This window comes from Psammomys obesus, unplaced genomic scaffold (genome assembly GCF_907164565.1).
Source record: "Psammomys obesus unplaced genomic scaffold, mPsaObe1.curated_primary_1811, whole genome shotgun sequence".
Lineage (NCBI taxonomy): Eukaryota > Metazoa > Chordata > Mammalia > Rodentia > Muridae > Psammomys > Psammomys obesus.
This window is the reverse complement of record NW_026593286.1, coordinates 42,935,749-43,007,837: the sequence shown is the minus strand read 5'-3', so window position 1 is coordinate 43,007,837 and position 72,089 is coordinate 42,935,749. Positions and strand designations below refer to the sequence as shown.

Below are 72,089 nucleotides of genomic sequence, written 5' to 3'. Positions count from 1 at the left end.
TTGAACCACCCTTGCATACCTGGGATGAAGCATACATTTTCATAGTGGATGATATCTTTGATATGTTCTTGTATTCAGTTTGCAAGTATTTTGTTGAGTATTTTTGCATCAATGTTCATAAGGGAGTTTGGCCTGAAATTCTCTTTCTCTGTTGGGTCTTTTGAGGTTTAGGTACCAAGGTGACTGTGGCTTCATAGAATGAGTTTGGTAGTGTTCCTTTTGTTTCTATTTTGTGGAATGATTTGAAGAGAACTGGAATTAGCTCTTCTTTGAAGGTCTGATAGAATTCTGTCCTGAAAGCATCTGGTCCTGGGCTTTTTTTTTTTTTGGATGAAAGAATTTCGATGACTGCTTCTATTTCCTTAAGGGATATAGGACTCTTTAATTGATTTACCTTGTCTTGATTCAGTTTTGGTAAGTGGAGCTTATCAAGAAAATTGTCCATTTCATTTATATTTTCAAATTTTGTGGCAGATAGACTTTTGAAGTAAATCATAATGATTGTTTGGATATCCTCAGTGTCTGTTGTTATGTCCCCCTTTTCATTTCTGATTTTGTTGATTTGGATAGTGACTTTCTGCCTTTTAGTTCGTTTGCCTAAGGGCTTGTCTAACTTGTTGATTTTCTCAAAGAACCAGCTCTTGGTTTCATTGATTCTTTGAATTGTTTTATTTGTTTCTAATTAACTGATTTCAGCCCTGAGTTTGATTATTTCCAGCTCTCTACTCCTCTTCTTTCCCCCCAACCCCATGGCTTTTAGGTGAGCCACTAAGTTGCTTGAATGAGATGTTTCAATTTTCTTCTTGAAGGCACTTCATGCTATAAACTTTCCTCTTAGCACTGCTTTCATTGTGTCCCATAAGTTTGGGTATGTTGTGCCTTCATTTTCATTGAATTCTAGGAAGACTTAAATTTCTTTCTTTTTTTTCTTCCCTGACCCAGCTGGCATTGAGTAGCAAGTTGTTCAGTTTCCATGTATATGTAAGCTTTTTGCTATTTCTATTGTTGTTGAGATCCAGTTTAAGTCCATGGTGATGAGATAGGATACAAGGGATTATTTCAATCTTCTTGTATCTGTTGAGGCTTGCTTTGTGACCAAGTATATGGTCTATTTTGGAGAAGGTTCCATGAGGTGCTGAGAAGAAAGTAAATTCTTTTGTGTTTGGGTGAAAGGTTCTGTAGATGTCTCTTAGGACCATTCAGTTCATGAGCTCTGTTAGAGACATTGTTTCTTTGCTTAATTTCTGTTTTGTTGACTTTGTTGAGAGTGGAGTGTTGAAGTCTCCGACTAGTAATGTATGGGGATCTATGTGTGATTTAAGTTTTATTAATGTTTCTTTTACAAATGCGAGTGCCCTTGTATTTGGGGCATAGGTGTTCAAAATTGTGATATGTTCGTGGTGGAATTTTCCCTTGATTAGTATGAATTATCCTACCACATCTCTTTGTATTAATTTTGGTTGGACATATATTTTATTAGGTATTAGAATGGCTACTCCTGCTTTCTTCCTGGGTCCATTTGCTTAGAAAATTGTCTTCCAGCCCTTTACTCTCAGGAAATGTCATCTTTGTGACTTATGTGTGTTTCTTGTATACAAGAAATTGTTGGGTCTTATTCATGCATCCATTCTGTTATTCTGTATCTTTTTATTGGAGAACTGAGTCCATTGATGTTGAGAGAGATTAATGACCAGTGCCTGTTAGATCATTTGATTTTGATGTTGGCTGTGGTTGTAGTTCGTGTGCTTGTCTTCCTTTTGTTTTGCTATAGTGAGGTTATTTATTTCCTGTGCTTTCTTGAAAGTAGTTAGTTTTCTTGGTTTGTATTTTTTCCTTCCAGTATCTTCTGTAATGCTGGCTTTGTGTGTAGGTATTGTTGAAATTTGTTTTTGTCATTGAAAATCTTGTTTTCTCCATCTATGAGGACTGAGAGTTTTGCTGGGTATAGTAGCCTGGGTTGACATCTGTATTCTCTTAGGGTCTGCATGATATCCGTCCAGGCCCTTCTGGCTTTCATATTCTCTGTTGAGAAGTCAGGTGTGATTTTGATGTGTTTGCCATTATATGTTACTTGGCCTTTATCCCTTGCAGCTTTTAATATTTTTTCTCTGTTCTGTATACTTTCTCTTTTGATTATTATGTGGCAGGAGGATTTTCTTTTCTGGTCTAACTTATTAGGTGTTCTGTAGGCCTCTTGTATGTTTAAAGGCCTCTCCTTTAAGTTGTAGAAATTTTCTTCTATTGTTTTGTTGAAAGTATTTTCTGATCTGTGGAGACAGGAATCTTCTTTTTCCTCTATTCCTATTATTCTTAGGTTTTATCTTTTTATGTTGTCTTGGATTTCTTGAATAGTTTGTGTCAGGAATTTTTTAGATGTAACATTTTCTTTGACGAATTCATCGATTTCTTCCATTGTATCCTCCACACCTGAGAGTCTTTCTTTCATCTATTGGACTCTGTGGGTTATACTTACCTCTGTAGTTCCTATTTCCTTTTCTAAGTTCTTCCTCTCCATGATTTCCTCCATTTGTGTTTCCTTTAATTTTTCTAATTCTATTTTCAGATCTTGAGTTGTTGGTTTCCTTCACCTGTCTGATGGTATTTTCCTGTTTTTCCTTCAATTCCTTCAGCTGTTTGTTTCAACATTCCTCTATTTCTTTTATTTCTTTCAGTGATTTAATCATTTCCTCTCTGAAAGCCACAAACTGTTTGGCTTCATCTTCCTGTATGTCTTTGCGGATGGCCATAATCTGTTTGATTTTATCTTCCTCTAATTCTTTCTGCATTTTATTTGTTTCCTCCATTAACCTTTTCGTAAATATAGATGTAAGGTCATCCTCTTGAATTTCACTTATGTTAGTGTGTCCAGGGCTACTTGTCCCTGGATAGCTGGGTTCTGGGGATGCCATACTGCTTTGCCTTTTGTTGGTTGTGCTTTTATGCTGGCCTCTACCCATCTGTCTGTCTCAGGTGTTGTCTGTTAATTTCTGGTGCCTGCTGGAGTCCTGGGGTGGGAGAATCATCTTGGCAGGGTTCTGCAGTTCTCCTCAGCTTTTTGGGTATGGTCAAGTCAATGGTGGTGCTTCTTAGGAATTGTCACAGTTTACCTCAGGCATATGAACCTGTGTGATTACTGTGGTGTTCAGGAAGCCTCTCCTCACATCAAGTCCTGAAGACAGCTGTCCTGTTGCTGGGTGTATTGCTCTGAATTTAGTGAGCTGCTGCTGCTGCTGCTAAGCTGTATTTGCTGGGTGCAACCCCTTGTGAAGAACCACAGAGTCCTGTGGTTTCGTCAGTTTAGTAGAGATGACTGGTCTTACCTTGGAGCAGTATCTGAGGGCTGCTCCAATGGCTCTCAGGCTTTTGTAGGTCTGAGGTTGGAGCAGTGTGCCCCAGTGCCCTAGCCATAATCAGTGGCAGGTGAGCACAGCGCTCATGTGTGCAGTGGAAGGCCAGAGCTTATGGCCTGTGGGAACCCAGAAACTTTTCTGGACCTGGGTGTCCTGAGGGTTGGAACCGATGTTTTCCCTGAGACTGTAGTGTTTTGGGGTGTGTAGGTCCATCTAGGATAGTGAGTAAAGCAAGCAGGCACAGGCATGTGGCTATGTCTTGCTAGCGACTGGGCGACTGGGTGCCTGGGCACCTGGGTACTTGCAGAAACCCTAGGGACTTTTCCTGAGAACATTTTTTTGGGGGGGTGTCGGCTGAGTGCTCCAAAGTTAGACCTGCTCTTCCCCTCACTGTGGGCTTGCACCCAACAGAGAAACTCAATATCTGGTCCCCTGGGGCCCTCAGTTCTGTCTGGGATGGTGAGTCAGGTGCGCAGGCAGGACTCTGTGCTGGCGGCTAAGCACCCCACTTTGGGCTGGCACCTGGGCGCCTGCTAGACCCAGGTCTTTGTCCAGGGATTGTCTGGGTTACTAAGGTTGGTCCCGATCACTTCTTGTGCCGTGGGGTTTTCTCCTGACTGGAAATCTCAGTCTTCAGTGTTGTGGGTCCCACAGTTCAGTCTGGGACAGTGATCAGAGTATTCTGGCATGTGGCTCTGGGCTGGTGCCTGAGAGGGCCCTGGGAACTGTTCCACGGTTTAGGTGGGTGATCTGAAGCTGATTGAATCCGACACCGTGGGGTTTCCTCTCACCTGGGAAACACAATCACTGGTGTTTTAGGGCCCAGGGTTTCATCTGCTGGTCACTGTGCAGATCCTTCTGTGTTTCTGGTCAGAAAGAGTGACCTCCCAGTGCCGCCATCTTGGATCCCCGCCTTGCATTTCTTTTAATCTATTGGGTTGTTGTGTCTAATGTCAATAATGAAGTTTTTGCTTCATCTTATTTTATTTTGTAATATTTGGTTGTTATAGCTTAGAAACCTACTATTATCTAATAAGAGATAGAAAGGAAGTGGATCCTGAGGGGAGGAAAGGTGGTAAAGGACTTAGAGGCATAAAGGCAGTGAAACTATATAATTTCTTATACTTTGTATAAGAAAAGAATCTATTTTTAATTTTAAAAATACTATGAAAAGGATATGTCAAGCAGAAATTCAGAGATTAGAAAGAAGTTGGTGAGTTGGAAGAACAATTGGTTCTTCATGGCAATAAGAGTAAAGAGAGAAACGGTGAAAGGTGGAATGTGAAATTGAGTTGAAAAGAGCTGAGGTAATCCTTCATATCAGGAAGCTTTTTCTCCTAAGGATGGTAAAATTCCAGAGAGAGCTTTCATGTTGTCAAGTGAATGTATCAAATTGAATTTCAGAATGATTTCTTAAGATATGGTACAGAGAAAAAATGAAAGATGGAAAAATATTAGTATCAAGGCTGGAGACTCAACAGATGGTCCGCAGATACAGGCCACAGCTGGGATGCAGTGGCTATCTGAGGAATTGAGATGTGGACAGGCTTGGAAGAGCAAATGCCTCTTTGCTAGTATAGTTGCTTGAGAGTCCCACTTGGTCCTTTCTTGTTGTCAGATCTTCATGTATGTGCTCAACAATAACCTTTACTTTATTTGCCAGTGCCACCACAGCACAAGAGTACTGATATTGCCAATCTAAATACGCCAAAGAAAAGTTGAAAGTGTTCCCTTACTGTAATTATAATAAAGAAAATATCCAAAGTTTGACAAAAATATACAGTAAAAGCAACTCTTATATTTATGAACATAAGAAGAAACACTAAATTCATGCTCCTTTTGCAGCTGCATCTCAAACTGCAAACATTATAGCCACAGTTACTGACTGAATATTGCTATGAAAAAAAGCATGAAACATGTAGACAAAAGACATCAAGTAGGAAATACGTTTAAGTTGCTATCAATGTGTTATGGAGGAAAGCCTTGAGCCTACCAGAAAACAAGAGGTTTCCTGAAACAAGTGACACCAAGCCAGGTACCTCAAATAAGCGGTAATTAAACAAATGAAATAATGGGTTTGGACTAAAAGATGCAAGTATTACTGGGAAGCTTCATCTTCCATTAACAATTTGAAAAACTTGATAATACGGAATCTTTCTAAAGCAAACTTTTGATTCTGTAGAAATATGGCTCTTGAAGAAGATGCCCGGTGGGATATAGCCTCACAACAGTCAAATGGAAACATTGACGTATACGGCATGGAGAAACAGTAGGGCTGTGCCTCTGCCTTGACAACCCTACAGTGCTTGTGATAAGGTTGGACACAGTGCAAAAGACAAAGAGAACATTTTCAAAGAAAAAAGCAGAAGTTGTATTTTGAAATCACATTATACAACTTGGTTTTTTATTTTTTATTATTATTATTATTATTATTTTATTATTAGTTACATTATATTAACTCTGTATCCCAGCTGTATCCTGCTTCCTCATTCCCTCCTCCCCTTTCATCTGACCCTGTTTTATTAAGTATCTTCAGGACTGGCTGCAAAGTCCTCCTCTGTGGCCTAGCAGGGCTGTTCCTCACTTGGGGGGGGGGGGTGAGGAGGTCAAAGAGGCTGCCATTGAGTTCATGTGAGAAATATTCCCTGTTTCCCTTACTAGAGTAACCCACTTGGTTACTAAGCTACCATGGACTACATCCGAGCAGAGGTTCTAGGTTATATCCATACATGGTCAATCTGGCACTTTCTCAGACAATTAGGAATAGTGCTACCTCAAGACCCAGCTATACCACTCCTAGGCATATATCCAAAAATTGCTCAAGTACACAACAAGGACATTTGCTCAACATGTTTGTAGCAGCTTTATTTGTAATAGCCAGAACCTGGAAACAACCCAGATGTCCATCAACAGAGGAATGGATGCAGAAATTGTGGTATTTTTATACAATGGAATACTACTCAGCAATCAAAAACAAGGAAATTATGAATTTTGCAGGCAAACGGCGGGATCTAGAAAAGATCATTCTGAGTGAGGTATCCCAGAAGGAGAAAGATATACTCATATAGACCTATCAGATAGGATGAACAAAATGAAATCTGTACACCTAAAGAAGATAAACAAGAAAGAAGACCCAGGGTAAGATGATCAATGCTCACTTAGAAAGACAAATGGGATGTGCATTGGACATAGGAGAAAACAAGTAACAGGACAGGAGCCTACCGCAGAGGTCCCCTGAAAGACTCTACCTAGCAGTGTATCAAAGCAGATACTAAGACTCATAACCAAATTTTCGGCAGAGTGCAGGGAATCATATGAAAGAAGGAGGAGTTAGTATGATGTGGAGAGGATAGGAGCTCCACAAGGACCAAATATATCTGGGCACAGGGGTCTTATATGAGACTGTTTATCCAACATTATACAACCTATAATCCAATATATTTTTCTAATTTATTAAGAATGATTGTTAATCACACATGTTAAATACAGACACATATGTATAGAAAAAGTATAAACATTCTGGGTTCTATTCTGTTCAAGTCCAGACATCCTGTAAGAGTCTTGATTGTCACAAATCACTGCCATATTACATTTAGAGAAAACTCCTTCTTAAATATATTACAAAACTACTTTCTGCTTTGGCAACTTATCACTTAAACATTATTCATGGAACCATAACATGAAACCTGTTGAGAGACAAGAGCTTTTGTAACTTCATTCCAATTATGAAAATGTTAAAGATGTTAGATTATGAACTGATGATAAAAACCAGTGGACATTTTTTGTACTTTTGTTTGTTACCTTCTCTACTTGATTCCATAGAAAAATGCTGGCTGCCTTATCTGAATGTAATTCTGGTGGTTTTCATTTTAAAAAGGAGGAAAATGTATCATCCAGTCTCTGGTTCTCAAAATCTTTCATTGAACAACTACACATCCATAGGGTGCTATGGATGGTAGAAGAACTTAGAAATGATATTATGTTCAACTTTTTCAAATAACAAAGAGAACGAAGAAGGCTAGCGAGACTAATAGAGAGGTGGCAAGGGTTCTTCTGTATACAGAGCCACAGGAATGATGGAATATATGAGGCATTGTCTTAGACAACATTTCCTCCAGAAGAGTCATTTTGACCATTATAAATGGAGATATCTGTTCCTTTACACATGTCCATAACTCCTCAACACTGTAGCATTTGTCATTCTCATTTGAAACTATTTCATAACCCCCAGATCATTCTGTGGATTTTTTATGGATGTGAATGTCAGTTTAGACACTAGTTCCTGGAATGAGGAGTAGCACGCAAGAAGCTCTCAGCAATCATGTTGAAAATATGAACAAAAGCAGAAGCCAATAGTTGCCTGCAGTTCCTTGGTAGGATAAGCTAAAACACCCACTGTATTCTTTCCACATCAATTCATGTGTCACCATATTTTCATTTCCTTTTTCTTGTACAATCAATTTTTCTTACAAATTACATTACACACATTACTATGTTATTGGTTTATTAACATCTACAAATTTGATGTGGATCTCTGTGACGTTTCCTATCCAGTGTGCAACAGGATTGTTATTAACACCTGTTTCTATATCATGTCATCACAACAGAAAGCCTTCCACCTTAAAAAGACAGTACAGCAAACCACCAGAATTCACCATCGTGAACTCTGAAGCTTCAGGAGCTGAGCTGAGAGGTGCTACTTAGCCCCAAATGTGGAATTATCTAACCACATGGTACTAATTATTATTTATGCTCTGGGATTTTAGTGGATTCACTCTCTACACAAGTGAGAGATACATTATTTTCAAGACTTTTCTGATTTACTTAAGTTAAAAAGTAATAGTCCCATTGCTGAGTAGTATTCCATTGTGTACCACAATTTCTGAATCCATTCCTCAACTGAGGGACACTTGGGCTGTTTCCAGATTCTGGCTATTAAGAATAAAGCTGTTACAAACATGGCTGAGCAAATGTCCTTGTATACTTGAGCATGTTTTGGATATATGCCTAGGAGTGGTATAGTTTGATCTTGAGGAAACACTATTTCTAATTGTCTGAGAAAGCACTAGATTAATTTCCAAAGTGGTTGTACAAGTTTACATTCCCACCAGCAATGGAGGAGGGTTTCCCTTTCTCTCCAGCATGTGTTCGCACTTGAGTTTTTGAGCTTAGCCATTCTGATGGGTGTAAGGTGAAATTTCAGGGTCTTTTAAAATTATTATTATTAATTTTTATATTAATTACAGGTTATTTACTTTGTATCCCAGCTATAGCCCCCTCCCTAATTCCTTCCCAATCCCACCCTCCTTCATCTCCTCCCTGCCCCTTTCCAAGTCCACTGGGAGGGGAGCTCCTCCTCTCCTTCCACCTGACCCTAGCTTATCAGGTATCTTCAGGACTGGCTGTCATGTCCTCCTCTGTGGCCTAGCAAGAATGTTCTTCCCTCGGGAGGGGGGGGGGAGTAAAGAAGCCAGACATTGAGTTCAGGGTCTTTTTCATTTGCATTTCCCTGATGAGCATTTCTTTACGTGTTTCTCTACCATTCTATATCCTCTACAGAGAATTCTCTGTTCAGCTCTGTACCCCATTTTTTTAATTGGAGTGCTTGATTTGTTGCTGTTTAACTTCTTGAGTTCTTTATATATTATGGATATGAGCCCTCTGTCAGACATAGGGTTGGTAAAGATCCTTTCCCAATCTTTAGGTTTTTGTTTGTTCTGATGACAGTGTCCTTTGCTTTACAAAAGCTTCTCGGTTTCATGAGGTCCCATTTATTGATTGTTGATCTTAGTTGATCTTAGGTTTATTTCTAGGTCTTCGATTTGATTAGCAAAACTACATGATAGCCACAAATAATATAAAGGAGCTTGATGTAACTGTAACCTAGCAAGTGAAAGATCTGTATAAGAAAATATCAAAAGATGGAAAGATGTCCCATGCCCATGGATCAGTAGGATTAACATAGTAGAAGTGACCATTTTACCAAATCTACAGATTCAATGCAGTCCTCATCAAAATACCAACACAGTTCTTTACTTGAAAGAACAATTCTAAGCTTCCTATGGAAAAACAAACAAACAAAAAAAAAAAAACAGAATAGGTAAAATAGTCATATACAAGAAAAGAACTTCTGAATGTATCTCCACCCGTGACTTCAAGCTACGCTGCAGAACAATAGTAATAAAATCTGTATGGTACTGGCATAAAAATAGACTGGTCGATCAATGGAATCGAATTGAAGACTGAGAAATAAGCTTCTTACAAATTTCTTGTTCCCAACTGTTCTGTTAAAGCAACAAAACTATTTAAGACAGGCTCCTATTGGACCCAGCTGCCATGGCTGACAAACAGGGTGCTTGAAGACTATTTTTATAACCTCCTTGTTTTGGTAAGAATTTCTTGGCATAAGAATGATTATTGTGGAGTGCAAAGAGAAGAGTTATGCTTCTCTCTAAGCTTATTCTACTAAGCCATTCAAATGGTGGAAACATGTAACTCCCTTGAGTAAGAATTTATAAGGTTATTGCTTCATTCTGAAGTAGCTTATTTAAAATTAAACCTATCAAATAACCAAATTTATCAATTTATCTAATAGAAAATAAAAATTATCTCAGAAAAATAAAATGAGTGACAATAAAGAATATATGCTGGATTTATGCAACATATTTTGTAGTTTAAAATACATATATAACACTAGATTTACTCTCTTAAGCTTAATACATGTACAATTTAGCATTTCTAAGTTTAATCACACAGTATATATTGATACTATTACTAAATAACTGATGAAAAACTCTGTGAACCATAGTTAGATAACAATGTTTACCTAAGTTGCACTTCCATAATACATTGAAAATTAATTTTGAGACAATGTAAGAAAATGAATAATGTCCTTGAAAACCCAGAATTATAAAGTCAGAACATGTATATTCCAAATGTGTAATGTAAAAAAAAAAATAATAAGTCAATAAAGAAAATTGGAAATTGTATACCTGCCTTGATTTATTTAACTGTCAGTAATTGATAGTGGTCCTAATCTCACTTCTTTTTCAGTGTTGTAATTGTTTTGGAACACTGTGTAACTATTTCTATGCAAAAAAAAATCTTTTATTACATTTATATCATATATATATATATATATATATATATATATATATATATATATATAATGGTTTTTAGAGACACAGTTTCTCTTTGTAGCCTTTTGTAGCCTTGACTGTCCTGGACTCAATTTGTAGAAGAGGCTGACCTTGAACTCACAATGATGGGTCTGCTTCTGCTTCCCAGAGTGCTGGGATTATAGGTGTGCTCCACCCCACCCAGCTCAGAGTTATATTTTAAAAAGGAGCTGAATTTGACTAACTTTTTTGTGAGGCTATGAAAAAGGTAGAAAGTGAGAAGGAGGATGGCCACATTGAGAAATGTTGAAAAGTTTAGGGAATAATGAAAAGAAAAACCCCATGATCCTTTTGGAAATTCTTGCATAAGTATGTCATTTCAGGACAGCTCTCTGCCACAGATGTAAGTTTTTCTGGAAAATGTGTTCATTCTGCACTTTCAGGATGGGATCATTTTGTACAGTTTACAGCATGGACAAACCCTGAGGGCAGGGAAAACCTAATTTTTCACTTTCTGATTTTACTTGGCTAACACAAGCTGAACACTAACTGTAATAAAACTTGGATTATACTAACATATTTGGAAACAATAATAGAAAATTAAGAAACATAAATTAAGAGAATGAGATTCTACTTAGATCATTGATGTTTGTTGTGTAGTGTATATTTAGACACTTTTTGTCCTAAAAAGAGCAATGAGACTCTTAAAGTCCTGGTTTTTTTTTGTTTTTTTTTTTTTTTTTTTTTTTTTTTTGTTACCTTTATTTTTACAATTGCAACAGAAACAATGAATTTGGGGCTAGATTCACCACCTGAGAACACCTTTGGAACTATTCTACAGGATTCTTTTAAAATTATTTTTAAACAGAAAGGTGTAGTGGTGCACACTTATAATCCTAGCACTCAGACAGGCAGAGGCAGACATATCTCTGTGAGTTCAAGGTCAGCCTGGTCTACAAAGCAAGTCCAGGACAACCACATAGAGAAACCCTTTCTCTAATTAATTAGTTAATTAATTAAGATATGCAAGAAGACTAAAGTCACTTTACCCACTTTTTGTTGGTACTTTCGCAACTTGTTTATCCAATTTATTCACTGAAAATAGCAACAACTTGTTTTGGTATTAAGAAATTAAGCCTATGTACCTGGATCGCAAGAAAAGCACAGACTAATATCTTTAATAAACACATACCTGACAATAAAATTAAGCTAAATGTAAGTGTAAATACACTCAAAAGTGTTTCACTGAAGAGTCATTTCAACATGAAGCTACTACCATGTTTGAAAACATTTATGGTTGCTACATTTAAAATAATATATGTGAATTGAAAGTATATATTCTTGAAGCCCACTTTTGGGAATCGTCTCCTCATTCTGTCATTTAGTGACTATGTGATCTTAGGCATGTATTTATTCATCTGTAAAACAGGTATATAAATCCTATGTGCCCTTGCAACATAGTGAAGACTCAGTGAAAAGCGTGTGCATGAATGCTTTGCCTATGGATGGATTACATACACAGATATGTAAAGCCTATGTAGTACCCTCTGTGTGAACCATACTTTAAATTACATATTCATGTACACATACTTAGATAAGATGATCACAAAATAATTATTACATGATAATTTCTGTTATTACTTTACCACTGAGAGTAGTTTATGGTGGAGGCCAGTCTGGTCTACAAAGCAAGTCTAAGATAGCTAAGGCTACACGCAGAAACCCTGTCTCAAAAAAAAAAATATATTGTTTTATTTTAATTATATGGAGTTGGAGATTTTAATAATATGGAGCAGGAGATAAGAATACTTGCTGTTCCCGCAGATGATCTGAGTTTGGTTCTCAACACTCATGTCAAGTAGCTCACAACCATCTGTAACAGCTCTAAGAAGCCCAACACTTCAGAGAGCACTTGTTCTCATCTTATACAGACACACACACGTAATTAAAATAATAAAAATTAATTTTAAATTATATAAATGTTCTTCAGTTTTATTTTGTAGTTATTGTTTTGTTTTTGTTCTTTGAGAGAGGGTCTATGTCCTACCGTTCTTGGTTTTACTTAGCTTTCTGTAACATTTGTTTCATCCCAACAAAATCAGAACATGTCACCTATTTTGTAGTTTATGATACGGGCATTCTTACACTGCTGACATAGCTCAATGATCAGGTACTTGCTGCACACGTCAGGTACCTGAATTCGATTTCTGAATCCAGCGGTGGAAAGACAAAACTGAATCATGAGGGTTGTCCTCTGACCTCTATTTACGTGCTGTGGCCTGTGTGTACTCACACTTGTATACGGGTATCACATACATGCACATTCAGAAATAAATATATATGAGGACCCTATATGCCAGCAACTGCATCCGGAGTCAACATGTCAGACTGCAAAATGAGGTGGACTTTTAACTACTTAAATTTCAAAATATGAAACATTTTCTGAAACTATTTCAGTTGTGGGAAACTCTCTTCCTCTTACTCACTTAATCCAACTCTTTGCTTTTATCTATTCAAATTAGTATTTACAAGCCAAGTATTTTCTTACAAGTTTTTGAGAAAACAGTTTTTCTTGAACAGTGTTACAAAATAAGAAGTTCAAATAAGATATGCTTTGGGAAAGTGGTAATAAAATTGCCTCTGGCAAATGTTTGAGTTTCCTTGTATTTCCTTCACTTGGCAGTGATCATATTTTGTGTTTATATAATGAAGAAAAAATAGTATAAGAATTTACAAGTGGATACTATTATTATAGTAACAATTTTCTCATCAAACCTCTACATAACATTGAGAGTTCGAGAACATTAATTTAAATTCGTTGTATAAATTAACTAAGAAAAGAGTGAATTAAAAATTTTAAAAATGAACCATAAATATTAACTAGATCTGAACATATCACTGATCCTCAGCTCTATCTTTTTGTCCCTTCACCTATTTATTAGATGACAAAGAAAACAGTTACCACAGAACACGCTTCCCATGATACATACAACCTTGTAAGCAAAATAAAACATTAACTCTGAGACACCAAGTCAACTGTCATAATAAATGAACACAAGTAAGCAAAGAAAGACATGTTGGAATGTGGGTGATACATATCTTGGCAATATTCTGTGTTTGTCCCATATCTTTGCAGTGTTATATGTTTAAAATATTAAGATTCTTTTGCCTCGAAGTCTTCCTCTAAGTTCTAGGCTGTTGTTAAAAAAATAAAGTGAGACTGCTATTTCTAATTTTGTTTTTTGCCAAAGAGAAGAAAAGCTAATTATACCAGTGTAGTGTTACGGATAATGAAGAAATCCAGCACAGTGGTGGGCATACATAGCACCTAGGTGTTGTTCTTCGTCTGTTTCACATGGCACCCTATCTTTTTAATAACAGCTAGGAAGCTCATTACTAACTAGGGTGACTGCAGTCATTAATGATTTGGTGAGAATCCAAAATCAACAACCACTAGGAATTTTCCTGGATCCTCTACGTGGAGAAACATTGCAGGCAACTTACAGCACACTAAATCAGCAAGGTTGGCCTGGAAAACCATTTATGTAATTTCTCTGCTTTTGTTTTGGGGAATCTTCCAAAAGAAGTGTCTAGAGAATCAGATATAATTTGAGCAGGGTATGCTAACGTGGCTTCAACAATGATCCTACTTTTCTTGTAATTGTATACTAGCCAGTCATTTTTTCCAGTGGTGTGTCATGCTGTCCCGGTTGATTGTCTGGCTGTACTTTGTTCTGGTGTTTGCTATAGCAGAAAAGTGAAGATGTACAATATTGTGTTAATTTCAATGAAATCTCTCTGGATGTACCCTTTCCTCTTTTCCCCTCTAAATCTATATACTTTTTTGAAGGGTTCATCAGGTTTTTATCTAATTTTGAGGGGGGAAAATAACACAGCTGATATTCTGAAATCATTTAACTTTAGCTACAGATTTCTTTCTAGTTAGTCACCATAGTAAATAACCAACAAGCAACCTTTTGTTTCTCCTTCCACATCTCACCAGAAGAGCATGTGTTGTGTACCACCAACATTCTAGGCTGAAAAACAAAACTTAGGGAGATCTCACTCAGTTCTTCTCAGCTTGAGCACATACTTAATCCAACTGCTAACTTTCTACGTTTGACCTACCCTTAACACACTCAAACTTGAGTTTTAGTCCAGATTGGGTTGGCTGAAATCTTGGCAGTCATCAGGGTGACATAACCCTAATGCTGAATGTAGGTCAATGTGCAGGTCCCTTACATGCTGACCTTGTCCCTGACAACCAAGACTATGGGCTGGAACCCCTACATACAGAAGCCCTCATTAGAACACTATTACCTGCTTTGAATATATCCTTGACATACTTAGCTAAAGAGATTGGAGTTTCCGCAGTTCTCTAGGAGATTTAAACCAGGAAATCGAGTCAGAAAAAAAAAAAAGGCTTTCTGCATTTGTAATACATGTAACGGCCCCCACATAATGAGGTCTTTTCAGTACTCTGATTTGATAGTTTGCAAGTTATATTGTTGTTGTCTTGTTTTGTCTTCCCTTTTTCTAAATGTTCAGTCTCAAGGAAATTTGTTTAAAAGTAATGACAATAATTTGAAGAAAAGGTGTAAAACTTTTCTTTAGTCATTATATTCTTGTAGTATTAGTTTGTATGCCCCACTTAACTCAAAATAGATTTTAAAAATAGACACATATTGTGTTTAATATATATTTAACTTTGAACTTAACAAGAATTTTGTGATACTTTGGCAAATTACTGTATTATTTTCATTTTTTTAAATCATGTCTATTAAGTGGTTCTTTATTTGTGATAATTGTGAACACAAATTTTACTGCTTTCAATTTGTTTCTGAACAAGCCCTATTGTTGACTTTCTTCTAATTTGGAAATAAACTTATAACATCTGGAAGGTTTTTTTTAATCCATTATAAATCCAAAGACTTTCCTGTGCTGGAAAGAATGATCTTTTTTTTTTTTCAGTGAAAATTCTGAGAATAATTAACTTGTTGAAAATTGTAAGAACTCTAACGGAGGAGCACACAAAGACTCCATTAACTTGCAGTGTGCTCCACTGGGTGAACGTCTGCAGACCTCAGCTCACGCCAGTCAGCATTGGTTTGTCATCCGTGTGCAAGGCTGGGAACAAGTACCTAAGTTTCTCACATGAAGGGTAAGGGCTACCCGTGAAGTGCAGTAGCTTCAGTACTGGAAGAAAGATTATTTTTTAAATCTATAAATTAAAATAATCTAGGAACTATGAGAAAGGTAAGCAAAGGAGGAGGAGAGTTATTTCAACGAGAAAAATTAGGTTTTGTAGACTAGGAGACAGAAAGACATAATAACAAAGGCACTATCTATAGCATATGGTCAGAAGATATCCCTTAGACCTATTGAAGACAGTGCTGTATCCACATAAATGTTATACCAGGAGGTTTGGAAAAGAACATTTAACATCTTATTGTGGGTGTAGTAAGAAGTGGAGAGGCTAGCTGGAAAGGAAATGACAAAATAATATTCATTTATTCTGTATACTCGAGATTAGCACATTGAACTGTCAATATGTCAACTTTTCATCTTCCCCATTAGAGCACATGCACACTGCTTTTATCCTCTCTGTCTCTATCACTCTACCCCAGTGTAAGGTGTCTGTTTTCTTGAGATAATACAGGTTACATAAACAGGTTTGAAGATCTGGAGCTAGAAGTGTCATGTGAGAGTGAAAAAAAAAAAAGACTTTTTTTTCTGATTAGGAAATCACAAACAAGGGAAGGGAGGAGGATAATAAAGAAAAATAACAGTAATAAGGACATTTGCTCAGCCATATTCATAGCGGCTTTATTAGCAATAGCCAGAATCTGGAAACAATCCAGGTGTCCCTTAATGGAGGAATGGATACAGAAATTGTGGTACATTTACACAATGGAATATTACTCAACAATTAAAAACAAGGAAATCATGAAATTTGCAGGCAAATAATGGAAACTAGAAAAGATCATCCTGAGTGAGGTATTCCAGGAGCAAAGAAACACACATGGTATATACTCACTGTTAAGTGGATATTAGATATATAATATAGGATAAATATACTAAAATCTGTACACCTAAAGAAGCTAAGCAAGAAGGAGGACCCTGAGTAAGATGATGAATTCTCACTCAGAAAGACAAATGGAACTTACGTTGGAAAAGGGAGAAAACAGGAAACAGGACAAGAGCCTACCACAGCAGGTTATCAAAGCAGATGCTGAGAAGCATGGCCAAACTCTGGGTAGACTGCAGGGAATCTTATGAAAGAAGGGAGAAATAGAAAGACTTGGAAGGATCAGGAGTTCCACAAGGAGAACAACAGAACCAAAAACTCTGGGCACAGGGGTCTTTCTGAGACTGATACTCCAACCAAGGACCATTCATGGATATAACCTAGAACCGCTGCACAGATGTAGCCCACAGCAGCTCAGTGTCCAAATGGGTTTCCTACTAATGGGAACAAGGACTGTCTTTGACATGAACTCAATGGCTGGCTCTTTGATAACCTCCCTCTGATAGGAGAGCAGCCCTGCCAGGCCACAGAGGAAAACAATGCAGTCAGGAAGACCTGATAAGCTAGGGTTAGAGGGAAGGGGAGGAGGACCTTGCCTATCAGTGGATTTGGGGAGGGGCATGGGAGGAGATGAGGAAGGAAGAGTGAGATTGTAAGGGTACTAGGGAGGGAGCTACAGCTGGAATACAAAGTGAATAAACTGTAATTAATAAAAAATAAATAAATTTAAAAAATAACAGTAAGGATATCTGAAAAAGTAATGAGTAACCATATTACTATTTTCCTAAAATAAATTACAATATAGATAATTCTGTACTTAAATATATTTCTATAGTTAAGATAAAGTTCTCACATAGGCAGACAATCCTCCCTCAATAATTCAAAGACTACCCCAAAAAACAAACAAACAAACAAACAAGAAAACAACCAATCCCAACAACAGATATGAGAATTTCTCTTGTTGGTCAGGATTATTCAAGATACTCCTAAAATACACAGGCTATTGCCCTTGCACTTGTCCCATCAGGAGGTAGAAAGTAAGTCCCTGAGCTTTCCTGTACCAGAAGATACAATGTAAGCTTCCAAGGGAGGGAAGTAGCTCACAGTCCTACCAGCTATGGTACTGATAAACAAAAACAAAGACCAGTATGGCATGATAACCCTAAGGGTACAGTAGTGGCATCCATACTTTGTTGGCAACCAGCAGCTCTCTAATTAGACTTAAGACCCACACAGCAAAAGAGAAAGCATGGCTGGTTCTGAAAACCTCATCAAATGCCCAGGGCTAGAAACATCACAGAGGAGAATTTACAACCATCTCTTTACTCATTAACAGTCTTTCGATGCATCGTAAATATTTGCCATTATACCTATCTGAACAACTGTAGTCCTCACCCCTCACCAAGGATACTTCCTTTTGCAACAATACAGACAGACAACATTACAGAAGCTCACAAACAATAAAAACACAGATTTGTGTGGCCCAGTTTTACTAGACACATCTACAAAACGCTGCTCCACTTAAGGCTCAGGGAACATTGCAGAAGAGGGATGGATATACTGTAAGAGCCAGAAGAGCAGGGAGTTTGTTGTGAAATTGTGTTTTCTAGTAATGTCAGAGGCTACACTCATGAAGTTTCAGCAGCATGACTGCCTAAACATGAGTTGAACAAGGATGACACCAAAAGACATGCCAAAGTGCATGAGAGAAAAACCATGAAACCTCAACCTGTACAAAGAACTACAAACAATTAAAGAATGGTGAGAATGGAAGAAACAGTCTTCTCTAAGAAAGAGAACAACACCTGTTGGTTATCCAATACCAAACGGTCATCCCAAACAAAAAAATTTAAGTAACATTATATAAACTGAGCAGGTTATATTTATGTATTTAGAAAGGGGAAGAAGTGAAACAACAATCAATAAAACAGAGACAGTGAAATCGAAGAAGAGTAGGGGGTATATGATATGGAAGGTTTTGAGAAGAGGAAAGGGAAGGGAAACAATGAAATTACATTATAATCTCAATAGTGAAAGAGAAAATAGTGTAAGTTTTATTTGGAACTTTCTTCATGGATTTATTTCCATTAAATATTTGATTCAGTCTCCTTTAAGAAATATACAATATTTGTATATTGTATATATATATATGTACAATATATATATAATATCTTTTAAAAGGAAAGATGATGGTACGGAGTGATTCATTATCTTTATCCTATAAATGTTTAAGAAATATTTATATATCAACACTACTATTTAAATCCTACTATCTCAACTAATTTCTTACATTTATCATTGCATGCACATGGTCATGACTTTTAAAGCTGATTGGAAGAGAAAATAACAATATATGCATATATATGCAGGAACAAATACGTACATAAAAAGTACAGGTATAAATCTGAAGCAAAATTACCACCGTCGTCATTGCCACATGAAAGTGAGATTCCAGGTCAGTGGTTTTTAATCTGTGGGTCACGGCCCCTTTGGCAAACATCTGTCTCCAAAAATGTTTACATTATGATTTATGAGAGCAGAAAAATTACAGTTATAAAGTACCAACAGAAATAATTTTATGGTTGGGGTCACCACAAGGGGGCGAACTAAGGGCTGCAGCGTTAGGGTGGTTGAGAGCCATTGCAGCAGGTGGTCACTGCGATCCGGGAAGAAAGTTTCCCACTTGACCTGTTTCTAGCACCAAGAGTTGAATGTTGACATCAATTCATATATAAACAGGATATCTAAATGTGTGCTTCTTTAAGCATGATTTAACATCCACACATAAGCGTGCAGATGTGTACACATGCACAGCACTGTATAGATGGTGGATCTCTGCACAACTACACATGTATGTAACTGATGCATGCTAAGCTCAGTTCCTGTTTCAAGCATGTAAATTCAGTTCATGTTTGGCCTTCTTCACACTTCTTTCAGAAGACGGGGATTTGGCCTTCTATTTATCTTCAGACATAATTGGCTGCATTTGAAGAGCAATTGCAGCTGTGCTGGATACAGTTGAAAATTCCTAAGTATGACTCAGATGACAAATTATATTTGATAGAGAGTCTAGTGGGATTCTCAGAGTGAAGCTTCTATCCTGAGAATGACTGAGTTAGCTGACAGCCCAGCGAGGAGATTCTGGCATCTTACAAGATGCTGCTTCCCAGCCTTTGTCAGTCTATAACAGAGATAAAGTAATCGCACTGCTCTAGGACAGGCTGCTGGGCTAGGAAATTTTCAGTGAATTCAAGTATGATTGCTGTTATGATGATTGGCAAATAATGCCACCAAAGGAGCATAAGTGTCAAAGGTAGCACCTCAGGTAACATGCTGATAGTTTCACTGAAATTTCACAGTAGGAGGGTAAAATTTTATGTTTTCCTATCAATGGTTAAAAGTAGGTAAATAATTGGTGATATCCCCAGAAGAGGAAGTTCATATTTTATCCACTTCTGTAAAGTTAAATTAACAAAAAAGATGAAGTACATCTCCTGCATATTAAGGAAGTTTCTAGAAACGTTACTTGTTTTTTTTTCATATTTTAATACTATATGCATACATACTTAGTTACTGAATATAGTATAAATCACGCAGAGCAGTTGGGGGCAGGCAAAAGTGCTACAGGATAGTACTCATGCACAAAGCTCTCAAAATCATACAAACAATTTATGTACATACAAAGAATTTATATCAGAACCTTACTCATTTTTAACCATCATCATAAATACCCATTGTTGGAAGAAAATTTTCTCTTGCAAGTGATTTAAAATGGATTTATTATGAATTGAGCTACAATGAACATGGTTGAACAAATGTCCTTGTTGTATACTTGAGCATCTTTTGGATATATGCCTAGGAGTGGTATAGCTGGATCTTGAGGTAGCACTATTCCGAATTGTCTGAGAAAGGGCCAGATTGACTTCCAAAGTGGTTGCACAAGTTTACATTCCCACCAGCAAAGGAGGAAGCTTCCCCTTTCCTCACATCCTCTCCAACAAGTATTGTCACTTGAGTTTTTGATCTTAGCCATTGTAATGGGTATAAGGTAAAATCTCAGGGTCATTGTGATTTACATTTCCCTGATGACTAAGGACATTGAGGATTTCTTTTAAGTATTTCTCTGCCATTTGATATTCTTCTATTGAGAATTCTCTGTTTAGCTCATTTTTTAATTGGATTACTTGATTTGTTGCTGTTTAACTTCTTGGTTCTTTATATATTCTGGATATTAGCTCTCTGTCAAATATAGGGTTGGTGAAGATCCTTTCCCAGTCTCTAGATGTCTCTCAGTGGAGGAATGGATGCAGAAATTGTGGTACATTTACACAATGGAATACTACTCAGAAATTAAAAATAAGGAAATCATAAAATTTGTATACAAATACAGTCCTGATGAGACCTGATAGGCTAGGGTCAGATGGAAGGGAAGGAGGACCTCCCCTATCAGTGGAATGGGGGAGGGACATAGGAGGAGAAAAGGGAGAAAGGGTAAGATTGAGAAGGAATGAGGGATGGGGCTATAGCTGGGACACAAAATGAATAAACTGTAATTGATAAAAAAATAAATTAATATAATAAATGGATTTATTGATAATCTAAAGGTCAGTATGGTACATAATTTCAACCATATGGATGCTGCTTTAACTAACAAGTGAGTAATTATGATAGCTAATGAGTAATGTCTTAGTTCTAAACAGAAGACCAATGAATTCAAAATTAAAAACAAAACATAACAACAAAAAAAACTACACACTTACAAAGACATGCACTTCTTTCACATTTGCCAAGATTGTTTCTAAAATTAAATACAAATTATTGAGTTTACTTAAGAGTTTGTGAGTGTTTAAGCTTGGTGAGTACTGGCCCCCAAGCCTGATGACCTGAGTCCTAGAAGACACATGAGATCGGGAGAGAAATGAATCCTACAAGTTGTCCTCTTACCTGTATATGTAAGCTACAACACACACACACACACAATCACAGAAAAAAAACCTAAAATGTACTTAAATACAGTACTAAACATTTACTCAAACATTAGTGATAAGAAAAAATCAGAAATCCAAATGGACTGACCATTTACTCTAACTATTCCTTTCTCTTCATTTGTTTTAGTGTCCTCAAAAAGAAAATACAACATTGTGTGCCAAAGTTGTATTCACACAATTTCTACATCGCATGAAAATACAGTTGAGACAGCCAGTGACTAACTCAAGTGGAGAACATTGTGAAAAGTGTGGAAAGTGCGGTAGTTAATTCCAATGAGTAACTTGAAGAGGCAACGATCTACTTAAACTTTCTTTTCAAGTGTGGGGTAAATTTCACCACAAAACTCAAAGCTAAATATTTAGAACCTCAGCTATAACAATAAATGTTCAAATTATAGACCACCATGGAGTTATTTAGTATTTCTAAACTATTGGACCAAAGTCAATACAATGAGAGACTTGCGCAAAAAGGAAAGTTACAAAGAAATGACTATTAACATAGTTAGATAGACACAAAGTAAGGGGGCAATATATTGTACCCTGGGGTAGATTACAGCAACCAAACTCTTGATTGTTATGTCCATAATTACATATTTGCCATGTTTCAAAATCATTGCTTAATCTTAGAAACTTAATGATCAGGTATATTCAAGTATTTCAGTTATAGTATAACATTCTTTTTCAAGAATAAATCTAGATTTAGTATGTACATATTATTATTTAAATCCTCTTAAACTTCCCAAAGATAATACTACCTATGAGCATTGAGTAGACAGCTCCATCTCCTTAGGAATAACAAAAGCTTTACAAAGCACCCACAGCTGTGTAGATAATTATCCTTTCATCCCTGCCATACTGCTAAAGATTCTGTGTGTTTTATGAATAACATCACAGGGGCATTTGAAAGAACCTTAAAGTGATTCAAAATATACAAACTAACCATAAAAATAAATAATTAAAGAGGACAGAGTCATGAAGTTAAAAGGGAGTGGCTGGGCACAGGAGGCATTTAGGGGCGGGAGTGTGGAATGGAAGTGATATAAATGCAGTACGTATGTGAGGTAAGTCTAGTGTGACAATTTGCCTCAAAACATAACACATGACTAAGTATTTCCTCATTGGAAAATGTCACAAATAAGACCTTAGACAAAGAGGGGAAAGAGAGGGAGAAAACAGAATGTGATGGGCAAAGGAAAGAGAAAGAGACAGGGAGAATGGGGGGAGAGACAGGGCAGAAGAAAGAGGAGACTTCAGTTTCATGCATTTTGCAGGATGGAAACAATTGATTATTCCAATCCACTGTGGAGAGCACTGCTGACATTTGCTGGCCTGCAGAGTTCATCACAGCTGGGCTATTGCATCTCCCCAAGCTCAGCTTCCCTCTGAAGACTTGAATTCTTGGTTGATAATCTGCCACACCCTTGCTTTGCCTCATTTTTCCAGCCATTCTTTCCCAGAGGCAGATTGAGCACTGCTTTAGCTGGTGAAGGAATTTCTACTTTGTCACGTTTCCAGATGCAGTGAAGAGAACAAACTCACATTTTATATGTCCTATTAATATCAGTTAAGTCACAAAGGTATAGGAAGAAATCTGTGTAGGCCACAATAGCACACTGGGCCTTCATGCAATTTCCCAGGACATGTGTTTGAGCCATTGGAACAACAGCTCAGATCCACACCCATTTGGACACTGCACTAAGAAACACTTCTGTCTCGAAATGAGGAAACAAAGGTCTAGGTCTTAGAACACAAAGACTTGTGAAGCAGGACCTCCAAACACACTAAAGGTAGAAAAGAATAATAAACCAGACAATCTGGAGAATAAGTTCTCCAGGTCTCTCCCAAAACCTTAAAATAGAACAATGTCGACATCTGTAAAATATTAGCCATAGTTCTGTAGTGAGTTTTTCTTATGCATATAAGGCTGCTTTAAGAATTTTAACACAAACTTAAAATGTGATAGAAATTATGCATAGCATGCATGAAATAGGGTATACAAGATTTTTAAAGCAACATTATTAATTTTTCACACCGAAAATTATCTACTGAAAAATTTCAATACATCTCAATGTTTATTCACCACTTAAAATAAAAGAGATATACTTATATGCATTTGTACACTCCAAAGATTCCATAAGAAAAACTAATGTTTGAGTTGGTTTGAACAGAAACCGTTTCAGTGAAGGATGAAGACCGGATGACAGTTCCTTCATTATGATCCAATAGCACAGCCGTTCTCAGCAGTTACTTTCCCTGCCTCTTCCGGCAGCCATTCCCCAACCTGAAATCAGGAGAGGCACAAGGGGTGGATTTTGTCCTATCTTCTTTCTTCCTGTCACTTAATGGCACCACCTTTCCCCCTTGAATATCTCAGTGAGGGCTCCTTTTGAGCAGGGCTATTAGGAGGCAGGCGCGGCATTGTCCACGCTTATCACATTGATGTGTATAAAACACAAATATTAAAAAAAATGGTATTATACCTTAGGAAAAAGAAAATGATAAAAAGAATTTTAAGTGAGATGGTTTTCCCAAAGAGAAAAGTTTTTGTCTGAACCATTTAAGAAGTGAAATTGGGGCAATATTTTCAATTGTACATACAAAGAAAGGACATAATTGCAAGAAGTTAAGACTAAAGAAATAAACATATGTAACCTTCATTAGAATTGAAATGCCCACTATAGATTTTAGAGATAAATGAAGGAATAAGAAGCTAAAGGTTAAGGTATCAAGACATAAATTTGTCATTAACAACAACATAATAAGATTAATAAATACATTTTTCTGAAGAAATTGAATTAAAGAGTTATAGTAGTATTTAATCCTCAGTAAATCTAGAAAGACATAGAAAACACTTAAGATGAGGACTTGGAACATAAACATAGAAAAGACTGATTCTAGACTTACTTATAGTAATCTTTATATTGATGGAGATGAAATTAGAATTTCTTTTATTCCACACACTGAACTTTCTCTTTTGCAGTTTCTTACAATGACAAGATGTGGAAAAGTTTGAATTTTTCCTTAGTAAAGCCTGTCTACCTTCCCCACATAACACATAAACTGGAAATCTTACAGGGAAGCACTCAGCCTTGCTTAAGAAATTTGTGAGAAATGGAAAGCAGGAAACAGTAACAGATAACAATCTCTTAACATCTATTAAAACATCACTGCTCAAACCCAGCTTTGTGAGAATTGCCTGCAATCTAACATCCAGAATGCAGAGTGGGTGGGAGAGTGCAAGGGCAGAAGAAGGTTTTCCCTTCAGTTAGTCTCTTACAGTTGCCTGTTTAAATTGAGTCAGGGTGGATTCTGGCAAAACCCCAACATAAAAGTCCTCTAGGAAGATAATTCACAAAATCACCATGCCTTAGAATGAGAATCAAACACTTTTTCAAAATTCAAGCAGGTTTTACTGTTGCAGAAAGAAATTTAAAAACATACAAACAATTGTTGTAGACTAGCACAAAGCACATTCCTATGTGTCTCTATCATGCAAATATGTATTTAAGACTAATGCATGTTATAAACACATACACAGGCTGATGTACACATGCTCCAGATGTGCTGTTTTTCTAACTCTGTGGGTTGTGTCCTTTATACAGGGGAAAAGAAATATTAATCATTGCTTTTACTGCTGAGGGGATGGGTGCTGCTCTCATATTTCAGAAAGGGGCTGGAAAGTGAGGGAAGCCAAACTTTTTCCTATTTAAGGCCAAAGCAGAGGAATCTCCCTGGCTGAGTTTTATGACGGGCCCGGTGCTGAAGGGCAGGGAATAACTGATGGTGCTGCTTTGAGCTGCTTCTTCTTTTCTCCTCTTTTGCACAAAGAGTCTCATGTCTGATATTTAGACATGATGAGCTTTGCGCGAAGTGGGACCTGGTTTCTTCTCACTCTGCTTCATCCCACCCTTATTTTGGCACAACAGTCTAACATAGGTAAGTTCATGCTGACTTCAACAGGCTTTCTGGGTTAATTTTGTCTTAACTTCTTATAAAGAGTCACATAGGGGAAAAAATCAGCCTCTTAAGAATTTCCTGTCTAGCCTCTTAACGGGGAATGTTTTGCTAGCCATAATTTTGCTTTCTACATTTGTTTTAAAAAAGGATAATGCATATGTGTCTTTGAAAATTGTTGAGTTGTTTAAGATAAAAATGTTCTTAAATTAACTTGTTTTCTTGTTCATGTTTTTTTTGGTTGTTGTTGTTGTTTTTTTTGGTTGTTTTTTTTTGTTTGTTTTTTTGTTTTTTTAATTGCTTTAAAGTACTCCCATCTTGCATTGTGAACATTTTGGAATGCTCCCAAGCCATCTGGAATTTATTGGTGTCTTGTAATAATTTCATGTTCTCCTTTGTACACTGCTTTCTTTGCATGAGTAGGACATTTAGCCTTGTTTTCCAAATAAAACAATGCACTAGAAATACCTCAAGTACGAATATCCCAGAAGAAGATACCAGAAGATTGATAGAGTCCCTTTATGTAGTTCTGTAAAATGCTAACAGTGGACTAACTATGGACCTCCCTCAAATGAGCCCAAGCTGCTGAGAGCATGTCATTGTTTCTGTTTTTATTGTGTTCTAAGAATGTGCAGTCGATTAATCCATACTTCTTCAAAACTTTGCCAAAGGTTCTTTTATATTCCACATGTTCTGCCTAGCTGGGATTTCCACTACTGAAGATAAAATGTTTTAATAAGAATATTTTTGCTTTTCTACAAACAAGGTAAATGTACTAGCTTTGTTCAAAAAAGCGGACTTGATGTATTTTTGGTAACCAATATAATGATCTTTACTTTCTTGTTCCCCAAATTAAAAGCAATTGTCTCGTTCTATACTAAATAATTTTTAACAAATGCATATGTTCCTCATCATTCTAAACACCTGGAGGTACACTTTTCTCAAAATAAATGTGTTGATTTGAATGAATCTTAAATATGGATAAAAGAAGTTGTTAGCTATTCTTTTTACACATTATCAAACATGTCTGTATTTAAACCTTTAGCTTTGGCAAATGTTTCATGAGTATTACTTTTTCCACTGTGTGTAATCTTTGCTACCTTCACAAATTATATATGAAAGAGTTGGTGGAAAGAAAGCCCGTTGACATTTTTGTTTATTCAGTCCATGGCTAGAGCAGCAAAGGAACACCCGAGGATTTCTTGTTCCTTAGTTCTCTTCCCCTTAACTCACCCCACCCCCGACTTTTCTCCCTCCTTATCTCCCCACCCCTTTGGCTCCTTAGAAACTCTCCTCCCAGTTTTCCTTCCTCGTTCATCACCCTTCCCCCATCCCGGGCTTGCCCACCTCCCCCCTTCCTCACACTTCCCTTCTCTTGCCACACCCTGCTGTTCCCAGTGAATCTCTGCTTCCACCTCTGGTTTCATTCTCTCCCCTTCCCACCTCACCTCACATTTCTTTTCCTTTGAAAGCTCAATTCTCCTTCACCTTTCTGTCTTCACTTTCTTTCCCCATCTTGCCCTTCTGGAAGATGCAACAACCCCTTGTCTTCCCTAAGAAAACAATAGACATGGTGTAAAGGGAACACTAATTCCCTAGCATCCCAATAAAGATATTCTGATTTCAGGGAGAAGAATTACAGAATCTTTTTTTTTAAACTATGTCTTTGGGACTTAAATTCAAAATATTAGCATAGTATTTGTAGATATCTAACATTTATAGGAATATGAGAAATAATGGAGGTACAGTGGATATGTTTCTACTCAATCCAATGTCAGTAAGAAAAAGCATATTTCATCACTCATCATCTTAACATCATTGCAAACTCATTTGCTTATGTCTTTAAAACTCAAAGAAGGATGAAAGGGGTTTAAGAGTGTATCTTACACTTTCCTTGTAAGTTTTTAGTGAAAATCCTGCTGGATGATTAATTTTGGGGAGGTTGCAGTAGGTAGCAGATACTCAGCACCCTGGGGACATACACGTAACTCTAAATGGGTTGTCTCTCATGTTCCCTAGAAACCCTAGAAGTTGTACAGAACTACTAGACACTAACTTGTAATCTACTCATGGGATTTTTCTGTAGTAGAAACACATTTCCACAAAGAATTTTGGTCTCTTTGCAAACCTGTACGAGTCTTCCTTTATTCATGAATTTTATTCCAGCTATGGAAAAACGTGGTCTGTTTTATATTTCCTGTGGTTTATAAGCATGCCAGATTTTTAAGTGCTAAAACATGCCACCTAGTGGCTGACAGTTAAAGACACCATTTACATAACCAACGCCAGCCAACATGACTGTTGTACCATAGGATCTTGTGTGAGAGAAGAAAGTTTTAAAAATTAAACACTGCTTCCATAAGTAAAAGAAATGTAGATGATGGAATGTTCCCAGACATACTCACACACAAGCTAACTGGTATTGTAAGAGTTTTTATGTTTAAAAGGAAAGTTATATCTAATATTAGCATTTAAGTTTCTCTGGTTTGTGTTGCCCCAGTTATTAAACACATAGAAACCATAGAATAAAATGTATTGTAAAGTCACTGGAAATAACCTTATTTCTAATAAGGCAACACACAATTATGTACATTTCTCAGTATCAGTCATGTAACTGACAGTAAAGCTTAGAAACAGGAAAGGACAGGGTTAATATTGTAACTGAAATTTGATGAAAGGCTAAGTGATTTGAGAACAAAAAGCATAAACTTTGGATCTAGGATGGACCACCTGAGCATTGTGGAAGAGAGCAACGCTTCTGAAACCATACTGGGAGAGAGGTGGAGAGCAAAGGCCCATTAAAGAATGCAGACTCCGTGTTGCTGGTTTGCTCACAGGGTTCTTAAAGGGATTTGTCCAGCACTCTAGTCTATACTAAAAGAGAGCCAGGTCTTCATAAAGGCCTGTTTCATGCCTACAGACTCAGGTCAGGCCTGGAGGGGAAAGCTGGCTTCCACTTCCTGAAGCTCTGAGGTGTCTACCACGGATGACTTGGTAGTGCAGAGTTCCTAGGTGCACTTTGTAACAGATTTACCTAGTATCTCCACCTTGAAGCCATCAAAGCTGATTGCTTGTAAGTTAGATCTGGGAAGATCAAAGATGCCCTTGCCTTTGCTGAACCTGGGGCAATCTTGTAAAGCTTCAAGCCCACTGTAACTTTCTGGCAATTCGCAAGCTGATTCTTATAAAATGTTTCGGTTTGTTTCTTAGTGTCATTATTTTCCACACTTAGAAAAAAAAAATAGCCACAGTGTATTTTTTTTTTAATCTAAAAGTTTTAGATCATGAAACTTTGTCTGTCAGGAAGGCAGTGGAAACTCTGAGCTAGCTTGCTGTGCAGCAGTCATTTGTTAGCTGCAGTTGGAGAGTTGCATTAACCAATAGAAGTTCTGCCTGAGCCTAACAAAAACACTGCTCAAATGGATTCCATTCAGATTACTAATCAAAGCCTCGCTTTTTCCATGGTGGAGGTCAAGCACTACCACTTAAAATGAAGAAAATGGAAAGTTCAAATGGGAGGAATACTAAAATTGTCCCAAAGAAGTAAGATTAAAACATGATTAATCAAAAAATTAACACTTAAATTAGATTTAAAAATTAGCATGGAAACATGACTTTTTCAGTAACATACTTGTGAGACATTTTGTTTCTGTGTTTTATTATAGAGGCAGACAGGGTACATTTCTCACAGAAACACTCATAATGTTACATAAAATTTCTAATGCCCAAGTATCGCTCAAAGGAGACTTGAAATCAAGTTGGAAGTTAATAAATATGAATCTTGTAGTAACTATATTTGTTGAATATTAGTGCCTTAGACATCCTAAATACATCTATGCATCTGATGCGGAAAACTTACTTTTGTTTTTGTCTGTCTAGATGCCTGGATTCCAAATCACTAGTTTATCTTGCTGGTGGTCTGGATGCCATCAGGGTGGCCTTGGAAATACAAACCTTTTTCAAAAGGTCAAGAGAAATAAACAGTAGGATTCAACTCCAGATGACACTATTTCCATTTTAAGATAACCGAGAAAAGACATTTTGCAGATCACTGTTATTCCTGTGAAAATCTGCCTTTGTACTCTTGAGGATACAGAGTTTACAAACCATATGGGAGAGGGTGTTGAAACTGGTCTCTTTCATCCTATCTTATGTTTGAAAGCAAAAAAGAAATGTAGTTGAAGAAATTATGAGTATCAGATTTCAGAAAAGTGTCCTAGATTCAAATCTGCTTTCCTTTAACTGTTTCATCTGGAAAATTACTCAGTTTGTCTCAGGGTCTCTGACTATGTTGAGGATTGTGACAACATTCAGGTAATAGGTCCTTCCAATGCAGGAAGAAAGTAATAAAGTTCTTGTAAAACATCAGATATAAGGATGAACACCTGCATTCCCAGCAGTCTGGTGCACACCTGTGCCTGCCTTCCCAGAAATCTAGAAACTCAGACTGCGATTTCAGAGTTAGCCTAGGTTATAGATGGCTACCATGATTTGAAAGAAAACAAAAATATGTCAGCCACTCAAGAACAGTGCCTGGAACACAGGCTTGGTCTAGTATTAGTTGTGCCAAACATTGTCAATTACACTTTGAAAATATAAAGTATTAGCCATGTAGTAATAAGGAAGAATACATGAAAATCTGCATTCTCAAAGTATAAAATTAAAGTTGCTATAGAATAAGTTAAATATATTAAATATTTTCATAATTTTGCAGATTGTATTATAGTTACAATCTTTGATAATCATGTATATTTTAATGTTCTATTTATCTATTTTTATTTTTGACAAGATAAATATAAACCAAGTTATAGGAATTTTCTAATTAACATAGAAACCATACGCCTATAGAGAATACAACAAAGGAACACCTAAATTAATGATTCCTAGAGTTCTCTTTGTGGGAAGAAGAATGATCAGAATCTACCCATTCGTGTAAAACAACTTTAAAAATGAACTGCATCTACAATAATAGTAGACTGTCTCTTCAGCATTTCTTTGCCTGAAGCTAGAGAGATGGTTCAGAAGCTCAGAGTACATATTGTGCTTGCACAGATCCCGAGTGCAGTTCCTATCATCCTGTTCTATTACTTTGTCCAGAATTGAAAATGTTATTGTCTCTTATTAATGATTTTTTACAAAAGCATCCAGCTTCCTTTTTCTCAGAGCCTCCCTCGACACAGCGCCATAATAAATGAAAGGGACAGTGTGAAGTTCTTAGCACTGGATGTCAGGTGTTATCCAACCTTTAAATGCTGCAAAGTTAAGACATTCCAGAAAATGTCCTTGTTCTCTGCCTTAACATGGCTTTCCTGATTTGACTCTAAAGTTAGGGTCATGCGGTATGTGTAGAAGACGCTCTGCTTCTCGTATATTACAGTGCTACCAGTCGGTGGTCAGTGTGAGATAATAAATCTGAAGAAAGTGTACAACACTCCTTTTTAAAACAAAGATGACTAAAAGAAATAGGGTGAGAACTGCTGGCTTTCAGCTGCAATATCTACTCGTGACTTTTCGGAATTTGATTTTTTTAAGCAAGCCATCTTTGTTTCAAATAGGTGTGAAGTAAATTGTGGTAACAAATTAAAGACATTAATTAATTCTTATTTTTTAGGCATCCCAACATTTTCTGTTTATGTAGAAGAACATAACTTTCTAAAGCAAAAGAATACATACAATATCATTTTAAATGTTACTAGCAGATTAAACAAAAGAAGTCAGCAAGGCATGGTGGGACACACTTTTAATGCCAGCACTCAGAGGTAGAGGCAGGTAGATCTCTGTGAGTTTGAGGTCTACAAAGTGAATCTAGAATAGCCAAGGCTACACAGAGAAACCCTGTCTCGAAAAACAAAAACAAAAACCAGGAAGAAAGAAAGAAAGAAGGAAAGAAGGAAGGAAGAAAGGAAAGAAGGAAGGAAGGAAAGAAAGAGAGAAAAATTAGGGTCACATTAAGAATAGAATTGTGGTCTCTAGAGGCAGAAGGAAGGGAAAGAAGAATTGTAGATTATGCAGAATAGATGCCAATGGAAACTACATGACCATTAGAAAACACTAAGAAATTCTGGTGTATGATGCATTTTGAAAGCTATGTAGAAGTAATTTGAAAGTTTTTACCATAAATCACAAATATTAGAAGAGAGAAATATGCTTAATCTGGATTAAACATAATACATATATATGTGTGTCAATATAGTACATGAAACCCCATTAACTGTAGAGTTTTTATGATTCTATATATTAATTAAATACATTAAAGATATTAAAAGAAAAATACAAAAGATGTACTAAGATCTGTTTATAATTATATTGAAGTCTCTGCATTTTAAAGTACTCAATAAGATTTCTAATCTTATTTGAAACAAGAAGTCAAGTAACAATTTTCTGTTATGTAACTCTAAGTTGAACTTATTCATTAATGAGTCAAATACAGTGTTCAGAACAAATAATAAATACTGTATTTCTTCTGATGTGAGAATATCCTCTATAAGATAAACACATGGGTGGAAGAATGGAGAAGAGAAAAGCTTTATGCTAACTCCAAGACCAATTAAGAACATACAATGTCTTTTAAAATATAAGATACTTAACTGCCACTTTATCTTTAATTTAGCATGTGCAACCAATAACTCCTTTTAATAACCTTTATGCTTTATTAAATGTGGAAATATATTTCTGAAGCAAAGATAAATTGCTGAAAGAATCATTAGCATAAACCACTAGTATTTTCAAAGGGTCAAGGTCAGGCAGTTTGACATCCACCATGTTCAAGGAGAATATCCTAAGTTGGATCTAATCTTATTAGAATTTGTCAGTCTAACTGAGAGAAACTGTAAAATGATTCACATTAAAAATCATGCAAGGATTTTAGTGTTTTCACTGAAAAGTCTTCCATCTCAGCACTTTAATCTTTTATTTATTTATTTTTACTGCCAACCAATTGAACACAGTTCTTTAAGTCAAAATGTCAGTTCTAGATAAACACAAATTGATTTAGTACTTAGCCCCTTCTCCAAAAATAGCACCTTCCACATAGCCCTGCCTCATTTACATGGAGCTAAGCAGTTTGGTCTTCAGCTTTACAGTCTCTGAGAATGAAGTTGTGCTCTTTAGGCAACTTTGCTACATTGAAAATAACAGTAGAACAGCCACTCTTTTGTTTTTTATTAGCTGTTACATCAGTAAATTTTGAGACAAAAAATAGGTATTGAATTGATTCATACAAGAAGTTTGAGCTATTTTATAACATGTTTAAAGTAATGGCACACATATATAAATGAGAAATGGAAGCAACTCCACAGGCTGTAGAGACAGAATATTCTGAAATTTCTCTAAATGGTTGTGTTTTAGATGATTTAAAGTATCTAAATATGAAAATCCAGGAACAGAAATTTTAAATTCCAGTGGGCTTATGAGAAAATAAAAGGTTAACTGTCTGAAAGAAATGTCAAAGAACTCAACAAGACATTATTTACATTCAAAATTGTTTGCAGATGTTTGAGAACTTATTATTTATTCATTCATTATTGGCAAGCTATCATAATAATTTTCAAGCTGCATTTAACCATACTACACAGTTAACACTTAAAGACCAGTTTTATTTTGGCATGACCTAAGTTGAGTCACTATGAATGGCTGCTGAAATTTCAATTTCTTGCATATAATTAAGAACAAAGTCATAGTAAGCCACAAATATACAGGTCATGACTCATGATTTTATTTTTTCTACTTATTCTTTGCCAATAGTTGCTTTAAAGTATCACTTTATTTTGGAAAATTTGAAAATTCTTTTGTTCATGTCTGATATGTAATACATTATATCATATAATGTTGACCCACTAATGTCCAACAGAGCTAGCAGTGACATTCAACACACGATCAGCTTTGTTAGTTCTCTCTCCAATCTGGAAGAGTTTTATGCTGCCAAGATTAGCTTAGTTTTCCCATGGATTTCTCAAGTAGGTTAATAAAATCCAGAAGGTACCAGAATTAGTAACAAAAATCATCCTTTTAGTTGAATGCTTCCATCTGCTGTTAAAGCATAGGATAGCAATTGAGTAAATAATGCTTATTTTCATTTGTATAATTAATAAATAAGTTTGAATGTTTGTGTTGTATCCACTGCTGTCAAGTTTTTAATATAAATAAAGGAAAAACAATTGATTTTATAGAAAATTGTGACATGCTGATTTTATGTTAGTGCATTGGTACCTTAGCAATTATATAAGGAAAATATAATTTATTTTTAATGAAATGAAGAAATTATTTGTTCCAAACTTTCTTCATTTTGGTTCTACTTTATAAATAGTCATGACTGCATAACCAAAACCAAAAACATTTTGTCAAAACAGTTTTTAAAGTGCCATATATTCTCATTTATCTTCCCACAGATGAATTGGGATGCAACTACCTTGGTCAGTCCTATGAGTCTAGGGATGTCTGGAAGCCAGAACCATGTCAAATATGTGTCTGTGACTCAGGATCTGTCCTCTGTGATGACATAATATGTGATGACGAGCCACTAGACTGCCCCAACCCAGAGATCCCATTCGGAGAATGTTGTGCAATATGCCCACAGCCTTCAACTCCTGTGAGTCTATAGAACACATTAAGTTTGCAAAAACTACATCTCCCAGATTCTCATTGAAACATATTAATAACATCTACAGCATAGAGTCTTGAAAGGAATGTCAAGTCATGCCTGTCAAGCAGGCATGTTGCCATCACAAATAAATGATGTCACTTTTAGTTGAACACAGGGGATTGGGTATAATCATATTTAAGAAATAAAGGTGTAAATTATGCCATAGTTGACATAGATTAATCTCTGTATCATTTACACTTTATAGGCTCCTGTACCTCCTAATGGTCAAGGACCTCAAGGCCCCAAGGGAGATCCAGTAAGTAACATCTTCCCAAGAGAATAGTTGCTAATGATATTTCTAGGAAGAGCTGGTTTCTCTTGTTCAGTGTGAACTTTCATTTTTCTGAATTTTCTTCTGTCCTGCATATTTGAAAATGAGGTCAAAGTCAAACAAAATCTACAGCTATACATGTAAAGATTCAATTTTCCTATATCTGCAAGTCTTCATTTCTTTGTCAATTTGAAAAACAATACACAGTTTAAGATACAAAGGAAAAATGATAAGCTTCAATTATTCACAAGACTTAGTTTGAAATTCACTTATCCCAAGGACAGATTATTATACTAATAATTAATTTGATAAAACCTGGAAGCAAATTCTTAAAAATGATTTTGAATCACTTCATTTTACCTGTTTTGCTTATTTTTGCCTTATTTTGTTAGGGCCCTCCTGGCATTCCCGGGAGAAATGGCGACCCTGGCCTGCCAGGCCAACCAGGTCTCCCAGGTCCTCCTGGAGCCCCCGGAATCTGTGAATCATGTCCAACTGGTGGGACGGTAAGAAATGACAGAATTAAATTCTTCTCCATATAAGTGACTTAATTTATCTTTATTTGGGCTATATTACATCTTACGATGGCAACTTCTGTCCTCTGTTTTTTCTATATTTAATAAATCTTAATTTAGTGCTTCTATATGCTAAGAGCTTCAAAAATAGTCCATTGTCACCATGTAATGTGATTGCTACTCTATCCTGAAATGTCCCAGCATCTCAGCATGTATATGTTATACTCACTCTGTTTAATAAATAGACTATCAGTTCCTAAAACAGTTAACATACATATTTAGAAAGCGCTGTTTTCCCTACTCCACCCCTAACACAAACTTAACTCCAGTTTTCGGAGGCTTGCACACTAGGTGGTTAGCAGCTTGGAAAGCTGTGCATTGAATTCAGATAAACAGAACAGCCTGTGCTTCTGTAGCTGCTTCTGTTCAGCCTTAATGCGCACCTTCTTCTGAATCAGGCAGAATCAGTCTGCACATAAAATAAATATCCAAGAATATAAGTACTATAAAGTTCAGCTGTATAGGTAGTTCAATGTTTATTTGGTGAGGGGTTCAGCTTTTATTATATTAAGTCAGGCCATATATATGTACATGTAATCAATATATATAATTAATTTTATTGGCCTCTTGAAAAAATAATTTTACCACCCAATGATTGGTTGGAGATTAGAGACTTGAATCCTGTGACTTCAAAGTTCTTTTTTTCTTAAATATTCAGTGACTCTGTGTGTAACGCTATAACCATTATGTTGAAATAATGGTTTCAGTAATAGCATTTAAGGCCAGATTGAAGGGGGCGGCTTTCATTTCATTTCATTTCATTTTAAGTTGGTTAAAATCTTCATACATTACACAAGCAAGTCTTTCTGTAGGTTGTCTAATATTTAAAGTCACAAAGAGACACAATAAGCAAGATATACATGTAACATCTGACATGCAGAGATCTATCAGCGAGCAATATGTGCTATATGCACTTGTTCTAAATGTTTTGAAAAACTATGTTCTTTGTATTAATGTGATCTCATCTATGTACTTGATCTTTTTGCTACAGAACTATTCTCCCCAGTTTGACTCCTATGATGTCAAGTCGGGAGTAGGAGGAATGGGTGGCTATCCTGGGCCAGCTGTAAGTACAAATGTTTCTGAACATTTTCAGATATCACCTAGCCTTTGTTTCTGAACTCTTGAGTGATGTTCTTCTAGAAAACACAACATTATCACGGGATTGTACAAAATGGTTCATTGACTACCAAGATTGGAAGAGAAAACAGCAATCTGTTCATGATTCTTCTATCCTAACTCATTTCCTCCTTGTGGCATTTCATGTCCTGCCATATTGCTACTTCCTCATGCCCATCTGCACCAGGGGGCCGTACTTACCTCATACAGTGTCTAATTGAATGCAGTTTTGCTACAGCTTGTTCCACTTTTCATCTTTCCACCCAAGTTGCACAACATCTTCTTTTCATCTTTTTGTTCAGTAAAACTATCATTTTATATTGTAAATGATAGTTTAAGTCATGAATGTTCAACATCACAGTCCATCTTTCCTCCAAGCTTTAAGTCAAGTATTAAATACTTTTAGAAGTCATTGAACTTCTATGTTCAATTTCCTTAACCTTGAAAAACTTTCCAAATGTAAATGACCCAGAGTTTTAATAACAGCAGGAAGCATTGGCATCTCGACTTGAAGTCACCAGTGTTGCTGACTTTTGCACTGGACTAGCTCTCGGGAACTGTAATAGTTTTGAAGCCCATAGTCCACTGCAACAGAAGCAGTGTTGACAATAAATACATTATGCCAATGGATTTGTGGCTTCTAAAGTTAAAGGGAAAATTCTCAGTAGTTCCAAAAGTCATATTGAAGGCTTATTGTAATTTGTAAAAAGAAAATTGAAAAAATATACATGATTACAATTTTCTACAGTTTTTGATGTGATATTTTTGAAATATTTGGAAATTACATAGAGAATCAATTATTTTTCTGAAAATTGGTTGCTACTACACTCATGTTATAAATCCTCCTTTAATAAGATACACAAAGCTAAATAAAACCACCATTTATAGACATTCCAGAAACATAACCTAATTTAACTTAAAATTTGCCATCAGAATTTACAAATAGTATACTACCGGTCTTCTAGTTCAGCGCGCATTTCTGAATGAGGATTGGTTTTCAGTTGTGAGTGCCACATGTGTAATGGTTCATGTTTGTATATAAGCCTTCACATTTGGAGTTGGCTGACATGGTTACATTAGAAACTTCTATCATAAGATCTACGGTATAAAGACGTTTTTCACATTATGCTTAGCCAAAGGACAAGAAATTGTTTACAACAAAGAGAGTTATCAGTGAAATTTTATAGAGATTTTCATCACAGTTTATGCTGACTCTCTTCCCTCTGAATTCACTTTCTTAGGGGTTAAGGTTAACATTATTATCAATAATCAATTTTCTAGGTTGACTTTCCAATTTCATCTTGAGAAAGGCTTTCATGTACAAATTCTTTATTAGAAATCTCACAGCACTACGCATATGCAGGCTTGTTATCAGATAACAAGATATGGTTGTGCATGTTCGAAAGCACTTTGGCATCATGTCTGAACAGATATCACCCTGTGCAAAGTGCGTTACGTTTATCTGCTCTGTGTTTATCATTCAAATTCACATTCCAGGGTCCCCCGGGCCCCCCAGGTCCTCCTGGCTCTTCTGGACATCCTGGTTCTCCTGTAAGTATAATTTATTCTGGTGTTTTCTTCTTCATGAATACATGAATCAAGCTAATGTAGACATTGGTAATTCAGCCATTTCAGCATCCACAATCCCAAATAAATAAATAAGTTGCAACCAAAAAACTAATTATTTTTAAATGTTACAATTCAGTATTTATTTCATTCCCCAACAATTATTAGCAATTACAACCTTGGTAAAATTAAAATACTTGTTTAATTTGTCCACAATATGCCTTTGAGTTCAGAACCATTGAATTTAAGTTTCAATGAACTTAATCTAATGGAATATGTTAACTTTTTTCTGATCCTGAAAAATGTTTTAAATTATCATAAAATGTAATAAAAATTCTGCTCACATTCAGTAATCACCAAGATGTAGGTCACTCATGTGAAGTTCTTGTTGCTTTAAATATATTTACGCTGTTATTCTATTTCAGGGTTCTCCCGGGTACCAAGGTCCACCTGGTGAGCCTGGCCAAGCTGGTCCTGCAGTAAGTAACACTTAAGTATCACATTGACAATTCACTTCACCTCTGATACTTATCATCAGTTTCAGTGACACTCATGGGTTCATCTAGAGTGTAGATTACATGGATGCTTGAATTTTTACATAATTTAGCATTGTGTGGTGTTTGAGGTGAACTCAAAGATTTTAGAGATTCCTGGCTGGTTAGCCACCAAAATCATTCACTTACTAGTGTTAACAAAATGCCCTACCTAGGAAATACATGTTTAAAGTTTCTGTGAATTCCCCTTGTATCTAATCTACCAATGTGCCTATGTGCATACATGCATCTGTATACAGTAGAGATAAAGATGATAGTCTTCTAGAACCACATGCTATATAAATATGCAGAAAATAAGATGAATGTTATGTTAATAAACTATTTCAAAGTTTAGAGAAATGTATTTATCTTTTCTTTAGTCAATTACTCAAAATATAAAAAATAAAAAATATTTAGTATAAGATATAGATACAAATTTAAATTTTTCACTAAATTTTAATCAACAGTAAATTAAATATAATGAAGGTATAGTAATAATTCAGTGTAATTTCTATGATAAGAATGACAAAAGGATGTTTCAAAGTCAGGTTTCCTTCCAGAATGAACTTAACATACAACAACAAAATGTTACAGAAAATTTTGATTAAATCTGTTATTTTCCTTCTTTAAGGGCCCTCCAGGACCTCCTGGTGCTATTGGTCCATCTGGTCCTGCTGGAAAGGATGTAAGTATTTGTAGGTTGAATAGAAATATAGCAAATTTCAACTTAAATGATAAACTGTCTATACTGTGTGCCATTATAGATGAATCTTAGAAATAAAAACCCTTTTCCAAAATGAAGTATCAAACAAACATTTTAGCTCATATTAGGACTTGGAGGCTTTCCCACAACATTTTGTATTGAATAACCTAGTTCTGAAACTGCCTTTCATAAGGGTTGTAGCCAGCACTGGTCAGTACTTCTGGGGTACAGGGGGCGTCGGGTTCTCTTGCTGCGACCTTCATTAGCAATCTTGTAAAACATTATATGTCTGAATCACTGTTATAGGAGAGTTGTTTTTTTTTTTTTTTTCACTTTTCAGGATATTATTATCTTATCTAAATAGTAATCCCTGTTGTACTTGCAAAGTTATACAATATTTGATGAATTCTAAACTAATGGAACCCTCAGATACACTTCATTTTCATTCCAGGAGTAACTATTTTTTCTTTCCTTTTTTTCATATAGAATTAATGTATTGATATCATTACTTTACAAGCGTATTTTATAAATATTAAGTATTCTCTTTTTTCCTCATCTAATTTTTAATGGTAAATTCCTTTCATTGACTTGAGAGAGATCCAAATATTTCAGAGATGCAAGATGTCTGCATTGTTTCTTCATAGGTTATGTCAAGGTGGGAGGAGTCTCCCTCGGTCCTTCTAATAAGACAACTGATGTCACACTGAGCAAGTGACAGTCACCTGTAATCCCAACACTCTAGAGGTGGGCGTGGGAGGTTCAGAAGTACAGCAATGCCAGGGTTATCTAGAAGATTCTGTCTCAAATAACTAAATAATTGGAAAAAAATCTGATCTCACAACTGTATGTTCAGTTCAACTAGACTACTCCCCATTCACGCCATCACATTTCTCTGTACATAAGCCTTTATATATTCCTTATTTCTTTATCTAGGGAGAGTCAGGGAGACCTGGACGACCTGGAGAGCGTGGACTGCCTGGACCTCCAGTAAGTATGCACTGGGTAAACTTCTTACAATAGTCACAAGTATTTCAACAAGTATTTAAAAATGTATAATCAAATTGAACTAAACATTAAAGTTAATGCATTTTATCACTAGATATTTATCTTTTTTGAATGTTAATTAGCATCTTTCCCATGAATTACTTTTAGGGTATCAAAGGCCCAGCTGGCATGCCTGGATTCCCTGGTATGAAAGGTCACAGGGTAAGTGGTCCTAAGCCTAATCATGTATTTAGATATAATTTATAAATGGACAGAACATCTTTGTTTTTAATAAAACATTAGGTAAAATCAACCAATTCCAAAATCTATCAACCTAAGAACAAAATTTACTAAACTATGTTTTAATCTTCTGTGCTTAATGTTCTAATCAGACTAAATTGAACTTTCTCATTATTTTTAATTATTTTCAAATAAAACTATGCCAGATATCCTCAGCTGTACAAAATACTTTACATTTTTTAAATTAGCATTACAGATAGTCATATATAATAAAGACCAGGAATGAAATTTTTTGTTTGTTTTCATTATTATCATGTATTACAGTTTATTCAATTTGTATTCCAGCTGTGGCCCCTCCCTTGTCTCCTCCCAAACCCACCCATCCTGCCTCTTCTCCTGTTATGCCCCTCCCCTAGTCCACTGATAGGGGAGATCCTCTTCCCCTTCTATTTGACCCTAGCCTATCAGGTCTCATTAGGATTGGTTGCATTGTCTTCCTCTGTGGCCTGGCAAGGTTGCACATCCCCCCCACCCCCAGGAAGAGGTGATCAGAGATCCTGCCACTGAGTTCATGTCAGAGACAGCCCCTGTTCCCCTTACTAGGGACCCCACTTGGAGACTGAGTCTATAGGCTACATCTGAGCTGGGGTTTTAGGAACTCTCCATGCATTGTCCTTGGTTGGGGGGGTCTCTTTCTCTTCAGGGCTTCTAGGACTCAGTTTTTTTTCTCTTTTTCTTTTTTGGCTCTGTTGGTCTCCTTTCGGAGCTCCTGTTCCTTAAAGGTCTTTCTATCTCCCCCTTCTTTCATAAGATTCCCTGAACTCTGCCCAAAGTTTGGCTGACTCTCAGCCTCTACCTCAATCAGTAGATTCTCTTAGAGGCCCTCTGTGTTAAGCCCCTGTTATGTTCCCTGTCTTCTTCTAATGTAAAACTTAACAACCATTTTGAATTGTTAACAAATTTTTAATAATTTTTCTGTTTTAAAATGTCTAGGGCTTTGATGGCCGAAATGGAGAAAAGGGCGATACGGGTGCTCCTGGACTGAAGGTGAGTTGCATCACACAAATAAGTGAACTCATTTTCAGTTTTGGAATTATGCTATCATTTATTTTATGGGGCCTAACATTGTCTTTACATATATGTCATTATTGGCATAGCCCCCTCAAAGCTTCCGTGAAAGCTGATAACAGAGAATCTGGCAGAGAAATATCTGTGCACTCCAGTGTGACTAATGAATAATATGCTTAGTCCTAGAGTATTTAAAATACAGAAATTTAATTATCTAGTACCTAAAATTAAATGTTTTATAACTGTTTGATATTACTAAAGAATTTTCTAAGATACAATATTTGTAATGTCATGTCAAAGTATCTGTAATACAAAATAGTAACATTTTGTATATCTCTAGGGTGAAAATGGTCTTCCTGGAGAAAATGGAGCTCCTGGCCCCATGGTAATTATGTTTCCTCTCATATGCTGTTCAGTATTTGTATTAGCCATCCAACCCTTTCTCCTTTCTCCTTTTGAGATGTTCTCACACATGCTAGGCTTACAGTAAGATCATACTTTTACTTTTACCTGTAGGGTCCCAGAGGGGCTCCTGGTGAGCGAGGACGGCCAGGCCTTCCCGGAGCCGCTGTGAGTATTGCCAGTGTTACCCAGATAAAGCACAGGTTGCCTTTCATGAAAAACTCAAGTTCAGCTCAGTCAAGCTTTGGCGGGAATGCTATGGAAAAGAATGTGGTGTATTTGCTACTTCTGCTGATCATTTAGAATGAGGTGGAGGTGTCCGTTTTATTCATTCATCAATGAAACCAAATATCTGCATTCATTTCTAAAAACCCAGAATCCAGGCATGCTACGGGACACCAGTGAGGTGCCTCAACATTCTAACACTGACTCTAAAAATATGTGATGAGTAACTGTATCTTAATATGCTTGAGAAAAATTCAGTTCAACTGAGCTTGAATTGCAGTTATAACATTATTTGTAATTAACCTTTTGTAATTAGGACAATTTTTGAGACAAACTTCTTTCCATATTTAAGGAGAATTCAGTGTAACTGAGCTCAAAATGTAATCTAACATTGCCTTTACATAACCTTTCATAATTGAGACAACAATTGAGACAAACTTCTCTCTTTTAGGGTGCTCGAGGCAATGATGGTGCTCGGGGCAGTGATGGCCAACCAGTGAGTAACTTTGCATCTAATCCTGCTGTGTCCACAATGCTTAGAGATTGAGGAGTATATGTGTTATTGTCATATTATTAATATATAGCAAACCCATATTGTCTCTTACAATGGAAACAATTTGTAGGCCCAGTACTCAATAGTATCCATCAAGATACAATTCAAACTGATACTGACCTTATAAACAACACCGTCTTCTAGCCATGCCACGTATTTTCAGTCACTTTTTGGCATGTATATGGCACTTGTGTTTAATATCCAGAATTGGATATGTCAAGTAAGATTCATGCAAAAGAGGTGGTGATATTACCTCTATTGTGCAAAGAAGAGTACAAAAGCTCAGAGGTGAGTATCCTGCACATTCACAGGATTTATGAAGAAGTGGAGAGAAATACGGATGTCCTCACCTCAGATTTAACTCTTTTCTTATCTTACACAATGCTTCTCTATAGAATAGTCATGTGTGAAAGGCAAACCCTATTTCATTTACGTAGTGTCTTCTGTATTTTAGGTTGGTCATGTATCATTTCCTGGAGGTTTCATTTGAAGATTATTCTAGATGCTCAGTCTAACCAATTTTCATTATATATAAGCTGTACATTATTTTTAGGGTCCTCCTGGTCCTCCTGGAACTGCAGGATTCCCTGGATCCCCTGGTGCTAAGGTAAGCATGTAGTTCTTTAGAAGAATGTGTAATATCTTATAGACAAAAAACACATTGATTGCTTCCCAAAAGTTGACTTGTAAAATAATCAAATGTATACAAAGACCATTAAAGCCTCAATTTAAATGATTCTCTCTCTCTCTCTCTCTCTCTCTCTCTCTCTCTCTGTGTGTGTGTATATATACACACACACACACACACACACACACACACACACACACACATATGTTAACGATTCATATGTGTTATCTCTTCTGAGGGCTTCGGTTTTGTTGTTGTTGTTTTTGGTCCTTTCTGGGAAACAAGTAGAAAATGACCAGACCCATACCTCCCTTTGTTCTCTGTTCTTATGATTAAGGAACTTTTGCTTTAATTTTAGTATATAGCCAAAGAACTATAGTTTTAGGGAAATAAACTTAAACAGAACTGGGGTGTAAGTTAAGTTATTAGAAGTGGAAAGCAAAACTGACTTTTTGGATTTGATTCTTTAGGGTGAAGTTGGACCTGCAGGTTCCCCTGGCTCAAATGGCTCTCCAGGACAAAGAGGGGAACCTGGACCACAGGGACATGCTGGTGCTCAAGGACCTCCTGTGAGTAGTAGATAAGGCCGAGAGGAACTGAGCTGCTAGGCTTTCTCCATTGATGGGTGCTTCAACACTGCTATTGGTCAAAATGGCTTCCCTGAGAAAGTGCAGTTTTGTGTTCTACCCCAATTTGGTTATTAGTGAGCATGGTAGTCTTAAGGGTTGTGTGTTATTATAGAATTCATGAATTTTATATTTACATAATATAGAGAAGAGAATGGATAGGTTAGCTATCCGACGTTTTGCAGGTTTTCTACACTAACCACCAGCCAGAATATAAACAAAACCAAAAACTTATCTTATTCATGTAATATTTAGTAATTTAGACCAAATACATACTATCTGACTTAATTAATAGTTATGTTTCCTACCAGTATATGTTATGCTACTATTGGAGAAATAACATTTTCTGCATAATACCTGTCAGTAAATATATTCTCTAAACCAAGAACTCTCAATACAGTTGTGTGAATATGCTCTCTTACCTTGTGTGCCTAGGGCCCTCCCGGGAATAACGGCAGTCCTGGCGGCAAAGGTGAAATGGTAAGCAGCTTCACTCTCAGCTCAGCCATACACAGAAGATTTAGGTATTTAATTCAGAGAGTAGAAAAGAAAGTCCATGCTTGCTGAATGGTGGTGTTTGTGTTGTTTTAGGGTCCAGCTGGCATTCCTGGAGCCCCCGGACTAATGGGAGCCAGAGGACCCCCTGGACCAGCTGGCACTAACGGTGCACCTGGACAACGAGGTCCTTCAGTAAGTTCCTCTCTTCTTCAACGCCTGGAAGTTTACACTTAACACTCACAACAAAACACTGATACTCCTTTTTCTCCTCCATTTAGTTTATATAGCTCTCCCTCTAGCTGTAGAACACCCAGTTGATTATGATTTTGTTCTTCAAATCCTCATTGTTTCTAACATGGAAATTTCACTTCATTTTAGGGTGAACCCGGCAAGAATGGTGCAAAGGGAGAGCCAGGTGCTCGTGGTGAACGGGTCAGTACTAAAGCAACCGGGATGGGTCCTCAGAAAACTGCAGCACAATGAGAAAGTAGTGGGTTAAAGTTTCTCCACTAAATTTAACCAAAATTCTTTGTTTTTAGGGGGAAGCTGGTTCCCCAGGAATTCCAGGACCTAAGGGTGAAGATGGCAAAGATGGATCACCTGGAGAACCTGGTGCAAATGGACTTCCAGGAACTGCCGGAGAAAGGGTATGTTTTCAGGGTTACCTGCTTCACCTTCAGGGTACAGTAAATTTGATTATTTCTTTTTCTATTTGTTGAGAAAGGATTTTACTTATAGACTGGGCTGGCTTGGACCTTACTCTGTAGCCCAGGCTAGCCTCAAACTCATGGCAATCCTCCTGTCTCAGCTTCCCCTAGTACTTTAATTGCAGATCCAAACCACACCAGTTTAGGAGATAACAAATATCTGTAATGGTGAATTGTTTTTACAGTGCCTCACTATAGGCAGGCCTCAAATTTAGGAACCTGCTTAACTCTGTCTTACAAGTGTTGGGATTGAAGGTTACACCACCATGCCCTTCTGCCCTTGCTTTTCTTTTCTTTGAGTGTCCAATTTAAACTTAAAGCCCCAGAGAGTTTCAGTTTGCTTTTTGGTTTTGTCTGTGCATTTGGTTGATTGGTTGTGATGTAGGCTTTTTGAATTTTTAGTAGTTTAGTTTTATCTTTTGTTTCATTTTTCAGTGCTGGGAACTGACCCCATGACCTGTACTTGATGGACAATGCTCTACCACTATGTTAATCCCTGCTTCCCATTTAAAGATCTTAGCAACATAAGAATATCTGTATTGCTACCCATGAATTATGAACAAGTTTTAATCTTTTAAACTTAAATGTTTAACTGTCATTGCTTTCAGGGTGCTCCTGGCTTCCGAGGGCCTGCAGGGCCAAATGGCGTCCCAGGAGAAAAGGTAAACATTCCCAAATGCCATTACTACAAACAGATATTTCTTCTGTATGTTATCCCATTAATGGAAGTATAGCTATCTGAAGAAAATGTATCAGAATAACAAAACACAAATCACGTCCTACTGACTCTTCTGCTTCATTACTGCACGAGCTTGGTGACATTACTTTGTCTGTGTCAGTGATGACTGAGAAGCCCCTTATCTCAATGTCACTGAGAGAACCATAGACATCATCTAAACATGCAGTGAAGGCGCTAAAGTAACATCTAATCTATGATGATGCTTAAGATCAAGTGCATATAAATAGACGGTGAAGTCCAATTTAATATTGTTAATAAACATGAAATAGTTATCATAGTTGTCTCAAATTTTTTCAAGATGACATTCCAGACTAAAACAGATGATCTTATAGAGCAGAACTCAACAACACACCAACTTTTCTTGAGAGGCCAAATAACTCCAATAGTTACAGATTAAGTATTGTCAGTGTTTAAGCCAATCTCTAAGGTTTGTTATCTCACAACTTAGGGTCCTGCTGGAGAGCGTGGTGGACCAGGTCCTGCGGGGCCCAGAGGGGTGGCTGGAGAACCAGGCAGAGACGGAGCCCCAGGAAGTCCCGGAATAAGGGTAAGGAGACACGCTTATTTGACAATACAAATAATGACTGATTGAAGACAACTTCAACCAGACAATACCTTTCAGAAGGCGCAAAGAAACAAACCAAATTTATTTAAGAAAATATGGGTCAAGACAGATCAAGGAAGAAAAGAAAATTATATAGTTGACTAAGATAAGTTTTCAAACAACAAATAGGGATTATATTTACAAGGCTACGTATATATGTATATATGGAAACATCAAAGCTGTACAAGAATGCTATACTTTTTCATTTTAAGTACCCTGACTTCTCTGTTTTTCATTTAGGGTGTTCCTGGAAGCCCAGGAGGACCAGGCAATGATGGGAAACCAGGACCTCCCGTATGTACAATTATGACATCTTTTATAACTAGCCCACTAAGAAATGAAATGCATACTTTGGCTTTATCAAATATATGGATGTATTATACTTTGGTTTTTTGTTCATCAAACCCTGGCTAAGGCAGTTGTTTTTCTTACTAGGGAAGTCAAGGAGAAAATGGTCGCCCTGGTCCTCCTGGCCCATCTGGCCCCCGGGGTCAACCTGGTGTCATGGGTTTCCCTGGTCCTAAAGGAAATGATGTAAGTTATGTAATTTCTTCAATAAATATTTGACATATAGCCTATCATCTTCTATATGAAAGTGCAAAGATACCTAAGGCTTAGCCTTAGCCTCTTCTTTGAACATATGTGAAAACTGAGCAGCATATAAGAATAGAGACAAATATTTAATTGGCTATGGGTGTGTGTATGAGTATGGCTTTGCATGTGTGGAGGGTCAAAAACAGGGTTTGGACATTGATTAGTTATTTTATTTTGATTGTGTAAACCCTTGCTCTTTTCTTTAGGGTGCGCCTGGCAAGAATGGTGAAAGGGGTGGTCCTGGAGGACCTGGCCTTCCAGTATGTGTCTTTTGTTTATATCTAGCTTTCTAATAATTTATCTAGCTCCAGCCTCAGTAATTCATTGTTATATGTATTAATTCTGCTTCCTTGACTGTTATTATTGTAGGGCCCTGCTGGAAAGAACGGTGAAACTGGACCTCAGGGTCCCCCAGGCCCAACCGTAAGTATTCATATGATTGCAGATAGATGTGGGTGGAGAGAGAAGAGGGTCAAGACTTCAAAAATTATGTTATCTCTGCTATTGTGCCATAACATTTCACCAAGCAGTTACTAGACTCCCTTACTTTATTATTACATTAAAAACTGGCATTAACTATATATTGTACTTAATTTGCCTTGAGTATCTTCTATAGCCCAAGTTTCCCTACTCTCAATAGTCTTACGTTTTAAAGTAAGCAATAGGCCTACTAATATATGAACTGCAGCTTACATAGGAAAGGATTTTGCAAATTTACAATGGAGTAAGTATATCATTGTGTTTCTCAAATAGGGCCCATCTGGTGACAAGGGAGATGCTGGGCCCCCCGGTCCACAAGGATTACAAGTAAGAGCTTATTGTTTGAATGTTATTAGCATTTAAGAGAAAATTCCATATTTCATTTTCATACATATTTTTGCTACATAAATACACTTCAGCATTTTTGTGACTGTGCTACATGTTCTTAAAAACTTAGTTTGTAAGCCTTTCTTCCATCTGGAAATAAAATGTTAATAGTAGTTTCTTCTATGGCTATTCTAGAATACATATCTAAAGTTATTCCAAATAAACCGAAATCCTATAGTTCTATATGCGTGCACTCATTTTATATTATAATAAAAGTCCATATAGCCAAATTCCTCTGCTCTTATTCATTTGTATATACAGAAAACAAAAAATACAGATATGAGCAAAAGTTTGTAAGACAAAACTATCCCCTATATGTCATTGGTTTGAATAAGGCAAACATTTTGAACCTTGAAAAATATGAAAATCGTATCATGAACTACCTTGAAAACCATGTTTACATGTAAAAAGCTTTCACCGAGCCTTGTTTGAAGTGCTCACAGAATGCTGTTCTGCTGATTTGTAGGGCATACCTGGTACCAGTGGTCCTCCAGGAGAAAATGGAAAACCGGGAGAACCGGTAAGTTTTACACTATTTTTCAAAATTTAGCAATTAAAAGAAAAAAGTCAAAATCATATATCAGTTACTAACTTTGTATGTGCTTGTAGCTGAGTTTTGATTGTGTAGATCAATTGATAACATGCTTGCTAGCATGTATGAAACTCTTGGTGAGATCTCTAGCAGAATGTAAACCAAATGTCTGCTGTTCTTCCCATTTCCTTTGGAGAGCTATGTAGGGTTATCAGAAGTTCAAGGTCATCTTTGCCTAAATAAGTTTGAGTTACATGAGACCCTGTTGCAGAAACAACAGCAAAACAAAGATGAATTACTTATAATGCCACTTACACAGAGTTTAAATTTTATATAAAACAACAAAATTAATTATGGTACACAGCTTCAAGATTTAAACACTTGTACAATATGGGGCATGGCAGATGCTAACGTTGCTTATACCTGTGTAATGCATACGGACAAATGTTTACCATAAATGATGTTGACCTCCTAGGGTCCAAAGGGTGAAGCCGGTGCACCTGGAGCTCCGGGGGGCAAGGTAATTTCTTCTCTAACTTTTCCACCGTGTTAGGGAGCAACTGATTAGGGAAACATTTTTTTTTTTTTTTAAAAAAAAGTACATTGAACCAAAAGGGTCTTTGCTTAGAATAAGATTGACAGTATTTGGTAAATCCCTGTAAGCAAACTGTGATCATTTCAAAGGCATTAAATTTTCCCCATTGAATACTCCATTTCTCTAACAGTAATAAGCTCCACAGACTTAGCCACTCAAGAAGAAACATTGCTGGTGCATGGGTTCCCTACAGAGAACTGTCCTGGTGGGAAAAGACTAAACTACCTGTATGAATAATGACAGTAATTACTTTAAAGACACTTCTACTTTAATCAGGACAAATACACATCTCATCGTTTTACACCTTTTAAAAGGTTCCTGTTCTCAACAACTGATCAAACTTTTATACTCATAAAAATTTCAAAACTATTAAAAATTATAAATTTAAAACCTAGTAGACATAATCAAAACTATGTAATTTGCAGTGCATTTTCTCTCTGAAAGTGTGATTCTAATGTGGCTCTTACATTTTCAATGACAGGGTGATGCTGGCGCACCTGGAGAACGAGGACCCCCAGGAGCTGCAGGGACCCCTGGTCTTAGAGGAGGAACTGGACCCCCTGGCCCTGAGGGAGGAAAGGTAACTGTTGTTTCCGAATCCCCTAGACTTTAGAGGATGCCCTTCAATTGTTTTCTTGTCATCTGCCATGTATCTCTTCATTGCAGGGCCCTGCTGGTCCCCAAGGTCCTCCCGGTTCTTCTGGTTCTCCTGGTCTACAAGGGATGCCAGGGGAGAGAGGAGGTCCTGGGAGTCCTGGTCCAAAGGGTGAAAAGGTGCATTTTGTTTTTTCTTGATTCTACAATAAAACAGACCTTCTAGATTAAAGGAAAGCCACATTACTTGAAACTATTTCCAAAATTATTGTTATTATTTTCAGTGAAATTGGACATAGACTGGTATAACAATTATTATCAAAGTGTCAACTCTAAGCCCAGCAAGTCCTGAGGGTTGCTCTTCTTGGTCGCCTTTGGTGGAGATGGGGAGACTTTTACCTGGTGACACTGGCTTTTGTTTGGCAGGGTGAACCAGGGGGTACTGGTGCTGATGGAGCTCCTGGAAAGGATGGGCCAAGGGTGAGTAGTCACACGTGTGAGCCTTGACTATACATGATGTGTGGTAGACCCTACTTCAGCTTTTAGTGTTTCAAAGAACTACTCTTGTTAGATGATACCATGTGTCACCACATTTTGGGCATTAAAAAAGACACTAAAACTATTTAAATTCTTAGCTTGCAGCTATTCCCTAAGGATGGAGAGAATCCTTACTGATATAAAAAAGCCAGGGATGACTATCATAATGTATCAATAAAATCAAAGTGATTAATACTGCTAAGAAATACAGTTTTAAAAAAGATGTTACCATAAGATTTTATTTCACATTCAATTTATTGTCTCTAAAAAAGGTGAAAAAAGGAATGGCTCAATAAACTCTCTTATTTTAATTACCTTCCACAATCATACTAACAGAATATTGAATTTACTAGACTCATATTTATACATAGCAATGAACATATCATTTGAGCCATGAGAGAACAAAAACCTATCCATTTTAGTAGATAAATGTCTCTACTCTACACTTTATTTAATTAATTCAAGAAATAATGTTTTTGTATTTGTTTTTGGGTTTGTTTTTGTTTTTTTGTTTTTTTTTTTTGTTTTGTTTTTTGTTTTTTCCCAAAACTAAAAGTGCTTCTTTTTGCAGGGCCCTGCTGGTCCTATTGGGCCCCCTGGCCCAGCTGGGCAGCCTGGAGAAAAGGTAACAACATTACTGAAAACAAAAATCAGTCTTTGATTTAATAGATACAGAAAAGTGACAGCATTGTTTGCTCCTTTCCCAGGGTGAAGGTGGTGCCCCTGGACTTCCGGGTGTAGCTGGACTCCGAGGCGGTCCTGTAAGTGTCGAAGGCATTTTCAATATACTCCCAACCCCACAGGGGCCATCGCTTTGTTCTAGTAGCTTTGCCCCTGGTACTCTCTGGTCCTCATGATTAAGGCTCTATGTTTAAAATATATGAGATGCAAGAAAATGTTTAAAAATTTTAATTTTTTTTTTTAAAAAACAGATTATTTTAAGGTTTTAAGGATTATTTTCTGAATAACTCTGGGGAAAGTAAATAAATTGAAAAATAGTATACATTTCTAAATGAGCATTTGTTTTTAATGAATCAGCCATATTTTACAACTCAAGGATATGTCAACCAGCAGACACAGCCTTATACAATAGAGTTAGCCCAATCACTCAGACAGGGTCCCAGCTTCCCACAAGCATTCTGTTCACTACGACTCATTAGCATAAAGATAAACATATTTGTTTGAAAAACTTAGCTCAGAGCAGTGAGTGTCTCTCACTAGAAGAGGCTTTTGTAAGTGACGTCATCCCACATGCCTGGCTAGTTCTATTTTTATACTTATTTATGTGATATAGGAGCCTAAATGAGCATTTCTTAAACTTGGCCAAAAGCTTCTTCCAATTAAAAATTTGTTTGCTTTTAAAAAAGCTTGACACTCAAGATACGTCATGTCTGTTTGTTTAATCAATGAACTTGTTATGTTTTACCTTTTTGCCAAATTTAAATACTTTATTTTTAGAAGTTATATATTTAAATGTATTAAGTATTTGAAGTCTTTAAGGATATATTCCTTGCAAGGGATGTCACATTCAAAGGCAGAAGAAATCAACAGTCCTAGAGTTCTTCCTTCTTAATTTTGATAAGAAGTAAAAAAGACTTCTAGAGTAAGCTGTTTGCTGCTTTAGCACATTTCCCAATACAGAAAGATGAGATGCTACAGAGATGCATAACCGCTGTGGGAAAGGCCTTCACAGGGACTCATAATATATGTTCCTTCAGGGTGAAAGAGGTGAACCAGGGCCTCCAGGACCTGCCGGCTTCCCAGGTGCCCCTGTAAGTATGGATATATCTAAGCATGAATGTCACAATGCGTATTTTATCATCTTGATGAAAACTAGCAGACACAAGAGGCAGAGCAATAGCATGATTTTCATTTTCAAATTAATAACCCTTGAGAAGACTTTGTCTCAAGTGGCAAATCCTATCTCTGTTCTTCCTCTTTTCTTACCATCCTACTCTGACTGATTTGCTTTGGCATGTGGTCAGGGAACCTCATCTCCCTATTTGATGGTAACATCTATCTTAAAAAAAAAAAAATCAGCTGTGTTCTAAACAGAAAGAATGATAAGCCAAGTGTGCTGTGAAGGAAGTGGGCTCACAGGCTGTCGCTGTTGCTATGTGCAGGGACAGAACGGTGAACCAGGTACTAAAGGAGAAAGAGGCGCCCCAGGAGAGAGAGGCGAAGGAGGCCCTCCCGGAATCGCAGGACCCCCTGGAGGCTCTGGACCTGCAGTAAGTCTTATTGCTAAACCGTACAGTAAGGCATTTGGGTTAATTAATAATTAATATTTTATTATTTTTGTGTTATGGGAGGAGGGTGTAATCTTTATAGGAATATAGTTCATAATTTTAATTTTGGCTTCAGTAGTTGAGATATGATCATATGTGAGCTATTTTAATCTCCTCAGGGAGCGTTACTGGTTTCCCAATGCTTAACATTAACGATTTTGTCAATTTTTTTTATTTTGGTGCTGTACTCAATATGCCTTTCCTGCCCTTTATGTTTAGGGTCCTCCTGGTCCTCCAGGTGGCAAGGGTGAGCGTGGAAGTCCTGGTGGTCCTGTGAGTATTAATTCTCTTAACTATCACACTATGAACTGTTATTGAATAGATTTATTGATTCCAATCTATGTGAAGACCAGCTAACAACACTAGAGCCGGAGAGAGACCACAACTGTCAGTCAGTCAGTCTTTGGTAGTTGTGTGTAAACTCAAAGGGAGCAGGGCAAACCATAAATGATTGCAAGAAAGAATTCAGTTCCCAGTCCATTCCTTATCTTCATATCTGTGTGTTTACAGATTTGTGTTCTAGTTTTCCACTAATGAGTACATTGCCATTTCAACAGGGTGCTGCTGGCTTTCCCGGTGGGCGCGGTCTTCCTGGTCCTCCTGGCAACAATGTAAGCTCTTTCTAGTCTTTTTTTTCAATGTACCTTATAGAAGGATGTCATAAATCTAGGATAAGAAAGTGGGTTTTTTTTTTATGTATAAAATTTTAGCATCTACCAAATCCCATATAAAATAAAAAATAAGTAAAAGGCAAGGGGGAAAAAAACCATTTGGGACTGGAGAGATGCCTCAGTGGTTAAGAGCACTGTCTGCTCTTCCAAAGGACCTGGGTTCAATTCCCAGCACCCACAAAGCAGCTCACAACTGTCTATGCCGCCAATTCCAAGGAATCAGACAGCTGCACACTAATGCACATAAAATAAAAAATAATAAAATATATTATTTAAAAAAAACTTTCAAGTATGTTTAAATGTCGATTATTTACAGGGTAACCCAGGCCCCCCAGGGCCTAGCGGTGCTCCCGGCAAGGATGGCCCTCCAGGTCCTGCAGGTAACAGTGGTTCTCCTGGCAACCCTGGAATAGCTGGACCAAAAGGTGATGCTGGCCAGCCTGGAGAGAAGGGACCACCTGGTGCTCAGGGCCCTCCAGTAAGCACTTTCATTGTTCTGATGATAGGCCATATATTCTGATAACAAATTTAATTAGAGAAATAGAGTTGTGTAGCAATGAGCTGAATCTTCCTTATCTATTGCAACAGGGAGCCCCAGGCCCACTTGGGATTGCAGGGCTTACCGGAGCACGAGGTCTTGCTGGACCACCAGGCATGCCAGGTCCTAGGGGTAGCCCTGGGCCTCAAGGTATCAAGGTAAGTGTGGTCATTTTTGCATTGGATTTTTGCTTCTCTTCATAGATACAGAGATTTATTCACTGCATCAGATATAAAAAAAAAAGTTTCTGGTCAAGGTGCAAATTATCGAAGAGCTGACTTTCTTGACACAAAGATTTTATTAAATCATTTCAAAACACACAGACAAAGCAACAAGCCTTGAATATATACACAAAGAAGACAACATCACAGAAAAACACCTTGTTAAAAAACTAGTGAGCATTCTTCAGTTTGTTCACTATAACTATGAAGGGAGAAACTGTTTCAGCTCAAAAAATATAGGAAATTTTAATTGATACCAATTTCCCATCCCTTGAAGCACAATGCATTCTTGGTTTTCTTTCACTGGTATTGCTGAGATGATGTTTTATCAAGATTTTTCTGCTCTACTCACAATCTTCTGTTCCTCACAATCAAATGTGCTCTGATTAAGAGAGCCTTCTGCTACTCTGAATCTCTGAGCAATTATGAAAATCCAAAACTCTTGCTTCCCATTTTTTTTTCTCCTATGGAAAAAAATGTTTCAAGAAAGTTAAACATCAATAGAAATGGAATAAGACACATTTCACCCTCCAAAGTTAAGCAAGCTGGTAACACCCTGTAGTTTGTGTCGTAAAGTGAACTGTCTTTTTAAAATTTTCTTTTACACAGGGTGAAAGTGGAAAACCAGGAGCCAGTGGCCACAATGGGGAACGTGGTCCTCCAGGACCTCAAGGTCTTCCTGGTCAGCCTGGCACAGCTGGTGAACCCGGAAGGGATGTAAGTAGCAATTAAGGAAAAGCGTTCAACCAGCCAGCTAATGCTCAAATTGTTTAACATACTTTCTTTTAAAATTATATTTATTAAACGTTGTTTGTTTGTGTGTGTGTATGCATGAGCACATAGAAACCATGCCATACATGTGGAGGTCAGAGGGCAATTTCCAAGAATCAGTTCTCTTCCTTCCACAATATAGCTCCCAGGATATTGAACTCCAGTCACCAGGCTTAGTCATAAGCGCCTCTAGCCATTGAACCATCTCTCCAGTCTGAAATTCAAGTATTAGTTAAAGAAAGGCACACTACAGCTTAATGTCTGATATGTGTGTGTATATAAATATATATATATATACACACACACATATATATATATCTGTCATGTAACCTATTTCTCCTTCTTTCTCTGATAATCAGTCTTTTGTAAAATAGAAAAACATGAAGGCCTAAAACCAAGGATATCTCCCAATGAATTCATTAATGAAGAAAATGCAACTGCTAATTTAGGAAACAGCTTAATAGCAAAATTACAAGACACAATTTTGTATAAAAACGTTTTTTATTCAGTTGTGATTATTCTTAATTTTTCAACTAATATTTTACATTAACAAAATATAGGGTGCTAAGTAATTTTTAAGAGATATATTTAGTGTAGAAATATTAAATAAAGTAAATTGTAGATTTCCATCATAAGTTTAGACCTCTGTTTTACAAAAAATATTTATTAACTGTATTATAAATACCATTTTAGGCTTTTTAAATTAGTAATCTCCTCAGACTGTGGAATTTTAACAAAACAAAAATCCTATATATTTCCTAAAGAATTATGATTCTTCAAAGAGCTAAACCACATTGTAATATATGAGAATCTTTTTTTCCTATTTAACAGATAGTCTTTTTTTAATTTATCTTTTTATTGATTACAGTTTATTCACTTTGTATCCCAGCTGTAGCCCCCTTGCTACCTCCCAATCCTGCCCTCCTTCTCTCTTTTTCTCCCATGCCTCTCCTGTAGTCCAATGATAGGGGAGGTCCTTCTCCCATTCTATCTGACCCTAGTCTATCAGGTCTCATCTGGACTAGTAGCATTGTCTTCTTCTGTGGCCTGGTAAGCTACTCCCACCTCAAGGGGAGGTGATCAAAGAGCCAGCCACTGAGTTCATGTCAGAGGCAGCCCCTGTTCCCCTTACTAGGTAACTCACTTGAACACTGTGCTGCCATCTAACCTAGAACCCCTACATCTCTGCAGGGGTTCTAGGTTATCTCCATGCATGGTCCTTGGTTGTATTATCAGTCTCAGAAAAGACCCCTGGGCCCAGAATTTTTGGTTCTGTGGGAATCTTTTACCAAAAACAACTTTTTTACTTCTACTGAAAGATAAGGGCAGCAAGGGAATGAGAATAAGAGGGGAAAGGAAAATTTACTAAAATATCAATTGTTCATAATGGTATCTAATACTTTGTATACAAATTAGAAATTATCTTTAAGAAGAGTAAAGCCTTGCAATGTATTTGAGTGATTTCAAGTCATCTGCTCTCCCCCACTCTCTTTTTTTCCTTCTTTTTTATTATTTTTTAATATTAGTTACAGTTTGTTAACTTTGTATCCTTGCTGTATCCCTCTCCCTCATTCCCTCCCAATTCCACCCTCCCTCCCTCATCTCCTCCCTGCCCCTTTCCAAATCCACTGATATGGGAGAACCTCCTCCCTTTTCATCTGACCCTGGTTTATAAGGTATTTTCAGGACTGGCTGCAAAGTTCTCTTCTGTGGCCTAGCAGGGCTGCTCCTCCCTCGGGCGGGGGGGGGGGGGGGTTGGAGGTCAAAGAGCCCTCCATTGAGTTCATGTCAGAAACAGTCCCTGTTCCCCTTATTAGGGTACCCACTTGGATACTGAGCTACCATGGGCTACATCTGAGCAGAGGTTCTAGGTTATATCGATACATGGTCCTTGGTTGGAGATACAGTCTCATAAAAGATCCCTGTGCCCAGATATATTTGGTCCTTGTGAAGCTCCTGTCCTCTCCAGGTCATATTAACTCCCCCTTCTCCTCCACTCTCTTTTAACCAGGGAAACCCTGGATCAGATGGTCAGCCAGGTCGTGATGGATCTCCTGGTGGCAAGGTATAAGAAATTTATGTAGAGTAGACTGTGTAAAACTGAACCAGATGGTTGTCATACTTACATGAGATCTGTGGATTTGTTCCAGGGTGATCGTGGTGAAAATGGTTCTCCTGGTGCCCCAGGCGCTCCTGGTCATCCAGGCCCACCTGGTCCTGTTGGTCCAGCTGGAAAAAGTGGTGACAGAGGAGAAACGGTGAGTTCTAGTATGCTGCTTATCTCTCGATGTGCCGCTGTCCCTCAAAAAGAGGCAGGGTAGGGCGGTAGGGTGCTACTCTTGCCCTCATGATGTCTGTATTGGTTTCTGTCAGTATTAATACGGGCAGCTTTCTGTTGGCTGTGGGAATGTACTCAGAATAAACAAAACTCTTTTCCTGATCTTTTTGGTTAGACTCCTTTGTAAAGGTGGTAGAAGGGGACAGATTTTGAAGAAAAGCACAATATTAGCTTCCAGTGATAGTATGTGCACTATGATCCCAGTTCAATGAAGCTAGCAATTTTAAAAAGGAAACTATTTTAATTTTTAAAAAATTTCAGAAATGTTTTTGAATTTTTAAATTTAATTTTTAATCTTTTATACAATACATATTTCTCCTTCCTGATTACTCTCAGATACTCCTGTCCTCCTACACACTCAACTTTTTAAAGTGGTGTTGAATCAATGATGATAATAATCACTTGCTTGCTTGCCTCCTAGGGGCCTGCTGGTCCTTCCGGTGCTCCGGGTCCTGCTGGAGCTAGGGGTGCTCCTGTAAGTACTGAGCATTTGCTCTGATGTGTTTTTAAACTCGTTTTAGAGTATAAGAAACAGTCTGTGGCTTTTTTAAATGTTCAGAAAATAGTTAAGATGTCAGATATGTAACTATGAAGAAAATATAAACTTTCATTTGATGATACCAAAACCAATTCAGCTTCTAAAATTTCCATGCAAATAATGATACAGACACCAGCTACAAGGATTTCAATTATCAGTCCAAAATTAGAGCTGAAACAATTTTTATTATCCCATTTGTAAAGTATCTTTTGATAGGAATTACTAGCTAATGGGATTCTATATAATAATACATTTCTTACTATAAATCTAATAGGATGCTATGTACTATTATTATAAAGCTAATAAAGTTTCATAGATTATAATAGATTTATTATTACAAATTCAATTGTATCTTCTTGATATATAATAAATTCCTTAATTTGAAATCTATTTCTATAGGGTCCCCAAGGTCCACGAGGTGACAAAGGTGAAACTGGTGAGCGTGGTTCTAATGGCATCAAAGGACACCGAGGATTCCCTGGCAATCCAGGCCCCCCAGGTTCTCCTGTGAGTGCAGACACCATTAGAAGCTCTCCTTCACTGCATGACTAACAAAATAAACTACAAGAGATGAAGCATACGCTCAAGAGCTTATTTGAAATAACAGTTTGGCATGAAACAATGAAATGAAAGAGAACTTATTTCATCAGGATCATTTTGTTCTGCCCTGATCTCAAATAGTCCCTTCCAAAGTCTTGAGAGTTCTTCACTGGTCTGTACCCCTTCTTGCTTTCCAGGGTGCTGCTGGTCACCAGGGTGCAGTTGGTAGTCCTGGACCTGCAGGTCCCAGGGTAAGTGTCATAAAGTGCATTGGAGAATGCACGTTTGGAAAATGTTTACACTAGGAATCTAGTCTAGCATTATAACATCATGTTCATTTCTTTAGGGACCAGTTGGACCACATGGGCCTCCTGGAAAAGATGGGACAAGTGGACATCCGGGTCCTATTGGGCCACCAGGACCTCGAGGCAACAGAGGTGAAAGAGGATCTGAGGTAAGACATGTTAATTTGTTGTAATCTAATGTTTCACCAACATTGCATTGTTTGTAAAGTGAGGTAGACAGTATAGTCAATTTAGAAAATGAAAGTTAATTTAACACAGTCTTGATTGCATTAGACTTTTGATGTTACAATAACATGGAGGAAAAATATGTCCTTGGATGAGTGACATTTCAATATAGTGACATCTACTCAACTAGTCAAATAAACTATGCCATGCTGATTTCAATCAGAGAACTCACAGATATAACTTTTATTTTTGTAGAAGTTTTACTGATTAAACAAACTATAAAATTTCTGCGATGCTTGTTTTTACCCACCTAGGGCTCTCCAGGCCACCCTGGAGCCCCAGGGCCCCCAGGACCCCCTGGTGCACCTGGTCCCTGCTGCGGTGGGGGTGCTGCCATTGCTGGAGTCGGAGGTGAAAAGTCTGCTGGGTTTGCACCATATTATGGAGATGAACCGATGGATCTCAGGATCAACACCGAGGAGATTATGTCTTCACTCAAATCTGTTAACGGACAAATAGAGAGTCTCATCAGTCCTGATGGTTCTCGGAAAAACCCTGCTCGGAACTGCAGAGACCTGAAATTTTGCCACCCTGAACTCAAGAGTGGTATGTTTGCATCTTTCTCACTTGTGGCTGTAGACATCCAGAAAAATCTGCTTATATTCGAATCTGAATAAGAAAATATTTCCGACTGAAAGCATTTTGAAGCCATTATACTTCCAAAACATTGTTAATTGAGTTGGAAATGCTTGATAGTAAAGAGGAAAAACATTTGAAGGTATTAAAGTAAAAGGTAACTTCAAAATATTTCAAATATAAGAAATTTTAAGGACAGTTTTACAGAAAATTTAACACAAATATTAATAAATACCAAAACCAAAATAATTTAAATGAAAATTATTCCATTGTTAGATATGAACAATTTTATTATTTTGATTATTGTATTATATTTATTAGAATCCATTTTATAAATAATTAAATTTCAAACTTCTTTCTTAAATAACTCCTGTTTTTATCAACTATGGCATGTCTAATTTTATTTTTTATTACTAAAATATATTTATTATATAATATTAGTCTTTATAGTTTCAAATTTTGAAATCTTCAAGATTTTTTTCAGGCTTTTAAGTATATTGATACAAACCACTGATTTTGCTCAGGCTATCTTCTGAGCTTAAAATAGAAAATAAGTATCAATTAAATTAAAATATGACGCCATAAATCTGGACTAGAATGTTATCTTTAAAAGATAAGATTGAGACATGTATAAGACACCAATCAGTCAACAGTAATACCATCTGTTTTATTTTCAGGCCTTCATGGCTCTTACTAGGTTTTCACTTCAGAAATACCGATCAGTTGTGCTATATTTCATATAAATACATTAGTACTCGATACCCTGAACCGAGTAAACAATCAAATCTTCTGATCCAGGCTCCACTTCTGAATTTTATAACTAATTTTAATTATCTCTTTTGGTGACTTTTCAGGAGAATATTGGGTTGATCCTAACCAAGGTTGCAAAATGGATGCTATCAAAGTATTCTGTAACATGGAAACTGGGGAAACATGCATAAATGCCAGTCCTATGACTGTTCCACAGAAGAACTGGTGGACAGATTCTGGGGCCGAAAAGAAACATGTTTGGTTTGGAGAATCTATGAACGGTGGTTTTCAGGTAAGAAAAGATATACTTTTTAAGCAAAGGTATGAATAATTACCCGCTTTTCCTTGGTCGTGGGTACTAAGTAGAATACCTCAAACACTATTCCTCCTATAAAAGGCTAAATTATACTAGTTCAATACATGTAAACATCTTTCTTTAACTTGCTGAGACATTTATCTATGCACGCAATAAAATATAATCATATAATGCATGTGAACAACTTAGAGTTCAATATCGTACTAATATTGCATAAATCCCTTACCTGAGCTTTCAGTCACAAATCTTGATTTGCCCTTTTTTTCTTCTTACAGTTCAGCTATGGCAATCCTGATCTTCCTGAAGATATCCTAGATGTACAGCTGGCATTTCTCAGGCTTCTCTCTAGCCGGGCCTCCCAGAACATTACCTACCACTGCAAGAACAGCATTGCCTACATGGATCAGGCCACTGGCAATGTAAAGAAGGCCCTGAAGCTGATGGGATCGAATGAAGGGGAATTCAAGGCTGAAGGAAACAGCAAATTCACTTACACTGTTCTGGAGGATGGCTGCACTGTAAGTACCAGTGACTTTGCAAGCAGGATGGCAAATAGAATGTGTTGCTTAATCATCCAAACTATTTCGGGAAGAAGAAATAAAAATTTAAGGAAGACAAAAGCTGCCTGCCTTGTGGCAGGAAGTATCTAACACCTACTTATTTGTTAGAGAAATATTAAATATTATGATAATTGAATAGACCTTAACTTCAAGATGGAAAACAGTTGAAATGAAAATGGTTGAAATTTAAACTCATAAAACAATTTTGATAACCAGGATATTTACTGTACATTATACATACTATCTATCTATTATATGAAGCCCATCAGACATGACTACTTCTTTTATGACATGAAGTCTGACTTAAGATCTATTCTTTTTTCTCATGATTTATTAAAAGTGGGAATTCCTTTCTAATGTTAGCCACTCTGCTGTGGGTGACTCAGCCACTTCTTTTTAAACCAACTATAGTATGGCAGGAGTAACCAGAACTAGACATGTCAATGGGCGAGTCTGTGGTAATCTCCCTTCTGGCTTAACTTTTGAGTCACGCCAGGCTTTAATTAACAACGTTATTCACCATCTGAGAGCATTAAAGTTTCAAATACAGAATTTTCATATGTCTAGACTGTTTTCTGGGCATGAACTGTGAGAGCAGAAGATAGTCTTCCAATGTAATCAGTTAAGGAAAGTATCTAAGTAACTGAAATGTCATGATTTTTTTCTTATACATTTTTTTCTTTTATCTTTTGAATAGAAACACACTGGGGAATGGAGCAAAACAGTCTTCGAATATCGAACACGCAAGGCCATGAGACTACCCATCATAGATATTGCTCCTTATGACATTGGTGGTCCTGATCAAGAATTCGGTGTGGATGTTGGCCCTGTTTGCTTTTTGTAAGCCAAACTCCATCTGAAGACCCTTTTAAACAAGAAATGCATCCATGTGTTTGTCTTGTTCTAATCTTGTCAACCAGTGCAAGACCGACTAAATTCCAGTTATTTATTTCCAAATTGTTGGAAAAAGTATAATTTGACAAAAAGAGAATACTTTTTTTTGCTGTTTCACCCACCCAATACAGTTCAAATGCTTTTGTTTTATTTTTTTACCAATTCCAACTTCAAAATGTCTCAATGGTGCTATAATAAATAAACGTCAACACTTTTATGATAAGACTGTGTTACATTTTTTGAACACTAGCCCATCTGCAGAGCAATGGTCACTCGCCAGCAAAAAAATAAAATAAAATAATCTTTATTTCCCAAACAAGTGAAGACAAAATTAGAAATCATCTGCCTGCTTTTACTACCTCAACTGGTCAGAGCAGATAAATTCTGAGACCTAGAAGACTACACAATTATGTATAACTTGACAAAACTTACAAATCTCATCAATTAACCACATAGAATGTTGATAAAAGCTTAGACCACAGTGTAGACATCTGAAGGATTACCTTTAGTTCCTAATTGTCTTCATCGTAGGTAAGAAAGCTCTGACCGCGCTTCCCCTCTGCTGCTGCCGCTGGTGAACCTGCAGGTGTTTGGGAGGGCTTTAAAGACACATTATGGTGCTAATGGGTTTTCACTTTTAGAGCTCTAGATAAACATCGGCAACTTTAATTGAAGCCATATATCTGTCTTCTGCCAGAAAGATTAACTGGCATGCCGCAGGAAGCTTTCTCCCTTTAGCCTGTAAAAATCAACAACAGAAAACAGGTTTTGGGGTTGTTTTGTCACAGTGATATAGAGAATGTTTTAAACTTTTCCTCTTGAAAGCTTGTATGTAGTTGTTAATCTTTTTTTCTTACAGTCACTCATAATAAAACATCATAATGAAACATTCCTGTTTTGTCACTTCTCACACATTTAACAATGACATTCTAGAACTTCAGTAATTTTCTAGATAAAGTCTAATTGTGTAGTTTACTAGTACATCATTTAAAATATAACATATCCTATGTGCAGAAAAAAGTATGTGTCCTAGTGAATTCTGTATATTTTAGATCAGATTTAATAGAGACCTTGACGTTATTTCAAACAGAGGACACTAGATTTGAGGAGATCAATATCCGAAAAGGGTTCCAGAGAAAACTGCTGTGTCATTGAAATAGGAATAAGAGAGAAAATGCTGGGAAGTTATCAGGAAGTAATAGCCCCAGCAGAACATAACCACTGGGCGCCTTCACCTGAATGTGGAATTTTAAGATGTGGAAGAACAACAGCTATATATCACCGGGGCTGTCGGCTGATGTTGCAGTCATTTTCATCAATGGATGTAAAATAATAAATAGTTCAAAAATCTTTTGGTGACTATAACTAATAATAATATATACTTGAAGTTATTTTTTTAATTTTTTTTGGTGCCCAAGTTCCAAAATGAATCATTGCTAAGTTTCACTCCTTGTTAAGTCTCTTGAGCTCACTTTGTAGGCTAAGTGTTCTAGACATATGATCTTCCTGTCCCAGGCCCCTGGGAAGCTGAAATAAGTGTAGCTTTGACTATGAGACTTGCATACATGCACATAGTATATTTTGTTCATTACCATCTCCAATTTGAAGTACTTTCCTTAGTATAGAGTGGATAATATTCAAGTTATAAAGCAAAATGTGTAAATCCATTGTGCTGGTTTGTTGTTGTTGTTTTAAGTAACTAAAACAGTAGTTACTATGCAAAAAGGAGGGAACAACTGAGGGGTCAGCAAGGCAATGCGTAGATCTTGCAATACAGTTCAGGGTACTATTTGCCTAGCAGGCACGGACCAGGCTCAGTCCTAGCTACAAAACAGAAAAGGAGTAGTAAGGAAATCCATTATTTTGGACAATCAATATACTCTTATAAAAAATACTAATGATCCTACCAGCCAAATATTAACCTAGAAACAACCTGTGTGAACTGCCTCTTGTTTATCATTCCAGATATATTAAGTTGTATATTTATAATTTGATAAGGCATTCTGTATTTATTTACATATAAATTACATATACGTAATAGTTTTATATATAAGAAAAAAATGAGTGCTGACTAAGAATATGAATTAAATAAGATTTACTAGACTTTTCTTTTTTTAATAAAATTTTATTTATTCACTTTCCATCCCCTCCCTCTTCTCACCCTGCTCTCACCCTACCACCCTCTTCCTCTTTTCCCCATCATCCTCTTCTCCTCAGAAAAGGGGAGTCTCCAACAACCCACCCCACCACATCAAGTCACATCAAGACTAAGCACATCCTCTTCCAGTGTGGCCCAACAAGGCAGCCCAGCTAGAGGAAAGTGATCTAAAATCAGGCAACAGAGTCAGAGACAGTCCCTGCTTTTTGCTAGGGAACCCTCTTGAAGACCAAGTTGGCCATCAGCTACATATCTGTAAGAGTCCTAGGTCCAGTCCGTGCGTGCTCTTCGGTTGGTGGTTCAGTCTCTGTGAACCCCCAGTTAGGTGACTTGGTGGTCTTCTTACAGAGTTCTTGCCCCTCCTGGGTCCCTCTATCCTTCCTCCAAGAAGACCTCCAGAAGACTCCCTGAACTCTGCTTAATATTTGGCTATGGTTCTCTGCATCTGTTCTGATCCCCTGTTGAGTGGAGCCTCTCAAAGGAAAATTATGCAAGTCTCCTCTCTGCAAGCATAGCAGAGTATTGTTAACAGTGTCAAGGGTTATATTTTTTAGTATTGTTAATAGTGTCAAGGGTTATTTTATATTATTGTTAATAGTGTCAAGCATTATTTTTCATCAGAAGCATAATGCAAGTTTACATAATTTCTTCTCTTTTTATTAATTAATATTATTTTTTTAATTTTTATTTTTTTAATATTAATCACAAGTTATTTATTTTGAATCCCAGCCGTAGGCCCCTCCTCATTCCCTCCCATTCCCACCTTTCATCCCTCATCTCCTCCCTGTCTTTTTCCAAGTCCACAAGCAGAGACTTTTAATTTTTGAGCTCAGCTAGCTTCCTGCTCTACTCCACTCTAGAAAGCCATCCATGAAATAATGCTGCCCATTTCAGGATGAGTCTCATCTCAATTTACATTATTTACTTAATACTTCACATACATTTCCAGAGTGTGTCCTAATCTAGATAATCCCTCTTGTCAGGTCAAGAGGCTTATCTCCTGGACTATTATAGATCTTGTCAAATTGACAATGTTCATGCTTTGATGTTGTTATAGAATATCTACTGAGCCAATATCTATTGAGCCAAGTGGTAGTTTTGGCCATTGTTCTCAGAGAGATGAGGAATTTAAATGAAGCAAATGTTATGAACTAGTTAACACAGAGTACTGCTGAGGCTGATTTTATAAAATAATATTGCATGAGGGAAAGAGTAAATGATTTAGTAGTCTATTGTGATAATCTGGCCAAGGATGATGGTTGCTTCTACCAACGTGGTCATGGGGGATGGGATGAAAGGGGTTGTATTCAAAACGCATTTTGGATAAATAGCCTACAGTAATTGTTAACAAATCAAGTATGTGGTCTAAGACAAAGAGGAAAATGAAGCATAAACCAAGGCATTTTGCATGTGTAATTAAAGATGAGAGTTACAGGATGATCCAGCACACTCATGTGGAAGGATGTTGTAGAATTGGAGATAGCATGAGATACATATTCAGACACTGTCTCAAAAATAGAACTAGATTGCCATAAATTCTTTAAGTATGAAATATCAAAGGGCTGAGCATTCTTAATACTGTACAATATGTTTTAGATACCTATCCATGGAAGTAATTAACTATTCATGATCCAAGAAAGTGACTGAGACCATCAATCTATTGAGTATAGAAAGAGAGGAGGAAATATAGATGGCAAGTCCTACAAGCATTTCAATGTTTACAAACTACCACAATGAACCGAAAGCAGTAAAAGAAAAAAAAAAGGAATAAAAGAAATACAGGAAACTGTAGTGACATACATGACAAATATACAAATTTTATTGTTCATATTTTAGAAGTACTACATATCAAAAGTTGTAAAATTTATGAGGTCCCACCCAAAAGTTATATAACAACAAGCAAACAATTGACTTCAGAGAGGAGCTAGCAAGTTGGACACAGAGCTCTAGCATGTAGCTTTTCTAAGGTTTCTCATCTGCTGTGGTGAGCAATTTGGTGATACCATTGCCTTCGAACCACCCATGCACCTGTAAGTACCCCTCAACCATGTTTTTATAAGTAATTCTAATGCAACCATTGGTTCACCAAGCTAGATTTGAATGAAATATTGTTCGGTTTATCAACATATGATGTGAGATGCTTGCTTTGTTGTTTAGTGGAAGTTGTGTGTTCCATATGATGGTGGACAAGACATGGAATCAAGCATGAGACTTTTTTTTAACATAGCACGTTTTTAGGGAGACTCTGAGGGCAGCTGTTTTCCTCTACATGACATTGGGTAGCATGTTTTCTTAATGAATGAAATCTGCCACACAAATACAAGAACGCTCCTCAAAATGACTGATGGTGAGTATAGGGAGTAGAGTCCCTGAAAAGCATAAATGGATATGACTTGAAGCAGGCTATGCGGGCTGCTCAATGGCCTTTGCTCTGGATAATAAGACAAAAATTGAAAGTTCAACTGTCTGACTAAAAAAGATATTTCCACAAAGGGGGTGAGAATTACAATGGGGAAAAGACATGTGGGTTCTATCGTCTGCATTAGTGTCTGATTTGGCAGAAAGAGTAAAAGGAAAAGAGAGTGAAATGGAGATGTTGGGTTGCTGTTCCTCACAGTTGGCAGGGAAAGAGACCTGTGAGATATATGCTTTCTCTGATTAAAAAAACTTGAAATCCAGATCAATAGTGGGAAGAGAGGAAGGTAGACATCCTATAAGACATCCACTAAGCTCTGAACTTTAACATAGTAGAAGTGCAATCAAAGTTTATAAATGTAACTTTTATTTACCTTATGTGATTGTTGTCTCAGAGGCTTACTACCTCCATCAGACAACCTACGTCTAGTCCTAGAAGCTTAACTCACCCTTTCTAGCCCCTTTTGAGCTCTGACTGGCTAGTTCAACTCAGCTGTTCGGGCTCACACTGACTGACCCTGGCTTCTCTCTTGGTCTCTGACTGAATTGCTCTGCTTGGCCTCAAACTAACTCTAGCAAATTTTGCTAATCTTCTTTTCATTATCTGGCTTATTCTGTCTCTACCTGTGTCTAGCTTATTCTCTTTTCAACTTGTCTCTGTAAAACTCTCCCAGTAAAACTGCTCCCTGTGTCTCTGCACTGCTCTTTCAAGTACCTTCTTTCCTCTTTCTTCTCCTGATAGTTGGGCATATCATATTCTGCAAAACTTTCTCTGATTAGTCACTTTATTTGCCTCTCAATTAGACATCACTTTCAAACATGGCTGCTTCTTTCTACCAACTAACTTTACCTTCATTGTTTGGGATTAAAGATGTATACTAAGGGCATGTCTGTATTCCCTCTACAACAGTTGAAAATACAGATAAAGTCCTAATTTATGGCTCTGGGTTAGGAAACTGATAATCACAGAAAAGTCAGGATTTAAAGTACTTGAATTGAAAAAGACTTTAAAACAAGGAATAACAGAAGTTCACAGCCTGGCTCATGTAGTTGTGGACCTTGGAGGGGATGGGATGGGCATTAATCTGTCTGCTCTTTAAGCAGAGAATCTGAGTGTTATAACTACTCATTCCGCCTTGAAACAAAGGCTGCATTACCTGAAACAACACTAGGAAAATCAGTCTCTAATGGACTGACTCATATAAGACAGCAGAGACTCTTATTTTTCTCATCTCGGATCCTTATGAACATCAAGAACTGGAAGACTATAGACGAAGGCCAAACATTATAAAGGAAACAGGGCATGCAACATGCCAAACGTTTTACAATCAAGCGAGCTAAATAAGGGTGTTTAGTAGAGCATTAAGCTAGTTAATTCAGAGAGGACCTCTGAACTGCTCTCTGGCTTTAAAGGATTTGCTGAGTTCCATAAAGAGGTGTGATCTTTAAGAGGTGGAAGAGGTTCTATGTTCTAAATGACTGAGCCCATCATGTAAACTGGGTTCAGAGGGTAACAGAACATTTCAGAGGAAAGGAAAAGGGGAAAACCACGTTACTGTCCATGTTACTAAAAAGAAAACTCTTCAAGATTTGTGTAGACCAGTGTTCCTAGTATAAAAACTGGCAGAAAGTTAAACTCTGTGTTACTGTGCTTGTGAAAAACTTTAAGGCCTGGTTTGTTTACCAGAGGGGTGAAGGAAATCAGTGAAAGAGCAGCACAAGTAAAAATTTTAAGCTTGACCTAGGTGTGGACAGTTAGCTTCACAGAGCATACTGTGCAAGAAACTCTGCTAGGGGTAGAGATAGAAAAACTCACACCAGGAACCTCTTAGCAGCTAGGTGTGGCCAACAGAAGGGCACTGGGCAAGGAGTTACCTCTAGTAGCAGTTGTGGCAAGTAAGAAATAGTCCAAGCCAGGCCAAGAAACATAAACCAGCTTCAAAGAGCCAATTACAGCAACCTAAAAGAAGTGCTCTGGCATAAGGAGACATAATGACTTATGGAGAATAGCCATGGATTATAGTTAGATAGATGGAAAGTGTCCCCATATCGTGCTATTTCCAACATGGCCTATTGCTGGAGCCAACCAGCAGAGTCGAACAGTTCTTGAGTCGGGAGTGAGGATTAAAATTAATAAAATAACACACAGCACACAGGAGGCATTTTTAAGAAGGTCTGGACTCGACAGCCACAGCAAAAAGCCTCTAGCCTCTAGCAGCAACTCCCCTTGCTGCAACCGCCGGCCTGTCTTTTTGTTGTAGAGTTTTTAAGCCAGAGTAGAAACATCTCAGAACAATGGGTTAATTTCCACGAGAAGCCTGAGAAAGAGGTGTGATCCTCACAAGCTATCCCACCTGCTGTCACAAACAAAAGGAGATGGACTTGCAAATTCTTCCCTGCCTTTAGTGAAGGTCCGGTAAAAGCAGTCTCTCTGCTGATATTTAAATATCAAAGCAGCTGCCAGAGGCACCACTCCCAATAGCCTATTTCAGGAAAGAACTGATAATGAGATTTTTCTTGTTCTTTTGGCCCTTATTGACTTCTTTTAAAGTATTTTCCTAGCTACTTAATCACAAGGCTACTTGGGACATGCTAAGAATATGCCCCTAGCAGGATTTAAGAATTCATGTTCACCCCCGACAAGCAGGTATATTCACATAAAGCTAATATTGGCTGTCTGATAGATTTGGAAAAACATCTGTAAAAGCTATGAAACAGCAACTAAATGATTTTAACACAGTATTACCAAGTGGATGCAAACAGAAATGCCACAAAGCCATAGAGTTATAGATTAATATTTGAGGTTCCTTAGTGGCTACTTCTCAAGGAGCTGAAGGCTTACCTAAAACTTCCTGTCACTTCTGTTAGTTTTATGCAGATAATGCATGCTAAGTCCCTGTTGTCAGAGATGCCACACGCATGGTTACAGGCTGTGGGAGAAGTAAGCTGGGACTGGTTTGGAAGCTCCTCTTTTCTCTTGTTTTTTTTTTTTTTTGTTTTTTTTTTTTTTTTTTTTTTTTTTGTAGTGCTAGAAGGCATTGTACCGCTGTTAATAGAAGATGGTTGGACAGTGCTGCTCATTCATGATCCTGGCATAGTACATTAATGTATGTGTTTCTTGTTTTATTTCTGTAATGAAGTCCTCTGATGAAAGCAGCTTAAGGAAAACATGTTTATTTTTGCTCAAAATTTGAAGTTGGGTTCTATTTTGGTAGGAAAGATGTGGATCAGGAGCATGAGAGCACAAAAAGCTGAGAGGTAGATACTCATACTCAATTAGCTTTTCCTCTTTTATTGTGTCTTATCTCCTCCCTGCTCCTGCACCACCTTTGGAATGATAATATTCACATTTAGGGTGTGTATTCCCATCTCAATTAACCCAATCAACAAACCCCTAACAGATCTAGCAGGGGTTTCCATGGTGATTCTAAATCCTGCCATGTTGAAAATCAAGTTTAACCATCAGAACTAAATGTCAGGCACGATGCAAGAATGGCATGACAATTGTGGGTGCAATCAAACGTTTCTCAACTGGATTTTAAGGCTGCTTAGTAACAATGAACTTATATCTGGTGTAGTGAATTAGGACAAAAGCCCGTGCTTCCCAGTGTGGAAGCAACCGCTACTGTAAAAGTAGATAACGTGTAAATGAATATAACATGTCTTGCCTATTAAATTGCTTTCTAAATATTTATAATTACACCCATAAACTAGTACTGTTGACAAACTTGGTCATGAAAGGAAACTTCTTTGTGGTAGTTAATGTAGTGATTCATAAGTGATCAAGCTACTGAGAATAAAAATTCTTACTATGTATATTAGCTACTGTTCTATTACTGTGAAGAGGTGTCATGACCAAGCAACTCTTGTAAAAGAAAACTGCTTACAGTTTCAGAGGATTAGTCCAGGATCATTGTGGTGGGAAGCTGACAGGCCTGGGATTGGAGCAGTAGCTGATAGGTTTGTATCCTGATCTTCTGCTTCTGGCATCAGGCAGATAGAGACAGAGCCTGGGCCTGGTGTGGACTTTTAAAACCTCAAAGCCCATTCCCAGTCACACACATCCTCCAACAAGGCCAAGCCTATCCAATAAGGTCACACCTCCTGATCCTTCTTAAGCTGTTTCTCTAACTGGTGACTAACACATTTAAATATATAGCCTTTGAAGGCCATACTCATCTAAAACCACCACACTATGCTATAGTGATAAAGAGTAAGAAAACCTTCCTGGTCTGTAAAGCAAGTCCAGGACAGACAAGGCTAAGAGAAATCCTGTCTCAAAAAAAAAAAAAAAAAAATAACTAAAACATTCACCAAGCTGTATTTGACCAAAATAATGTCGTTGGCATTGCTCCCTATCTGGAGTAAATAGACATTTGTTTAAAGACTCTGATTTTGTATGAAGGTCTTCTAGAGAAACAAATATGTTTATTCATCCCAGATGCGCTATGAGCAACAGACCAAAGAAATCCCCTAAGTCTACTTTGGTGAAGTAGTGAATTTACTTAGGGATGCTTACAGGAGTGTGGACGAGGGGTTTCTTCAAGTTCATGATCAAGTGGCGGGTGGCTCTGCCACAAAATAAAAGTAATGGCCATTAATTCAGTGGCCATTAGTTATCTATATATTCTTGAGGATGAATCTAGTCTCAATAGCCTTCTCTCCAACTAGACATTCTATAAATCTTGGGGAGGTAGTGGTCCCATGAGCCTCTTCACCTATCATTGAAAGTTAATGGATTCATTCTTACATAGTTCTTCAAGTGACCACAGCTGCTGAATATTGCAGAATTCAAAAGCCACATCATGAACAAGTAAGTGCACTCTGAACATAATCACTAACACAATCATGACTTAATCATAAATGGATTAAGCTGTTCATGAGCACAGAGGCCTGATACTTTATTAATGGTACCATCTGGGCCCAGATCCTTTGCTTTGTAAAACTAAACTGCTGAGGTTTTAGTCATAGCCGTCACTTTAAACACAAATATTAAAGATATTACTTACTTACTTACTTACTTACTTACTTATTCACTCTACATCCCAAACCTAGTCCCCTCCCTCCTCTCCTCCAGGTCCCACCCTTCTTCCCGCTTCCCTGTATAGTCCCTCCCTTCCTCCTCAGAAAAGAAGAGCCTCCCCACCGCCCACCTACCCAATCCAGAACATTAAGTCATGCCAGGACTGAGCTCATGCTAGACAGCTCTGCCAGGGACAAGTGATCAAAAAGCATACAAGAGAGTTCTTGTCAGAGACAGCCCCAACTCCCCTTGCTAGAGAACCCACATGAAGACCAAGATGTCCGTGTGTACATATGTGTACAGGGCCTCAGTCCAGTCCCTATATGGTCTTTGGCTGGTGTTTCAGTCTCTGAAAGCTGCCGGTCTCAGGTTAGTTAGCTTCGTTGGTTTTCTTAGGGAGATTCTGTTCCCAACGGGTCCTTCTATCATCCCACCCATTCCTCCACAAGCCTCCCTGTGTTCTGCCCAATCTTTGGCTGTAAATCTCAGCATCTGTTTTGATCTACTGCTGGGTGGAGCCTCTCAAAGGACAACTATGCCAGACTCCTGTCTGCAAGCATAGCAGTGTGTCCCTAAGATTGTTAAGGTCTGGCTCTCTCACACAGTATGACTAGGCATGGTTGGACATTCCCTCATTTTCTGCTCTATCTTTATCCCTGCATATCTTGTAGGCAGAATACATTTTGGGTAGAAGTTTTTGTGAGTGGGTTGGTGTTCCCTTCTTCTATACTAGGAGTCCTGTCAGGTTAGAGGGCAGCATCTTCAATTTCTATGTCCTCCGCTAGGAGGGGTCTCAGATAGTCACCCCTAATTTTCCCAGAAGCCTACCCTGTATTAGGTCTCCAGCCTCTCTGAGATGCCACAGGCCACGGCTTCTTCTCTCTGCAAGCCCTCGGTCCTCCTGCCCACCACACCCATCCGCTCTCCCCACATCAGATCTCCATGCTCATTTCTCTCAGCACTTACTCTCCTATCCTGTTCCCTCTCTTTGAAAACTTTCTCTGTCTCTTCTATTTCCTCTTCTCAGTGAGGTTCATGCATCCTCCCTTGTGCCCTCCTTGTTACTTAGTTCTTTGCATCTGTGAATTATAGTATGGTTATCCTATACTGTATGGCTAATATC

The 72,089-nt window shown here is 37.3% G+C and overlaps 1 protein-coding gene across 1 annotated transcript; it reads left to right on the top strand.

The window, feature by feature from the left end:
• Positions 1-25,210: 25,210 nt before the first annotated feature.
• Positions 25,211-61,593, top strand: Col3a1 (collagen type III alpha 1 chain). The gene is made up of 51 exons (XM_055616861.1): positions 25,211-25,420; positions 33,826-34,025; positions 34,285-34,335; positions 34,743-34,856; positions 35,917-35,991; positions 37,542-37,595; positions 38,036-38,089; positions 38,775-38,828; positions 39,780-39,833; positions 39,999-40,052; positions 41,064-41,117; positions 41,479-41,523; positions 41,655-41,708; positions 42,217-42,261; positions 42,872-42,925; positions 43,417-43,515; positions 44,008-44,052; positions 44,164-44,262; positions 44,449-44,502; positions 44,610-44,717; positions 45,386-45,439; positions 45,965-46,063; positions 46,361-46,414; positions 46,556-46,654; positions 46,921-46,974; positions 47,084-47,137; positions 47,468-47,521; positions 48,048-48,101; positions 48,589-48,633; positions 49,190-49,288; positions 49,375-49,482; positions 49,729-49,782; positions 50,411-50,464; positions 50,547-50,600; positions 51,558-51,611; positions 51,963-52,070; positions 52,347-52,400; positions 52,685-52,738; positions 53,115-53,276; positions 53,387-53,494; positions 54,167-54,274; positions 56,340-56,393; positions 56,479-56,586; positions 57,088-57,141; positions 57,604-57,711; positions 57,942-57,995; positions 58,091-58,198; positions 58,529-58,820; positions 59,705-59,892; positions 60,192-60,434; positions 61,174-61,593. Exons 1-51 carry the CDS (start codon positions 25,336-25,338, stop codon positions 61,318-61,320), a joined length of 4,392 nt encoding a protein of 1,463 aa, XP_055472836.1. The 5' UTR covers positions 25,211-25,335; the 3' UTR covers positions 61,321-61,593.
• The last annotated feature ends 10,496 nt before the right edge of the window (positions 61,594-72,089 follow it).

What these genes read in the sequence shown, in the direction of transcription:
- Col3a1 (XM_055616861.1), top strand. Translation starts at nt 25,336, where the DNA reads ATGATGAGCTTTGCGCGAAGTGGGACCTGGTTTCTTCTCACTCTGCTT. An exon ending in CTGGACTCCGAGGCGGTCCT is followed by an intron (nt 50,601 to 51,557) that starts GTAAGTGTCGAA and finishes ATGTTCCTTCAG; the next exon opens with GGTGAAAGAGGTGAACCAGG. An exon ending in CTGGACCTGCAGGTCCCAGG is followed by an intron (nt 57,996 to 58,090) that starts GTAAGTGTCATA and finishes TCATTTCTTTAG; the next exon opens with GGACCAGTTGGACCACATGG.